Here is a 69359-nt window from a genome sequence, read left to right on the forward strand (position 1 = left end):
TGTTGCACGGCCTCCTCCCCTGGATAGCCCTGGCAGTTGTGTTGCCTTTTTCTGGAGGGAATGGTGGAACTGAGGAGTTCAGCAGCTGAACCAGCTGGGGGCAAGTGTTGTGGTTCCACATTGATCTGGGCTGTTGCTAACCTCCATTTTTCACCTTCTTGCCATCTAAGGCCTGTCCTTTCTCACAGGTGTCTCCTTCTCCTTTAGACTGTGCAGATTCCAAGGGCTGGGCAGCCTGGCAGGAATGTCTCTCCATCTGATTCTGTCCTCACTGACAAGTGACCTGGAAACAAAACTCCATCCAGGCTTTTCCATGGGGGAATTGAGCACTGCCCATTCATCTCCATTCCATTGTTTTCCTCTTCCAGCTTCCTTGTTGATGGAGATCTCTGGCTGGTGATGGAATACATGGATGGAGGAACTTTGCAGGACGTTGTCAGACAGACACGCATGGCTGAAGGAGAGATGGCAGCTGTCAGTCGGGAGGTGAGGGATCCTGCTTGTCACTCCCATGGCTGGGACACGATGGTCCTTCCAAACAGGCATGAGAACAGGAGTGGCTCCATGCTCAGGGCTTTGTTTCTGTGCTGTTTTCATGAGCTGGAGAAGAAAGAGCCTCTGCCGTGAACGGCCTGCCAGCATCACTGCACTTCTACTCTGTTCTTGCTCTCTCTCCTGCTGTTGTGGTACTCTCTGTCTTTTCTGGATTTGATTTGCTGTTCTCAGCTTTGCCTTGCACCGTTTGCCTGGAGCTTGTGTGCACTGCACTCCTGGCCTGTCCCAGCAAAGTTGCTGCTGGCAGAATTCTGAACTGTCCTTTCTGGTGTGATATATTCCGGCCATTGGTTTTTACCCTGGTGTTTCTTGTTCTCTCTCAGTGTCTGCAGGGCCTGGATTTCCTCCATGCCAACCGGGTGATGCACAGGGATCTGAAGAGCTCCAACGTCCTCCTGGGAATGGACGGCTCTGTCAGGCTGGGTGGGTGTTCCTGGCCAGGCACGGCGCTCCCGGGCTGCGGCTGTGGGGCTGCTTCCCAGTGAGGCCAGAGCCCCACAAGGGCTGCTGGGGGCACTGCCCGGGCCCTGCTGCCAGCTGAGAGTGGCTGCCCCTGCAGAGAGCTCAGGAGAGGAGCAGGGTGCCAGCAGTGCCTTTGCTCTGGCTCTGGCCCTTCCAGAAGGGCAGCAGTGGGAATCTAAAGCTCCAAGGGAATCAGTAAAAGCCACTGCATGAAAGCTGAGGGTTTCTGTAAGGGTCCAGTTCCATCTTTCCTTGGCTACAGCCCTGAGGACTTTTCCAGCTGACTTCACTACTGCATTGTCAGTTGGAGAGTGGGGAATCTTTGTGCTTGGTTTCCTCATTCCAGCTGCCTTTGACAGGGTTTGTTTCTGTCCTCAGCTGATTTTGGCCTCTGTGCTCAGCTCAGCCCTGAGCAGGACCGGCGCAGCTCCATGGTGGGCACTGCTCACTGGATGGCCCCAGAAGTTGTGACCAGATCTCCTTATGGCCCCAAGGTGGACATCTGGGCCTTTGGCATTGTGACCATCGAGATGGTGGAAGGAGAACCTCCTTACTTCAGGGAAACGGGGGCCATGGTAAGAGGCAAATTCTCCAGTGGTTGCAGAGGCCTGTGAGCACAGGGGGACCCTGCCCTGGGAGCAGCAGCTGGAGGTTTCTGCACATGGGAAGGGAATTCCCAGAGGACTCCAGCCTCAACACAGACGAATATTCTGCAGTCTCCAGCAACAATTTGCTTTGGGATTTACATTGTTGCAGCTCTTCTGGCTCTGAGGATGACATGGAAATGTGAAGCAAGTGCATCAGCCCTAATGTTACCCTGCAAGAAAAGCCCAAACCAACCCCACATCACATCCCCAAACCCAACAAGATTTCTGCAGGAGCTTCTAGAAGACATTTTGCAAGATGATCTCCCCCCTGATTCCTCTCACTGTGAAAGTTGTTGAAAACCTGAGGATGATTGTTTAACATCCCCAAAGTCTAACATATTTCTTTCCTAGTCCAAGCTACTTTCTCTGTGTCACCAAAGCTGAGCTGTCAGCATCACAAACCTCCTGTTTCTGGCCTGGCAGTTTCTGGGATGGGGCATCAGGAATGCATTCACTTGAGTGTCAGTGGCACTGCAGATGCACTTGATGTAAGAATCCTGTGGAATAACCCAGGCAGACCACACTGACTCTGGAAAATGGCCTGTACAGCTGGTGTCCACATTTGGAGAAGCAAAATATTCTATTTCTGATGGAGGTTCCTACTAACAGAGTCGGCCAATGAAACTGGCTCTCAGGGCGAGATCATTTGAATGTTGCAGTGGCTGTGGCAGCCCCAGGTTTGGGTTTTTTGGTTGGCACAGAAAAATGAGCTGTGAGCAGCATCTCTGGCAGGGAGGAAAGTGCCCCTGGAGCTGGGGCTGAGGACCCGGGGTGGATGTGAGCCCGTGTGGGTGTGAAGGAAGCTGGCAGAGCGCTGAGTTTGCTTTCCCTGCAGGCTCGCGCTCTGATCCGGCAGAACGGGACCCCGCAGCTGCAGGAGCCCCAGCGCCTGTCGGCTCTGCTGCGGGACTTCCTCGAGTGCAGCCTGGAGCCGGACGAGGAGCGGCGCTGGGCTGCCCAGGAGCTGCTACAGGTGAATGCCAAGGGCTGCAGGGCAAGCAGCCGCGCGAGGGAGGGGTTTTCTTGTGGGGCCCCCTCCGACAGTCTCCAGCCTCGCTGCTTTCCACACGCAGAGCGAGCAGAATCCTCGCCTGCTTTGGCCTGGCAGGCTCCTTTCGAGGCCAGCTGGGCCTGGTGCCCCACAGCGAGCAGGGACATCTTCAACAGGTCAGGGGGCTCCGAGCCCTGCCCGACCTGAGCTTGGAGGTTTCCAGGGAGGAGGCACCTCCCACACCTCTGGGCACCTTCTGTCAGTGTTCCCCCACTCTCCTGGGTAAAAAATTCTCCCTTAGATCTAATCTGAGCCTGCTTCCCTCTCTTGAGTTTCAAACCATTTCCCTTTGTCCTGCTGCAACAGAGCCTGTGAGGAACTTGACTCTGGGAAGTAACAGTTCATTTCTTTCTTTTTTATCCTTTGGGCAGCACCCGTTTTTGTCATCAGCCAAGCCTCTCTCCAGCCTGACCCCTCTGATCACTGCAGCGAAGCAACTGAGGGAGCAGCGGAGGAGATGAAGCCGTTGAGGAGAGCTCCTTGTTACAGTAGTTAGGACAACTAGTTAGTTTTGGTAGTTAGCATTGCTAGTTAGTTATGGTAGTTAGCTCTGGTAGTTAGTTATGTTAGTTAGCTCTGGTGGTTAGTTATGACAGCACTGATAGTTGATTATGGTAGTTAGCACTGCTAGTTGTTTATGGTAGTTAGCACTGCTAGTTAGTTATGGTAGTTAGGACAGCCTGTTTGTTATGGCAGTTTTTGGAATAAAAACTCTCTCAAACCTCGACTCCCTTGACGTGTCCCTTCCTTCTCCCGCTGTGCCTCAGCTGCCCGGAGCCATGTGAGGGGAGAGCGGGCCCAGCCCGGCCCAGAGCTGAGCCCCAGCAGAGCCCTGGCAGAGCCCAGAGCAGCCTCGGCACCTGCAGAGTCAGCCTGGAAGGAGGCGCTTGGAGCCTTCGGGGCTGCACCCGGCTCTGGGTTACAAACTGTGTGTGCTGGAAAATGCCAGCGGCTCTGCAGGAGGGCAGAAGGGGCCCGGGGAAGGCCCAAGTGCTCCATGCAAGGGAAAAACCTGCCCTGGCTTTGGTGTAAATAACTAGGCAGTGTTGGCTTTTGCTTCATGTATTGACTTTTGCAAATTATTCTTAATCACAACGAGTTTGATATGGTACAGTTTGTAATCACCTTTCACTGCTTTTGCTATACTGTAATTTGTCAGGTTCTTGTGGCCAATGCCCTGGCCCCTGTGCAGCTTGTATCCTCAGAACATCATTTATGGATGATATTTTAGTTTGTGGAGAGTGTGAAAAACACACATTATAGTTTTGGCTTTCACAAACTATTAAAGTGGATGCCATGTGTTGTGCATTGTAATGTTAACTTTTGCAGAAGTAGCTGTAGTTGTGAAACAATAACTAATGCTTTTATTTTTGTAACTAACTGACAATAATGAGAATGACTCAGAGATATTAGTGAAATAGCTTATGTTGGTTTAAAGGACTTGTGGAAATAGCTAAAACTGTCTGCCTGGTCAGATAACATTTAAGGAAGGGATGTGATGAGGGCCCCTGCCACTGACCCTTCCACTGTCAGTAACTGTCACCTGCTGCAACCACAGAACAGGGGGCCCTTGTGGGGGAGTGACACACAACCCTCAAAACAACAACCCACGATTCCTGCATGTACTCTAAAAAGGCAGGTTGGGGGTCAGACCAACCTAAAGAATTCCTGGAACATGTAAAGGAGTTCAAAGAAATGTTTGGATGTGTATAATTTGAACAATTCAATGGAAAAACTAGACAAGAAGAGTTGCTGTGGTTAACCATTGTGCCTCTGGCCATTGCCAAGCACCCAGTGCTGTTACTGATTTGTCTCTAATTATCCCTTATTAAACTTTTAAAAATTCTAAAGAGTGAGGCTCCTCTCTCAGAAAACTCCAGTTGCTCACCCCTTGTTGTTCTCCCAAGCCAGGATCTGTCAATCCTAAACTTTGTCTGTGTGGAAGAGAAGGAGGCTGTGAAGAGAAGGAAGATGCACTGGTGTGGAGGCCCAGGGGCTTAACTCTCACTTCTCTGCTTCCTTGCTGCACCTGTTGTTGTGCACATGTGCAATGTGTTATGCAGATTGGTTTACTAAAGGGTGTTTTCTTAATTGGCCATTATCTTAATTGGTGATGGTGTTTGGATTGGTTGACCAATTGGATCTGTCTGTATTGGACTGTCTGTGAGGGGGTGAGTTTATTAATTAGTACAGAACAATACAGTATGGTAGGATAAGGTGATTGATCAGCCTCCTGCAATCATGGAGTCAATGCTAATCATTTCCATGACAGCCCTCGGCCCCCATCACTCAGAGCCTGAGCTGCTTGAGGTTTGTTCTGCTGGCAGCTGGGGACTGATGATTTTTCTTTCAGCACTGGACAGTCCTTGTTCCAGTGCCCCCATTTCTTACAGGATGCACTCTGCTCCTTCTCCGCAGGGGAAGCTTTCTTGGGTGACTTTTCCTGAGCTGCCTTCTTGCTGGGTTGGGATGAACTCTTTCCCTTGGGCCCCTGTCTCAAAACACCTTCCAGGCACCCTCCAGCAGCTGATCTCTATCTCAAATTCCCTTTATCTTTGCTTTCTTTCTCGCCGGCCGGGGGCTGTGCACAAATCACCAACAGGACAGGACTGCTGGGAACGTGCCTTGAGCTGTTTGATTTTCCAGCATCACTCTCATTCCATGGTTATGGCAATGGGAAGATGCCAGCAGCTCACATCCCAGGCAGTAGACCAAGAACTCAGTGTCACAACTCACTTTATAAGTTTTTTGACCAGTCACACCAAGCAGAAGCACACTGACAGTGCTTCCATCCAAGCACTGTCAGCACAGGTACCTTTGGTTAAACAATGCTGGCTTATTTCCAGTACAATACCTGCTTGTGAGCCTTGAACACAATGCACAGAGCTCCAGTATTAACCTTCCAACTTCCACTATCTCGCTGGATAAACTTTTCTGAGCTTAGGGAGTTATTCTAGACAAGCATGAGTGCACAAACCGTTGTTCTGGTTGTCCTTGCTTTTCTACTTTTTAAATAATTTTTCTGCTGACCAAACTCGTGGCTGCTGCTGAGCTCCAGTCACAGTTCTGCTGTCTCTGAGGCCTTTTGCAGCTTCCCCAAAACCCTCTGATTTTGTGCATTCCCACACTGTGGAGAGTTTTGTGGAGACATGGCTTGAAGAAAAGGGACATGATAAAATACAGCTGGTAAAGCAACGGGCCTCTGGTGGGGGGCCTTTGGCAGGGCCAGAGTGTCCTTGAGCAGGAAGTTATACGATAACGGGATGCAGAAGCAGAGACTAGCTAATGAGGGGAGAAAACATAGGCATCCTGAGTATGTGATAGCAAAGGCTGAGCTGACCTTTTATAGCGAACCAATAGTGAGCTTTAGTTTTGCAATATGTATGAGCCTTATTATCACTGTTATAAGAGCACGCATGTTAAATCAATAAATTGAGACTTGTTGATCATCATCGGATGTGCTTGTCTCCCGTCGACTCCGTCAAATGGTGACCCCGACGTGATCCTTGCCAGACACCACGGACGAGCGACGACCGCGTCGGGTCCCAAAGCAGCCGGGACGGCAAAAAAGCGCGAAAAAGAAGAGTTAAGACGCGCCATGCCCTGGGTGTCCGTACAGACGAGCCTGGCCGATACGTGCTGCCGAGACCTTGAGGGGCTGCAACAGCGCTGACGAATTAGGTATGGAAAGGCAAGCAGCATATGATTTATTTACCGCTTTTTTACAAAAGCGGCAGGTTAAGGAGATTGATTTACAAAAGGAGTTACCGGGGCTTTTAGCATATGGGTATGCCAAGGGAGTTTTTGCAAATCCTCATACCGTACATGAGTTGACAGAGTGGCGAAAATTCGGGGATTTATTATGGGAGGCTACATTAGAGGACGATAAGACGGCTAGAAAGTTGGGAAAGCTTTGGAGGGTGGTACACAATGAGCTTCTGCAGCATCAGGCAGAAAAGAAAGCAGCTGAGCAGGCATCTGTCGCTCACACCAAGAATAGGAGTTATGGGAGTGATCAGGATCAGACCTCTCCTTTACCCCCTGTGTTCACAAAGGTGGTCCTGCCGCCTCCACCATCGCCTTCTACCAGAGCCGGTCCTGAGGTTTCTTGTGAGCCTTCTGCACCCCCCGAAGAGCAGGGGCCACGGCCAAGGCCACCCACTGCTGAATTCCCGCAGGGTAATGAGCCGATCCCTGGGGCGGAAAGCGACCTAGCGGAGGCCATTGCCAGGGGGCGAAGGGAGGCTTGGGCTGCGCTGGCGAAGGATGGCTTGCAGAGAGGGGATGACGGTGCAGTTAGTGCGGCAACCCAGCTAGCATGCCCGGTGACCTTCCAGGCACAGGCTGGTGGAGGATTACTAGCAACAATCACTGCTCTCGACTGGAAATTGCTATCACAATTGCGATCTACTGTTAGTCAGTTTGGGGTAACTAGTGAACCAGCAAGACAGATGTTGGATTATGTTTGGAATACTCAGGTACTTTTGCCTGCTGATTGCAGAGGGATAGTGAAGTTGATTTTCACTCAGCATCAACAACTTTTATTTCATGCACATTGGCAGGCGCTTGTTAATGAGTGTGTAGCGATACAGCGGCAGCCAGGAGACCCTCTCCATGGGGTGACTGTGGATGAGCTTATGGGTTTAGGAGCATTTCTTCGCACTGAAGCACAGGCTCTGATTGGACCGGACAAGTGCCGAGAGGCAATGAGGTTGGTTAGATTAGCAGTAGATAGAGTGAAGGAACCGGGAGGAGTACCTGTGTATATGGGAATTAAGTAGGGCCGGGAGGAATCGTTCGGTTCATTTAGATAAAGCTGCTGCTGCGATTGAGAAGGCAGGGGTACCCGAGTATATGAGAGGGGCTTTGTTGAAACAATGTGCTCTTCAGAATTGTAATTCAGCTACAAGGAGTGTAATTAATACACTAGGTGCAAACTGGACCATAGAAGAAGCACTAGAAAGAATGGCACAGATGCCGGTAGGATCACAAGCCTGTCTGGTAGATGCTATCAATCAGCTGGGATTAGGGTTACAAGAACAAGCAAAGGCTTCTCAGAATCAGGTGTTGGCTGCCCTTGCACCCCTTCAAGCGTCAGCTGCACTTACCCCGGCTCCGACAGGAAATCGGATGAGATGTTACCGGTGCGGAGGCATGGGTCACATGCGTCGGGAATGCCGAGCAACAGAGATCTGGTGCCAGAAATGCCACTCGAATACACACAATACAGGAGCTGTGTGGGTACCCGCAAAGTGGACTAAACCTGTTCTCAATGCAGCAGTTGGTGAGCAATCTGACAGAAGTGGACAAGAAGCGACTAGAGGAGAAGCTGCCAGTGATCCTACGGCCACTACTGATACAGCTGAAGGGACACTCGAAGGCGATCGACAGGGCTGTGACACACTGCCAGACTACTAAGGAGCTGACTGAAACTATTGAATCACTGTCATCTTTTTACATAAGGGGCCCAGCGGGCCAGAACTGTCTTGATTGTAATTGTTCATGTTGTGCTGCTTGGGTGGCATTGTATTGTGGGGGCTGCTGTAAGACCTTTTGGATAGAGCAGTCCTTGATCCGGCAATTGTGGTGTGGTACGTGCTGGTATGACCATCGTTTTGATAGCTGGCAAAGGGAGCTGAGGGAACAAACAAGATTGGACATAGGTTCAGCTTTAAATCTTTTTGAAGCGCCTGAACAAAAGATTTTGGCTTATTATCGGTGGGAATTAAATCATATTGTAAAAAGGGTTAAAGCTCAAAGTAGGTCCTATATTGCATCTGCAAGGTGTAGAAAGTTGGTGCCCTTAACACAGCACTCTGTAGTAGGGCCCATTAAGGGGGATCCCGATGAAGAATTGGATCAATGCTTAAGAAAATTACAGGATCTAAAATTACAATGGTTAGGGACGCTGAAGATTAAAAGGAAAAAGAAGAAAAATAAGAGGGAAAAATGAAGCTTATTTTTGTTGTGTTGCTTAGTGCTGTGATAGCTGGGGTAGTAGGAGTAACGCGCTTTAATCAGCCAAGAGACAATATATGGATAACGCTTGCTAATCAAACTAATCAATCATCGCTTTGTCTTAGCTTAGGAGGAGTTACTAACCCCTTTCGAACGTGCTTGGTGGGCCTGCCTGTGTGGTCTCCCAAGGAGTTTTGTGGTCTGATAGATAATCAAACCTTCTTGCTCAAAAAGAAAACGGGGGAAGTGTGGAGAGTTTTGTGGAGATGTGGCTTGAAGAAAAGGGACATGATAAAATACAGCTGGTAAAGCAACGGGCCTCTGGTGGGGGGCCTTTGGCAGGGCCAGAGTGTCCTTGAGCAGGAAGTTATACGATAACGGGATGCAGAAGCAGAGACTAGCTAATGAGGGGAGAAAACATAGGCATCCTGAGTATCTGATAGCAAAGGCTGAGCTGACCTTTTATAGCGAACCAATAGTGAGCTTTAGTTTTGCAATATGTATGAGCCTTATTATCACTGTTATAAGAGCACGCATGTTAAATCAATAAACTGAGACTTGTTGATCATCATCGGATGTGCTTGTCTCCCGTTGACTCCGTCATGGGCTGAGTCCAGGGGCACTGCAGGGACATGGAGACACTGCGCAGGTGGCACCAGGGACACAGCAGTGCCACCTGTCCATTGGCACTGCAGTGGTGGCCCCAGGGACAGAGCAGTGGCACCAGTTCCATCCCAGTGCCACCAACCCCGTTCTATCCCAGTGCTCTCAGTGCCAGCCCAGTGCCACCACCCCATTGTCCCCATACCAATGGCACCATCCCAGTGCCACCAGTTTCACCCCAGTGCCCCCCACCCTGTCCCAGTGTTTGCCCCCAGTGTCCCCAGTCTTGATCCACTATCCTTGTCCACTTCCCTGCCAGGACCCTGATTTGGAATTGGTTTTTTTATTGTTTTTGGGAATCTAGCAGGATTTGGGGTCTGGGCTTTGGGATTGGTTGGGATGCAGGATTTGGGTTTATTTGCAATAATTTTTTGGGACACAGAAGCATCTGGAATTTGGGAGCATTTGGGATCCAGAATTTTGGATCTGAGATCATCTGGGATTGGCTTTTGGGGATCCAGCAAGATGTGTGGTCTGGGCTTTGGGATTGTTTGGGATCCAGGATGTGAGATCTTTTAGGATACGATTTGGGGTATCCAGCAGCATTTGGGATCTGGGAAGTTTTGGATCCAGGATTTGGGAATTAAGACCATTTGGGGTTATTTCTTGGGATCCAGCAGGATTTGGGATCGCCTGGGACCCTCAGTGTCCCCAACCCATCCTGATGTCCCCAGGGGGTCCCTTTTTCTCCCCTTCCCAGGCTCCCCTTGAAACCCCACCCCTTTCCCATGCCCCATCCCTTGCTCGCCAGGCCCCGCCCAGTTTCGTTTCTGCCTAGGCCCCTCCCCTTTCCCAAGCATCATCTTTGCTGCTGGGCTATGCTCACTTTTGTTTCCCTCCAGGCCCCGCCCCTTTCCCACGCCCCCATTCCTTGCCCGCCATTTCCGGTGCTTCCCCCCCCCCCCCTTTTTCCACACCCCGGGCCACGCCCCCTCCACTTTCCATTGGCCACCGCTCCTGCTGCTCCGCCCCTTTCCGACACTCCCATTCCTCAGCTTTCCAATCCCTGCCCCTCCCCCCTCTGCCAGTCCCCATTGGCCGCCCCACGGGGCCCCGCCCCTCTCTGTGGGCGTGGCTACAAGACCGATCGGCGCTGATTGACAGGCTCCACTCAGCGGCGGCCCCGGGGGGTGGAGCCAGCCCGGCCGGGGCGGGGCCCAACGTGGGCCGGGGGCTCGGGGGGAGCCGAGGGGGGGGGGGCTGGGGACTTTCAGGGGGGTTCAATCAATGGGAGGGGCCCAGGGGGTTCCGGGGGGGGTCATGGTGATGGGAGAAGGGAGTCCTATGGATTGCGGGGTCCTGGTGAGTGGGAGGGCAGTGGCGGGAGGGGGTCCCATGGATAGTGGTGGCGGGGTCCTGGCGCACAGGGGGGAGCTCATGGATCGGGGGGGTCCCAGCGCTTTGGGGGAATTGGTGAAGAGGGGGAGCAGTGAATGGAGGGACCCTGGTAAATTGGGGGGTGGTCCTTGGTGATAACGGGGCGGGGGGCGGAGGCAGGGACTCAAGGGACCATTAGGCAACCAAGAAATCGCCTACACAGTGCACTCAGCAACGGATAGATTATATTGTACCAGGGAGCAGCTGCAAGGGATTATCAGTCATCAATATCTATCAAGCACCATAGCAAAATACTTGTGATCATTAATAACGTGCAAAAGCCAATACAGAAATGCAAAAGCCAGTTATTCTATTGTCATTTATAACCCGGCTCCACTGCAGCCACGGCGGAAACCTGCCTCTGCTGCAAGGCACTGAGGGGGCTCATTCACCCCCTGACCCACCACCATGTCCCTGTGTGTCCCTGAGCCTCCCAAGTGACAGTACCCCAGGAATTCCCATCAGGACTTGGGACAATTTCAGTGAAAAATCCCAGAAAATTCCCCAAATTTGTCTCAAATACCATGTGGGGAGTGGGGAGGGGACAGGTGACGCCAGCCAAGTCCCCGATGATGTTACTGTCTCCGATGACATCACAGTGGTGACGTCACTGTTCCCACAGCAGCCTCGGGATGTCCTCGATGGCTTTCTGGCATAGCTCGGGCACCACACGGGCATCATCAGCTGCAGGTTGATAATAGAAAGCCCAGTAGAGGCTCTCCATATCCTGAAGTGTCTCCAGCAGGTGACGCGTGGCCAGACGGGCGCTGGCATCCCACAGCCGCTCAGCCTCGGCCACCTTGGCCGCCCAGGTCACACGGAAATCGTGGGATGGCTCATTTGTCCCTTTCAGGGCAGCTTTGATGTCCTGAACCCTGCGCTGCAGCTCCCGAGGGAACTCAGTGGCTTTGTCACATGTGGCCACCAATTGCTCCAGCAGCCCCAGAGCCGCCTCTGCCCGCTCTCTCACCATGGTGGCCACCTCTGCCTGGCTGGTGTCCACCTCGGCCTCTCCCATGGCATCTTCTATGGCCGCAGCGGTGCCCTCACCGGTGACCGCGTCCCTGCAGGTGTCCCGGAGCTCAGTGGCCTCCTCCAGCAGCTGGAACCAATTGTCCATGACTGTGGCCACCGACTTCTGCCAGGTCCTGGCCACCTTTGTCACCTGGGCCCAGGTGGTCCATGGGGTGCTCTCATAGGCGACCAGGGCCTGGCCCAGGGAGGTGAGAGTTTTGTCGCGCCGGAAGGTGACATCGCGGTGCCACCGGGTGACACCAACGTGGTCCAGGGTGTGACGGAGGTGGATGGAGAAGGCCGCCAGGTTCGTGTGCAGGGAGCCCAGGGCCCCGCCAGGACACCTCTCAGGACACGGCCACAGCCGCAGCATATCGCTTTCCAGCATCGCCGTGGTGGCTGCCACCTTGCTCAGGGCGGCCACCACAGTGACCAGCGACTCCAGCAGGGATGGGAACAGCTGAGGAGGGGACAGGGGAGGTGTCAGGGACCTGGTGGCACTTGTGGCCTCCTGTGGTGGTCCCTTTTTGCCCTCCTGGGGTTCCCTTTGTCCCCTCCTTGGAGGCCTCTGCTGTCCCCTCTGTCCCTCTGTCACCCCCTCATCCCCTCCTGCCCCCCCCCCCCCCACCACCCCGGTCCCCTCTGTCCCTCCTGGCCCCTCGTGCCACCCCCCGTGTCCCCTCTGTCCCCTCCCGCCCCCCGCACCAGGACTGTCGCACCTCGTGGGGCTCCATGGCTGCTGGGGGACACGGCGGGGACGCCTTGGAGACACTCTGGTGACACTCTCGGGAGCGAACACACCCGAGTGACAGTCAGGGACTCGCCCGAATGGGGCGTGGCTGGGGGGGTGGGGAGAGGTGAGGGAAAGGTGAGGTGACCCCCCGGCACCGCCCCTTTCTGGCAGGGCCAGGGAGGGGTCCCCAATGTCCCCCTGATTTCCCCAATGGGACCCCGATGTCCCCTGAGTGTCCCTACATGGCCCCGGTGTCTCCTCAGGATCCCGAACAATGCCCAAGTGTCCCCTGATGTCCTGTTGGGGACACTGTGGAAACATTGGGGACATCGTGGTGACCCAAAACTAGACAGGGGATGTCAGGGTGGCCCCGGTCTCCCCAAGGGAAGGACACAGGGGTGTCCCCAAAGTCCCCAATGTCCCTTGGGATGTCCCCGTGCCCCAGCGGTGACACTGCCACCCGCGTGTCCCCACCCTGTCTCTGTCCCAGCATATCTGTGTCCTGTCCCTCACTTTGCTCAAGACTTTCGCAGTGACTTTGGGCAAATTGCCTCCCTGTACCTCAGTTTATCTGTAAAGCCTCAGGAATGTGAAGATAATGAAGATGCAATGGCCATTGAGGGGCTCTTGTAATGTGACCATCACCAATTCAAATAAAAGGCGGGAGATTTGAAAATGAGGAAAAGGAATAATTTAGTTAAGCTATAGAAACAATTGCCACCAAATATTATAAGGGCCAAACCTCGTATGAGTTCCAGAAGCGAATGGACAAATCTATGTTTCAATGAAGTCTATTAGGCTCAGATTTACTGGTTGTCCTAACCCTAACTCTGTCCCTACCCTTGCTCCGCCAGCGCCCCCTGGGCCACCTCCAGCCTCTGGTCGCGTCTTTGTGTCCCTCCCCTGGTGTCCCCAAGGCCACCACGATGTTCCCGAGCTCCCGGGCAGCGCTGGGTGAGCCCTGTCCCCGTGTCCGCCAAGGCGTCACCTCCCTGTCCCGGGGGACTGCGGCCACCACCGTCCCCAGCGCACCTCGCGGGGCTCCATGGCCGCTGGGGACACTCCGGGGCGGGGACGCGCCCGGGGGACACTCGAGGAACAGGCGGAGACGCGGCGGGTCCGGCTCCCGCTGCGACCCCTCAAGCCCCGCCGGTCGGGCCCCCGCCGCTGTCACCGTCACCGCCGCGGTCACAGCGAGGGCCGGGCCGGGGCAAGGGGACAGCGGCGTGAGCAGCCCCCGGCCCCGGCCGGAGCAGGAGGCGGCGGGCAGAGCCTTCTGCCGAGCGGGCGGCGACGGAACCTCCGCAGGGAGCGGGGATCGCTCCGCTCTCAGCCCTGCGGGTTTCCATGGCAACCGGGAACTCCCGGGAGCTGACTCACGACATGACGTCACCGATCGTGCAGGGACACAGCCCGGCTGCCACGGCGCTGGGAGTCGCGCTCAGCGATTTCAGACCTGGCATCGGTGGGAGCAGATCTGATATTCCAGCACAGTCAGCAGAGCCGGACCGCTCTTGCTCGAGCGGCCTCGAGGAGGAGGAGGATGAGACCGAGGAGATCATTGCTGCTCTGAGCAAGCCAAGGAAAGAAGGGAAATATATGGACTGATCTAAATGTGCATTTAGTGTTGGCCACGCCCATGGAGCCATCTGGAAGGAAAGGGGAGTTCTGGGCGCTGAAGGGAATCAAATCAAACACGCTGAACAAATATTCGCCCTCTCAGAGAGCATTAAGAAGCCCGCAGAAGTAGCTGTCATGCATTGTAGAAGTCACCAAAAAAGGAAAACCACTCTGAAACTGGGAAATCACTTTGCTGATAAAGCAGCAAGAGGAATTGCAGAAAAAGGTATTCTTGCAGTAATTCCACAAAGAGAGATTAATTTATCGGGGTTCACCCCAAAATATGACCAAGCAGACCACAAACTAATTAAGTTCCTTAAAGCTGAGATCGCAGAAAGTGGAAGGGCTGTTACACCAGTGAACCAGGTTGTAGTCCCACCCCGACCCTTTGGGAGCTAGCTCAGAGAGAACATGAAAACATCCATTTTGGGTTGAAAATCTTCTGAAACATCTAAAAAAGGTAGTAATAGGAAAGGGAATGACTGATATTCTACAATCAGTAGTGATCAAATGTGAGATCTGCTGTAAAAACAACCCTACATGAGGAAAAGAGTTGTGTTAGGAATAACAAAGGCAGGGGATCTTCCTGGAGATTAATATTTTTGTAGATCATGATTAAGTGCTTAACGTATGGGAACCCCTCTTCATAGTCTCTGCACGCCTTACAAAGCTCTTTCAATCTTCTATCAATCATGGATTCCCACTTTGGGTTCCTCCTCCTTTTGTAGTGGACAGGGGCTGCCAGGATCTGCCAGCCTCCCTGCAGTCTCCCAGGCCCCTTCTCCGGCCGCCGGCTGCCGCACCTCTGCCCAGTGAGCCTCAGGCTCAGCACTGGAGTCTGAGGAATCGCTGTCCTCCGAGGAGGAAGAGGGAGGTCTTTTGGTAGAGGAATGGTGCTCCTGGATAACCGGTGTGAGCCGGTGTTGGGAGCTGTTGGTAGCTAAGACGGCTGCCTTCTGGCCACTATCATGCCCACTTCCAGTTCCATTGATGTGGGAACTCGAAGTGTCACGGCCACCAGGGCTGGAGACTGAAGCAGGGAAGGTGGAGACCACGAGGGGAGAGCCAGGGCCCACCTTGGGAAGGGTGGTGCTGATGGCAAGGGGCAGTCCCAACGCAGGGGTGACCATCGACAGGGTGGGTGGAGGGCAACATGTCGCAGGGGAGGAATTCAATGACAGAGGAACTCCTGGAATGGAGAGAGGAGGAGGAGGGAGGTCCTGGGGGCCGTTTTGTAATGGTAAGATGAAATTGGCACCACTTGGGCTAAGATGCCAGGTCCCCTCACAGGCCAGTGCCATCTTGGCTAATAAAACTGGACAGGGGAAGTGGTAAGAGGGCATAGGAAGGAGGGTTAGGTTCGGGCTCAGGATGGCGTGGCCAGCACCATCCTGAGAGAAGGACAGGAGAGGTCGAGGCACAGCAGAAAGCTGGTGGCATTCCTGCTCCTCTTGGTGGGTTCTGTCACTCGACCTCCCCTTAGGGGACGAGGGACTAGGGACATGAGGGGAGGAACACAGCAACTGGGGAGACAACTGGGGATCTAAACGTGTAACCTCTCCTGAACTCTCCCCTGATTTTTTGATTGAATCATAAATAGAACAAAAAAGATGATAAAACAGACTTTTTTCAATGGAACAAAAACGAGGATAAAACTTCCCAACCTTAAAAATTCCCTCCATTTGTAAAACAAATAACTTTACCCCAACATTATCCCAAAATCCAAGTGATAAAACTGATTCCTTTATAACATTTGCAAAATATTTTGAAAGAAAATGAACAAAAGCTTTAAAATTCCCCTTTGAAAAAGGAATTCCCTGAGCAACAAGGGTTGTTTTAAGTTGGATATAAATCTCCCGCTGCAGAATGGTGAGTTTTGTGCCCATTCTACAGTCTTCCCATCCACAAGATTTAAAATGAGAAAACAAAAGAAAAGGGTTGCTGCTTCCTGAGCACACTTTTCCTCTCAGCTTTTATGAAACATCACCTGCTGGTGGGGTGGCATTACAAGCCTGATTAGGGTATACACATCAGCTGGAATAAATGTGCTAGAGGTAAAAATATACTGCAGCAGTGACTGTGCAAGCTGGGATTTTAAGCCAAATTGTGAGATTGCATTTCTTACCCTCTCTAAAATCTTCCAATCAAAAGGTTCCCAAATTCTACCTCCACCATTAGTTACTACAGGAAAAGCCTGTAAATCATTTGCGACAAAAGTCCCTTTTATAATCGCTTCTGTAATAACCCCCTGCCACTTGCTTTTTGCCACACCATGCTGGAGATGCCTTAAAGCAAATCATCTCAAACTACCCCTCATGGGTCCTACTACAATGCATCTTTCACAGTTCTCTTTCTTCAAAGTATCTAGGGATTTTTGCAAGGCCATCTTTTGAAACTTTTTTCTAGCTCCATTTCTCTCTCAACAATATCTGTCCTATTCCATGGCATTTCTAAATCAGCATTTCTTGTCTCAAGGTTTGTATACATATGCACACTGTGTGGGCCTTCTGTCAGGGCCTGAGAACTCTCTACAAATCCATTTCCCACATTACCCCTCTCTCTTGAACAGAAACAACTTCTTGGATGGCCTGGTTCATTTGCCATGCACAGTGAAGTTCACAAGGCACTATCACTAACAATGCCACAATAACTATCAATGCATATAAACCCATTGTGCAAAGCTCTTTCACCAAGGTGCAAAACTCCATCCTTCAAACAAGTCATCTGACCTCGATCCATCATTTGTTTTAATTTGAATTGTTAAACCTCTCCATTTTTTAAGTTGTTTGTGGATGGACACTGAATGGTCAGACAAATTCATACAACACAGTCCTTCAAAATCCTCACAACCATGCCCATGTGCCAGTAAAAGAAAATCGATTGCTGCTCTGTTCTGTCAGGTTGCATGTCTGACAGCACAGTCCTAACATCTGTCATCATGTCACTGATTGCAATGGCAGTAGCATTGACTTCTTTACTCAGCCAACACCCCAATTGATATAATTGTTTCAGTGCCTCACCTGAGGCAAGCTGAGGCAGAAATACAGCTGATGTAACTCGTTTTACAGGGCCCCAGGTTTTGAAATTTTTATTACAGTTTTTCTCATAATGATAGGCAAATCTCCACGGAGGGATCCTGGTGCATGAGGAGGGTCCAGTCCTGGTGCTGGTGCCTGAGGGGGGATCCCGGTGCCAGGGGATTCGGGGGAGTCAGTGCTGGAGGGGGGGTCAGGGGGTCTGAAGAGGGGGTGGGTGCAGTTTTTGGGGGGATCCCGGTGCCCCCTGGGGCCAGGGTCAGTGCTCAGCAGCAGGGCCGCGTTGCTGGCAGCCATTGGCCATGGTTGGGAGTGGTGGGGGCAGAGGCGGGGGCTGCCCAGGGACCTCCCCCCAGCACCCCAAATCACAGCTGTGTGTGAAAAACAAAGTTCACTCTTGGAAATTTGTAAAAGTTTAATAAGGGATATAAAAGGGTTTTGGCACTCAGCCAAAGAACTCTCCCTGAACTTAACCCATTGTTCTCCAGATCCAGTTCCTCTGCAGGGCTACAAACACATTCCTGAGTTTAGATATTATTCAAATATTCCTGGGAGGTTTTGAACTCTTTTTTGGTTTTAACCTCTGACTTGTCTGCAGGACATTCTGTAGATTGGGTCAATAGATTTGATTTCTTCTCCTGGTTCCATCCTATTGTTTCACACCCCCTGATCAATTCATAAATTCTTCTCAGGTTTGTGTCACTGTTATCATCAGGAGAGGTCTGCAGGTGTGAGAAGCAATGGAATTATTTTACACCTGAGTTAGTTAGAGAAAAGCATTTCAACTTTGCATAGTCTCTATTTTAATATTTATTATGTATCTATTTACTATTTGTCTATTTTTAATATTTTAAGGCCTATGATATAATAGCTCTTTCTTACTCTAGCATTAAATCAGCTACACGGTGCACAGATAAACTGATAGATTATATTGTACAAAAAGCAGCTACAAGGAATTATGAATTGACCATATCAAAATACTTGTGATCAATAACAATGTGCAAAATCCAATACAGAAATGCAAACCCCAATTATTGTATTGTCACTTATGACCCAGCTCTGTTGCAGCCACAGCAGAAAGCTGCCTCTGCTGCAAGGCACTGAGGGGGCTCATTCACCCCCTGACCCATCCCTGCCTCCATGAGTGTCCCCAGAGTGTCCTCAGAATGTCCCCAAGTGTCCCTAGTGACGTCACCCCAGGAATTCCCATCAGGATTTGGGACAATTGCAATGACAATTCCCAGAAAATTCCCAGATTTGTCTCAAATACTGTGGGGAGGGGGGAGAGGACAAGTGACACGAGCAATGTCCCCGATGGTGTCACTGCCCCGCTGATGTGATGTCGCTGTGCCCGCAGCAACCTCGGGATGTTCTCGATGGCTCTTTGACAATGCTCAGCCACTACATGGCCACTAGGGCCACTGTGGCAACCACAGGGGCTCGAGAGGAGGGCGTGGATGTCCCAAAGTGTCCCCAGAAGGTGATGCATGGCCAGGCGGGTGCTGGCCTCCCACAGCTGCTCAGCCTCAGCCACCATGGCCACCAAGGCCTCGGGGACATAAGGGGGCACCTCCTTTGTCCCCTCCAGGGCAGCCTCGATGTCCCAGAGCCAGCACTGCAGCTCCAGGGGAAACACGGTGGCTCTGTCCCATGCAGCCACCAAGTCCCCCAGCAGCCACAGGGCCTCCTCCGCTGGCAGTCCCGTCCTGGTGGCCGCGTCCTCCCCGTCGTCGTGGAGCTCGGTGGTGTCATGGTGTTCTGGATTGCAAGGCAGGATGTATTCTATTACCATCTGTATGGCAGTTGTCTAGGTGTTAAGTGGGCAATTTCCCCTTATCTTGCTCCCTGAGAGATCACAATCACTCCTCCCTCAGCAGGGGGCATCCCGTGATAAGAGGCTATTGAATGTCACTGCATGGCTGATAAGAACTGTAACATCCCATTGTGAGATGCTCCGCCCAGAGGGAGGAGCCGAGCATTGCTATCCAGATCTAATCAGGAGATTCTGACACACCAGCACAGCTTCTCCACTGGATTCACCAGAGGAACAGCAGCTGCTTCTACTTCCACGGATCTGCGGAGGAAGAATCACCCTTTTTCTACAGGACCCCCTGCTCCAACAGAACCACACCTGACACCTCAGGAGGACTGCAGCCACTTTTCCAACTGGACTGCTGCCAGCACCCTGACCAACAGGGTGTCAGGTTGAGTTCTGACTCTGTCATTTTAGTGTACTGCATTGTTTTTATTTTATCATTTTATGTTTTTTCCCCCCCTTCCCTATTAAAGAACTGTTATTTCCTGCTCCCGTATTTTTTTGTTGCCTGAGAGCCCCTTAATTTAAAATTCATAGCAATTTGGAGGGGTGGGGAGGGTTTGCATTCTCCATTTCAGGGGAAGCTCCTGCCTTCTTTAGCAGGCACCTGTCTTATCCAAACCTAGACACCACCTTTACAGCAGTGAAAGTAGCCGGTGTAGACCCCTGGATTCACTATACCCGAGTGAAGAAAGTCCATCCTGGATCACAGACTGTGTAAATGTAGAACCAAGACTGCAGATAAGATGTGTTTAATTACTTTGAGAATGTTATTAGTAATTGTGCTAATGTTATGGTCATTAACGTCTTTGGGATGTAGGGTGCAAAAAGATCAACTAACCACTCTTCATTCTAGAATGAAGAGAGAGGCAGAAACACAAGTGATAAAATTTCTAATGCAGTTCGAGCTGAGAATGTAATGATTGGATTAGTTAAAGACTTTGCCAAAATACAAAACACCAGTAGAATAACTGCCTGTCTGCCAATACCTAAGGCAGCAAGAGATCCAGTAAATTGGAGAATCATAACATCAAAACTACCTGAAATACAAAAGAACAAAACAATTGCATGCAAACAAGTACTCGAACCGAGACAGGTAGTCAAAGAAACTTGGGAGAAAGTAGGAACATGGATGAGACCTATGAGCCAGAAAGACTGTATTCTAAGTCATGGCATACTAAGAACCCCTTTGGGACAGTCAAGAGGCATCACACAATGGCAATGCTATTTGCCACACTATAAAAAGATCATAGAAAATGTTACAGAAACTAGTCTGGTATAGAAGTGTGAGGCCGAAGATCAGAAAGATCAGATAGAGCCTTGGGACAGTGCATGGTCTGTGAGTATACTTCAAAAATTCCAATATATGGCAAACACCCCTTGGTGTATTAAGTGAGAAAGTTCTGAGAGTGAAACAGATCCAGCAGTAACATACACTGCCATGAGTAGCAGAACATGGGCATGCAGTAAAACTTATGACTGTACTTCTGATGATGCAGAGATAAAACAGATACCACCCCTGGCAATAGCCCTACAGATTGGTTGTGCTTGCAGAGAGATCAAACATAAACAAGGCAAAATGAATTATAAAGTGATTATAAGATGTACCAAGAGTACAATTAAAAGTCCAAGACAATTTGTATGGGCAACAAGTGATGGTACCTGGACAACACATCTGCCTGTAGATGAGAAAGTAAAAGAAATTACTTTGGGCCTCCCAACCTTATGTCCAATTTGGAAAAAGTCCCAATTTAATAGAAAACATGAACTTCTGCAAATAAGAGCAAGACAAGAAGTTCTAGACAACAAAAATCCAGATGACACTTGGCAAGAACCCTCTAGTGGAGTGAAACTTGAGTGGGCCCTAGAGTCTTTACTCGGTCCTATAGCAAACTATCAGAATAGAGAGATGCTGTACAAACTTACAGGCCAAGTAGATAGACTAGCAAAAATCACCCGTGAAGGATTTAAAGAATTAAACGTACAATTACAAGCCACCACAAAAATGACTTTGCAAAATCGATTAGCCTTAGATTTGTTACTCCTGAAGGAGCATGGAGTATGTGGATTTTTAAAGGGACGAGTTGATCATTGCTGCATTCACATCCCAAATGTAACTGCAGATGTAGAATATGACATCAATCAGTTGAAACAAATAGAGCATGAGGCACAAAAAGAGCAAAAAGATTTGACTACAAGCTAGTTAAGAAAAATCTTTAAAAAGTTAAGGTGGAATGTGAGTTCATAGATTAAATCTATCATTGAGAGTGTGATAATCTTACTAATTGTATTCTTAGCAATTTGGTTAGTTTACAGCATTTTAAAGAGAGAAATACAGAAGAAAACGTCCTAGAACCAGAAAATAATAAAGGCACTGACACGAGATCCACACCCACTATCTTCTAGTTCTCCAGCCTGTGATAGCATCCATGACAACTTTTACATCAACCCTGGATTTGAAGAACATCAAACATAAATTGAGAAGTAAAAGACTGTATCAAGTGAAAACATTTACACCTATAGTGAAGTGAAAATGCTTTCAAAAAGGAGATAATGATAGTGGCGCCCTAGAAAATGCTAAGATAAACTCTGAAATGTTAAGCCTTGTGTTTTACCTGCGTAAGTAGTATAATTGCTAGCTGAAATGATTGTTTAGTGATTAAAATAATTATTGTATAATCATAAGAAGAACAATGAGAAACTGTATGTTCCTAGTCTAAGGTGGCCATGCTTGGCTGAAATCTATGTATACTATAGAACAATGTAAGTTTAATAATTAACATGAAAGGTATATAACGATAGAATATAAAAGCATATCCATCCCGAACCTATGTCGGAGTCAGATTTGGGTCTTTACCCCTGACACCCAGAGCTCTTCAATAAAAGCACCTGCATATAATCATTTCTCGTGATTATGTGTTCCTGAACGCTAACACCTATGGTGGCCCAGGTGGCCCCGGTGGCCCGGATGGCCCCGGTGGCCGAGCAGTGGCTGAGAGGTGCCAAAGAGCCATCGAGGACATCCCGAGGCTGCTGCAGGAAAGTGTCACATGGGGGCAGTGACATCATCAGGGACATCACTGCTGTCACTTCTTCACTCCCAACTCCCCTCACAGGATTTGAGACAAATTTGGGAAATTTTCTGGGAATTTTCATTGAAATTCTCCCAAATCCTAGTGTGACATCACTGGAAACATTCAGGGACACTCTGGGGACACTCAGGGACAGGGGACAGGGGTGAATGAGTCCCCTCAAGAGCTTCCAGCTTTCCACTGTGCCTGCAGCAGAGTGAGGAGCTAAATGACAATTTAATAATTGCCTTTTCACTTTTCTATTGCCTTTTGCACATTGTTATTGATCACCAGCAATTTGATTTGATATGGTATTTGATACTGATATTGATTATTGGTGATTCCTTGTAGCTGCTGGTTGGTGCAATATAATCTGTCAGTTTGTGTGTACACCATACAGCCAATAAATAAATAAATAAATAAATAAATAAATAAATAAATAAACAAATAAATAAATGTCCTCTATATAAATCAAACCAGGCTGATCTGAGCTCTGTGTCAGACACATCCCTTGACCCCACTGAGGGACGGGTGGTCAATAAAGCCATCCCAACGTTCCTTGAGGGGAGCACAGCCAGGGAGCTGCTTCAAGGCGCTGTCACTGAGATATTTCCCTTGGAAACCCGGGGTGGGATGGAAAACTGGGGACACTGGGCTGGTGGCACTGGGATTGAAATCGTGCCGCTGGGATAGAACTGGTGGCACTGGGTTGGTGACACTGGAATGGAACTGGGGACAGTGGGACACAACTGGGAACATGGGGCAGGCAAACTGGGACAGGAGTGGGGAAACTGGGAGGAGAGGCTGGGGACACTGAGGTGGAACTGGGGACACTGGAGCAGAGCTGAGGACACCAGGTTGGTGGCACTGGAATTATGACACAGGGTTGGTGGCACTGGGATTGAGCTGGGGACACTGGGGTGGTGACAGTGGGGCAGCCCTGGGGACACTGGGCTGGTGGCACTGGGATGGAACTGGGGATACCAGGGCAGGGCCGGTGGCAGTGGCACAGGGACACTGGCATTGAACTGGTGCTACTGGGATTGAACTGGTGGCACTGGATGGATGGCACTGCAATGTCCCTGGTGCCACCTGTGTGGTGTCCCCGTGTCCCTGCAGTGGCCGAGGACACTCACCTGCTGCTGGCCCTGCCTGCAGTGGCCGTGTCCTGCCAGCTGGCCCTACAGAGGAGGGGACATCGTGGTGTCACCTGGCCACCAGCAGGCCATGGCTCTGTGGGGGCGGGGCCTGGGCAGTGACATCACCTCATCCTGCCCCTTTCCAGCAGGTGCCATGACTTGGCCATTAGCTCTGGTAATGTTCAAGTAGTGTTCTGGTTAATTAATTAATGATGACATCAGCAACCCAGTGCCAGCCCAGTGTCCCCAGTCCTGTCCCAGTGCCAGCCCAGTGCCACTAGCCCATTGTCCCCATACCAATGTCACCATCCTAGTGTCCCCATCCTGTCCCAGTGTCCCCCATCCTATCCCAGTGTCCCTGTCCCAGTATTCCCATTTCTGTCCCAGTGTCCTCACTTCAGCCCAATGCCAGCATCCCAGTGTCCCCACTTCAGCCCAATGCCAGCATCCCAGTGTCCCCTATCCTGTTCCAGTGCCCCCATCCCAGTGTTCCCAGTGTCACCAGTTCCACCCCAGTGCCATCAGTCCCCAGCCCCTTTCTGACGTCCCCATCCCAGTGTCCCCTCCCAGTGTCCCCAGTCCAGTCCCAGTATCCCCATCCCACTGTCACCAGTCCCCTCCCACTGCCACCAGTTCCCACCCAGTGTCCCTGTTCCAGTGCCACCACTTCCAGCCCAGTGTTACCACCCCAGTGTCACCTGGGTTGCCCTGGTGTCACTGCTCCAGTGTCACCAGTCCCATCCCAGTGTTCCCCATCCTGCCCCAGTGTCCCCATCCCAGTATTCCCATTTGTGTCCCAGTGTCCCCAGTTCTATCCCACTGTCACTATCTCAGTGTTCCCAATCCCATCCCAGTGCTCCCATTTGTGTCCCAGTGTCTCCAGTTCTGTCCCAGTATCCCTGTCCCAGTGCCTCCAGCCCAATCTCACCAACCCAGTCCCATCCCAGTGTTCCCCATCCTCTCCCAGTGTTCCAGTTGTGTCCCAGTGCCACCAGTTCCATCCCAGTGCCAAAAAAGTGAAAAAAAGAAGAATTTATGAATTCTTCTCCCGTCACCAGAGAGTGAAAACACGACACGATGGAACCGCAAGGAGAAATAAAATAAATTGGTTTAATGCACAAGATGGCGTGGAGGCAAGTCAAGGGTTAAAACCAAACAAAAGAACATCTGAACTTCCAGGAATGTCTGAATATAATTTATATAGAATATAGAAAAATATATGTATATTTATGTATATATAAAATGTTAATATAAAATATTATTTTAAAATAATATAGTAAATCAATATAATTATATATATGAATATAATATAAATTCTATTGGTATAAAATATATTATTGTAAAGTATTTTTATAAAATCTATATTTCTATTTTATTACTCATATATATATTTTTTTAGATCAATAATATATTATGAATATGCATCAACCTCTGTGAATATGCATGAACCTCTGTGATGTAACAGAATATAAAGAACGTGGTTTAATTAATGGGGAGCTTTTGGCAATTAGCACCAGGATTTTATCCCTTAACAAACTTTTATAAAAATCTCAATTCTGACCACTGCCTCCCGGGGGGGTCTTGGCTGATAATGGGGAAGGAGGACAGGACCGAGCCCCAAGGGACCCCCCCCAGATTCTCCTGCATGAGATCCCAGTGACAGCAGGAGCTGGTGGCATCCGAGGGGCTCTTGGTGACACGAGGAGCTGGTGGCACTTGAGGGGCTCTTGGTGACACCAGGAGCTGGTGGCACTTGGGGAGCTGGTGGCATCCGAGGGGCTCTTGGTGACACCAGTAGCTGGTGGCACCCAAGGGGCTCTTGGTGACACCAGGAGCTGGTGGCACTTGGGGAGCTGGTGGTACTTGAAGAGTTCTTGGTGACATGAGGAGCTCGTGGCACTCGCGCTGGTGACACTTGAGGGGCTCTTGGTGACACGAGGAGCTGGTGGCAGCTGAGTATCCACAAGTCTCTCCAGTGACATCACTGCCCCAATGACATCATAGTGGTGACATCACTGTCCCTGCAGCAGCCTTGGGATGTCCTTGATGGCTTCTTGGCACCACTCATCCACTGTGCGGTTACAGGGGCCACCTGGGCCACCAGGGCCACCAGAGGGACTCAAGAGGAGGTTGTCAATGAGCTCAAATATCCCCAGCAGGCGCTCCTTGGCCAGGCGGGAGCCGGCCTCCCACAGCTGCTCAGCCTCGGCCACCTTGGCCACCAAGGCCACAGGGACATTGGGGGATGCCTTCTTTGTCCTGTTCAGGATGATCCTGATCTCCCAGAGGCAGTAATCCATGTTCCTGATGAACATGGTGGCCCTGTCACACACGTCCACCAAGCGCTCTAGTGGCCCCAGGGCCACCTCTGCCCAATGTCCCCTCCTGGTGGCCGCCCTTGCCTGGCTGGCAGCCACCACGGCCTCTCCCATGGCCTTGTTGGTGGCTGCCTCCTCCTCACTGGGGGCCAGCTCCTGCTCACTGGGGGCCAGCTCCTCCGCACTGGTGGCCACCTCCTCCTCACTGGGGGCCGCCTCCTCCTCACTGGGGGCCACCTCCTCCTCACTGGTGGCCGCCTCCTCCTCGTCGGTGGCCGCTGCCTCCAGGACATTGCATGTGGCCCCCACCCAGGCCACCTCCTCCCAGTCCAGGGCCACCGTTGGCCGCTGGGCGGTGGCAGCCAGTCTGTGCCAGGCTGTCCCCCGGCGGGCAGTCTCGTACCACAGGTCCCTGGCCCGGGCAGGGGCCGCGTCCGCGCAGGCGACACAGAGCTCGGCGGCCTCCAAGGCCAGCTGGTCCCATCTGTCCCTGAGCGCGGACACCAACTTCTGCCAGGCCTTGGCCACAGCTCTCACATCGGCCCAGCTGATCCAAGAGGTGGCCCTGAGGGTGGCCAGGGCCTGGCCCAGGGAGGGGACACTGCCGTGGTCCAGGGTCTCACGGAGGCTCTGGGTGAATCTCCTCAGGGCAGCGCGCAGGGAGTCTGGAGACAAGCACTGCTGCACGCCCTGGTGTGACCCGGTCACGGTGGCCGCCACTTCACCCAGGGTGGCCACCACGGACACCAGAGCCTCCAGCAGCTGGGCAGGGGACACCTGGAAAGGGGACAGGGGAGGTGTCAGGGACCTGGTGGCATTTGTGGCCTCCTGCGGTGGCCCCTGTGCCCTCCCGGGGTCCCCTCTGTGCCCCTCCCTGGAGGGCTCTGCTGTCCGTCTGTCCCTCCCTTGTTCCCTCCACCAACCCCTGCCCCTCCCCTCGTTGCCCCTCCCGCCCCCTGCCCCCTCTGCTGTCCCCTCTGCCACCCCCGCCCTCTCTGTTGTCTCTTTTGCCACCCCCTGCCACTACACTCGTAGCCCCTGCCACCCCCCCGTGTCCCCCCATCCCCCACTCCGCCTTCCACCCCCTCTGTCACCGCCCCCCTTCCTTCCACTCTCTCCTGTCCCTTTTGCGACCCCCTGTCCCCTCCCGCCACCCCCGTGTCCCCTCCCGCCACCCCCTGTCCCCTCCATCCCCCACCGCCCCCTCCCCCCCCGTATCCCCTCCCCCCCCCGGCCGTGTCCCCTCTGTCCCTCCCCGTGCCCCCTCCCCCCACGTCGCACCTCTTGGGGCTCCATGCTCACTGGGGACACCTTGGGGACACCCTGGGGACGCTCCGGCAGTGACCGAGCCCCAGGACAGGCGCCGGTCCCGGCCCAGAACCGGCCCCGGTAGCGGCGTGCGCGGCAATGGCGAAGCCGCTGAGGGACGAGGGCCGGAAAGAGGCGTGGCCCGCCGAGGTGACGTCACCGCCCCTCCCCGCACCTGGAACGCCCCAGCCCAGGGGAAGCCCCGGGATTTGGGCGCTTTGTAGGCTCCGCCCCGGGGGGCTCGGCTCAGTCCCGGGGGTGTAAACTCTATCCCAGCGGATCTAGGCTCCGTCCCGGGGGGCTCGGCTCCGTCCCGGGGGTGTAAACTCTATCCCAGCGGATTTAGGCTCCGTCCCGGGGGGCTCGGCTCCGTCCCAGGGGTGTAAACTCTATCCCAGCGGATTTAGGCTCCGTCCCGGGGGGCTCGGCTCCGTCCCAGGGGTTTAAACTCTATCCCAGCGGATCTAGGCTCCGTCCCGGGGGGCTCGGCTCCGTCCCAGGGGTGTAAACTCTATCCCAGCGGATTTAGGCTCCGTCCCGGGGGGCTCGGCTCCGTCCCAGGGGTTTAAACTCTATCCCAGCGGATTTAGGCTCTGTCCCAGGGGGTTTAGGATTCATCCCAGGGGGTTTAGGCTCCATCCCAGGGAATTTACGCTCAGTCCCAGAGGATTTAGTCTCCATCACAGGGGATTTAGGCTCCATCCCAGGGGGTTTAGGCTCCATCCCACGGGATTTAGGCTCCATCCCAGGTGGTTTAGGCTCCATCCCAGGGGGTTTAGGCTCAGTCCCAGGGGATTTAGGCTCCATCCCAGGGGATTTAGGCTCCATCCCAGGGGGTTTAGGCTCCATCCCACGGGATTTAGGCTCCATCCCAGGGGGTTTAGGCTCCATCCCAGGGGTTTTAGGCTCAGTCCCAGGGGATTTAGGCTCCATCACAGGGGATTTAGGCTCCATCCCAGGGGGTTTAGGCTCCATCCCACGGGATTTAGGCTCCATTCCAGGGCATTTAGGCTCCATCCCAAGGGATTTAGGCTCAGTCCCTGGGGATATCACTGGCCCCCACTATTTGATTGACTGCATTTTCAGCTTCAGTGGGGATTTCACCACATTTTTCCTGTATAAAAAGTGCAGCAACTTGGACAAATTTGGATTCAGGAATTACAACTCGTACACTCTTCTCTTTTTTGAATGTAATTTCTGCTTCCAATTTTTCTATCAAATCCCTCCCCAGCAATGGTTTAGGGGAGTCAGGCATATGGAGGAATTGATGAGTTCCCCAGAGCTTCCCCAGTTTAAATTTTAAAGGTTGCAAGAAAAATTTAATTTAAATTTTAATAAATAAAATAAATAAAGTAAAAGTAAAATAAATAAAATAAATAATAATCAAATTTAATACATAAAATAAATTTAAAAAATTTTAAACTTTAAAGGTGTAAAGAAAGGCCGTGTTTCGCTCACCTCGGTCACCCCAACAACATGTAGAGTATCGTGACTCAGTTTCCCTTCTGCAGTGTTTAACCCCAAACGTGCTGCTCCAGTGTCTATCAGAAACTCTGTGGGAACCAGGGCACAGGGAATATTTCTCAGCCTGCTCTGAGGGGTCCTGACCCCCAGAGGAGACCTGCCTTTGACCCTCACCCATGGAGAAAGCTCCAAGAATGACTTCAAGATAGAGTGGAGCCTACAAGAGTGTGAGATGGATAATAGAGAACAGTGTAATTTGTCACTTGGGTGAGAGTTAGAGCCTGAATGAGGGATGTGGAACTCCAGGTGGCTCTTTAAATTGCAATTTATTATATCCATGAGGTTACAGCAGGCCAGGGTCGTGGGCAACAGAGCCTGTGCCTACAGCTGTCAGCTCCAGCTGCAGGCAGGCCTGGAGAGCCTTTAATTTTGGGTACAATGCATTTTATACTTTTCTTTGCTCACCATCTTAATACAGCAGAACCAATCTATACCTTAACTTTTACCTATAGCCTATTGTTGTATTTCACTGAATAGTTTATTTAGTTGTTGTTGTTGCACTGGTGATGGGCAATTTCTACTGAGCATGTTGGGTCAAGTAGATGGGTTTTCCCCCTCCCTCATTACATGGTCTCCCCCTCACATCCCCCCCGTTATACACATGGTCTGTCCCATAGGTAATTCGCCCCTCCCCAATGGCATCCCATTGGCTCCGGTCCCCTCTCCCCCGCCCCCATCCCCTAGGGTATAAAACCTCCTGTGTGAGAGTTCCACGCCCTCTTTTCTACCTGGGTGACCCCATCACCTGTGTCTTGCACCAAGCCAATAAACAAGATACTTGCACCCACGTGGAGAAGAGCGCCTCTCGTCTTTTACCTTCGTCTGTGCGGGTCCGTGTGGGCTAGAGTCTTAAGCTAGCCGGATTGGACTCGTAAGAGGCCCAGGAAAAACACGGGATACCGCAGCCTATCATAACTACTGTAATTACCATATTCATGTTGCTGTTCTCCAATCACTAAAAGTCAGTACATTACAGTTTAAGCTAGAAGGTGTTTTTCAGTTTTCTTGCAGTGGAAAATTCTGAGACCTTTTTTCTACTTGCCACATTTGCTGACTTGTTTTCCTGTGCTCTCTTTCTGCTTGGTAAAAACATCTTCTTGTTTGGGGTGGGTTTATCCTTTGCTCTAAGCCATAAAACCCCTTCTAACTAGCACACCCTTTGCCTCCTTGGTTATCCAGTACGACTGGCTCAGCAATTCTTTTCTTCTACATCAAAACTTGCTTCCATCTCTATTCCTTCTTCAGATTCTGCATCCAAAAATCTCTCTGCCAAGCACACACACCTGTGAGACTTTCTTGTCAAACTTTCATCCTTCCCAAGAGAAGTGGGTTTCCCATCCCACCTTCCCATGTCTGCCCCATGGTCACACAGACAGAAACACAGGTCAGCCCGTGGGGTGCACCCTCTCTGTCCAGCTGGGGGACATTTGGCTCTGACTTTGGGGCCTGTGACTCGCACGGGTGATATGGCAACTGTTCCTCCTCACCTCCTCCCTCTTCTCCCTCATCTCCTCTTTGAGTTCCTTGACCATGGCAGAGACACGAGCCCGCATGGGGCCGTTGATCATACTCTCATAATTTCTGTGAAAAACCACAATCACTTATTTTCAGAATTTTAAAAGTTTAATAGTAATAAAATGGTTATAAAAATAGTAATATAATTAAAGTAATAAACATTTGAACAATTTGGATTAGGACAATACAAGACAATAAAAACAAAGAGTTATGAAAAGTCCAGGTACCTCTCTCTGGGCAAAATAAGCCCAAAAAAGGACACACCTTAACAGAGGATTAATCCTTAAAAGCAATAGGCATATTCATACACATCATACATGATGCATGAATTCCATTCAAACAAAGGATTCTGCCTGGTCAGTGTCAACTTCGTCCTCTGAATCCTGACGGCATATTCATGGCTGAGCAAGGCAGGAAGAAGTTGGTTTCTTCTGATGATGGAGCAATAAATTCTTTTTCTCTGAAAGATGTAGATGTCCTGTGGCTGCTCTCTGGTGTGAGTGCCTTATTCCTTTCTTTAAAAATAATCCCGCACACATAGTTTCTATTTTAACTACAAAAGTTACATTTTAACTGCAAAACTACAATTACAATACTATTAAAATGTTAATACAGCACTACTAATCATACATAATACACATAGTAAATATCTGCATAGAGCCATATAATATGTACTTTTGACAAGAGGTGAAAAACAAGTTGGCTTTGTCAGTGCTCTGCTCCCCAGGACCTTGCACCGAAGGAATTTAGAAATGCATCTCCAGGTGACGATCGGTGCGGACACGACTGCGTCCCCTCTGCAAACCTCATCCCAGAGGCAATCCCCCAATTCCTCCCAAGTTCTCAGACTCAGTGCAGCGCCCAGCTCCACCAGGAACCCGTGATCTCTGGCCCAGCCCAGCAGATCACAGAGCACTTCATCTGAGACTGCAATTCCCATGGGAGGTATGACATTCCTCCGCATGGCCAGAACAAGTTGTTCATCTCTGGAAGGTTGGTTCCCCATTTTTAAGGAAAACCCATCCCTCAGCAGGCGTCCACTTCAAGAGACAGACAGTCTGCTGTTTCGGGAAAAGCCATCCCCTGCTCAGTTCTCAGCCTCCCGGGGGAGGTTTGTTTGGTCTGTCGTTTGCCCCCAACCCTGTGGTCTGAACAGGACCAGTCTCCTCAGGAAGACACGGGGCAAAGGCAGAGTTACCTCACTCAAGAGGGCAAACGGTGTCCGATCGCAGAGGGTCGCTGGGTCGCTCATCTCAGGACGTGTCCCGGCTGTCCTGCGATTCCATGAGGGGTCACCAGACCCCGCCCATGTTCAGTCTCAGCTGTGAACTCGGCCGGATCCCTTAAGGTCCTGTTTCTTCAGCCTCGGCTGCACCAAAGGTCGGGGTCCAGCAGACCCTGTGCCTCCAGCCTAGGCTGCAGCACACGTCGGCGGTCACCGGATGACGCTGTTGAGTCAGGGATGGAATGAAAGACTCCGGTCCTCAGGTGGATCAGGAGGCAAAAAGCATTTAATGAAAGCAGCGGGTCTTGTATAGTGTGACTCGCTAAGGTGAGATCTGATTGGTCTCAAAGTGAAAACCTCTCACACTCTTGGTGAACTATGAATAGCACACTCTGGAGAACCCTATCTATAAATAATGGTTGCAGAAAGAGAGAGAATAATTGTTTGAATTCTTTTCTCTAAGTTTGCCACAGCTCCTCACAGCTTCCCAGGAAAATCCTGGCAGAGCTGTCTCTCTCTCTGTTCAGAGGATATGTGATTACCACAGGTGTCAGGGTGGTTATCCAAGTCAGCCTTCCCTTATCACTGAATGCTAAATAAAAAGGGTTAACAGGCCTATCAGCAACACCAGCCACTGTCTGATATCATTAGCATTTAGAGTGGATCTGAACCCTTCGAAAACTGGTGGGGCAGACCCAAAGAGCTGGGTGAAGGGTTGAGAGAAAATTTCTCCCGGTGTCATTTCCTCACAGTGGGTGCCATTATTAAAGTGACCCCAAAACTGTACAGTTAGGGTGTGGTAGCTCTGAATCCATGTGCCTGCTTTCCAGAGGAAGTTAAAAATCCGTTAATTGCTCACCTTATTAACCTGTAAAGCAAACTGGATAACAGCCACAGTAGCCTTGGTTACAGGACCCATGTTGAGATAAGGGCCTGCAAATGGGAGAAGTGTAGCCAGGGCCATGTGCCACCCAAAGCAGGGTAAGCTGGACCACATGGTGACACCTAACGAGGTTTCAATAGCAGCACACAAAAATTAGATTACTCAAGAACTGTTATTCCTTTTTCTCTCAATGCCCTCAAGCTGCATATTGGCGCCAAAATCTGTCTTGGTTTGAACAGACAGGAGTCTGCTAAGGAAGGCAGGAGCCTCCCCTGAAATGGAAAATGTAAATCCCCTCCCTGTGCTATGAATTTGGAATGTGGGGCTCTCAAGCAAAGATATAGGAGCAGGGATAACAGATCTTTATTAGGGAAGAAAATAAAATAAACAATGCCGTAAACTAAACCCACACTGCCAGAGTCAGAACACAACGTGACACCCTGTGGGTCAGGGTGTTGGCAGCAGTCCAGTTGGAATTGTGGCTGTAGCCCTCCTGGAGTGTCAGGGGTGGTTCTGCTGGAGCAGGGATCCTGTAAAAGGGTGTGTTCTTCCTCTGAAGATCCAGGGGAAGAGGCAGCTGCTGTTCCTCTGGGAATCCAGTGGAGAAGCCGTGCTGCTGTTCCAGAATCTCCAGATTATATCCGGGTAGGAATGCTTGGCTCCTCCCTCTGGGAAGAGCATCTCCCAATGGGATGCCATAGTTGTTATCAGCCATGCAGTGACATTCAATGGCCTGTTATCAGCAGATGTCTCTGGAGGGAGGAGTGGTGGTGGAAGAGATAAGGAAAACTGCCCAATTATCAGAAGACAACTGCCATGCAGATGGCAAATAGAACACAATGTGCTTGGCAACCCAGGACACTGAGATGTATCAGAAGTTTGAGATGTATCAGGAGTTTTGAGGGAGGTGGAACTGTGGGGACCTGCAGGCAAGGCAGTAGGGGGTGGCTATGGTGTGGAGAAAATGCAGAGCAGTAATGAAGAAAACAGTGAGGACAGGACAGTGGCAGCCGGTGTCTGAGAAAGGCAGGGACAGGTGAAGTTCAGGATTCCCAGGGAACATGAAGTTCAGGATTCCTGGGGCACACGAGGTTCAGGATACTAGGGCACACGGAATTCAAGAATCTCAGAGCACATGAAATTCAGGATTCTGGGGGCACACGAAAGTCAGGATTCTCGGGAGACACGAAATTCAGGAGTCCCGGGGCACACAAAGTTAAAGATTCCTCTGGCACATGAAGTTCAGGATTCCCAGAGCACACTGTTAAACAAAGGTTGGGAATTGTTGTAAATAGTTGATAGACCATTAAGCATGTACTGTTCATTTGGTTATTATATTGTAAAAGGGGTTAAAAGGGTAGTTATAAGAAATACGGTACCCAACGTACCACAACACACCTCAGTAAAGGGCACCACCCCCAAGGGAAACCAGCCAGCCTGGACAGAACTGCCATGGGCCAATCAAGCCCCTTAAACCTTCATGCAAATGAAGGATCCAAAAAGAAACCAATCCAAAGGGACAAAAACAGGATAGAAAGGGGCTTCTGACCCACTGAATCTGTGCCGCTCCACCTGGGACATCGGGGCCATCGCTGCTGAAGCAGCCCCAGCGCCGGCGCTGCAGCATCCTCGACGGGAACGCTCCTGCTCGGCCCGCGGGCCCCCTTGCTTTGGGCCTTTCTTTTTCTTGTAATAAATGCTGAAATCACTTTGGTACTGGGAGCCTGCTCGCGTTTTTATCAGTTATAGTTATAAAGTTCAAGTTTTGTTCAGCTCAGAGTTGACAGTCAAAATAACATCTCAGTTTCCAGTACTGTTCCATAGAGCGCTCTCCTTGCAACCCGAATTGGGACCAAATTGAGGGAAGGCAGTTGCTACAATAAGGGTCATGGCAGAATGGCTCCAGAAGAAGGGAAAACCAGAGGTGAGAGGCAAGACTGGATCGGGAACTCCATCTGGGAAAAACTCTCAGGGCACCAAGAAAACCCCTGTGGATCAGAGGTGAGGAGGCCAGTCCGTACCAGACTGCCACTGGTAGCAGTGCTGCTACTCTCTGACTGCAAAGGAAGTGGAGGAAACGCTTGTGAGAAGTGTTACTGTCCCTTGGATAGAGGAGATACAGTAAGTGCATTAATCAGAATATACACAAACATGAATCCCAAATGTATTCATCACTCCCAGCTAACAGCCTGTAAAGAGGATAATAAAATATATTGGGTGGTGTAAAGAACGCCAATCACTTGTTTTTAAAAATTTAAAAGTTTAATAATCATAAAATGGTTATAAAAATAGTAATATATTTAGAGCAATAAATACTTTGACAATTAGGTTTTAGGACAATACAAGACAATAAGAACAAAGAGTTATGTAAGGTCCAGGGACCTCTTTCTGGGCAAAATAAGCCAAAAAAAGGACACACGTTAACAGAGGATTACTTGCAAAAAACAAAAGCCTGTTGCATATTCATAGATTTCATACATGATGCATAAATTCCATTCAAACACAGGATTCTGTCTGGTCAGTGTCAGCTGCTTCCTCTGAATCCTGATGGCATCTTCAGAGTGGAGCAAGACAGGAAGAAGATTGTTTCTTGTGATAATGGAGCAATAAATTCTCTGTCTCTGAAAGATTTAGGTGTCCTGTGGCTGCTATCTCGGTGGAAATACCTCGTTCCTTTCTTTAAAAAAATAGCCCACACACATCGTTTCTATTTTAACATTATGTTTTAACCTAGAACTATATTTAACACACTACTGAAGAAAATTAATACTGCATAACTTCCTAACATAACACATAATATTCATTTTAATATTTGCAAAAAGCCAATCATAAAATATGCATTTTTCACAGCTGGCTAAAACTATTGCAAACCCCAGCTAGGAGATGTCATGAGAGTGCCCTGTGAAAGAAAGATGGGTAAGTTTTGAACAAGAAAGTGAAACCAACTTAGAGGATACATTCAAAGAGAAAGAAGTGCAACTTCTTTCTCCTTGCCAGTGAAAAGGCAAACGGATAGAGAGGGACAAATATATGGAAAGAATCTTTTTATCAATATGGTGGAAAAGATTATGAAAGAATTTAATCTGACTGATTGTTGGGTGTGGGGGGGGACACACTTAAGTGAAATTTGGCCATGGGATGGTATCAGTTTAGGTCCCCTAGACATTTTAAAATGGATTACATCAAGAAAAAGTATGGTAGTACCCAAAAGCAGGGAAGGAGAGTGGAAGCTAAAATCAACAATAATAGGGAAAGGTGTCCTGGTTTAGGGCACATTTGGGAGAGAATCCCCAAAAAGGGCTTCTCCATAAAACAAACCCACACAGCCCCTCCCCCCAACCGGTTTGGGAAGAATTCCTCAGAGAGAGGTGGAAAGAACCTGTTTATTTAACAGGCACAGCACCCCCCAGCACACACAATGAACAAAACCGGGTGACACCACTCTTCCACTGCTCTGAAAAAGATGACAAATTCAGAAAGTCTCTCCTGGGGGTTTGCTCTGTTATCAGTCCCTCCAGCGCTGAGGCAGCTGCTGCAGTCACAGGGTGCAAACTCTCTCTCCGTGCTCCAAATCCCAGTCCGGAGCAGTCAGCAGGTCCAACGGGGTGGGGGGAACAGTCCAGAAAGGAATTTGGACTGTTTAGCTAAATTAACTAATGAAGGGGGGGGGGGGGGGGGGGGAAGCAAGAGCAAGCAAAGCAGAAGCAAGAGCAGAAGCAAGAGCGAAGAGCAAAAGCAGGGGCAAGAAGCAAAAAGCAGCAACATGCACTGGTGCTATCTGGATGTCCCGCCGAGTGGCTGATAAGAGGCCAAAACAAAACCTTCACTCCACCAGTCTTAAAGGCACAGAACATAATATCCAGCGTAAATTACACACACACGAATGGGGATAACAGTCACCCTAGGACAGTTCTGAAAACTACACTTAAAAAAGCTGGGGGTGAATTATCCCTCTGCCCACTGCAACACCTGCTGTCATTGTCTGTGTTATATAGGGTGTATTAGATCAGTTTATTTTTGGATTTGGTGGGGGTCTTTTGTGTTTTTCAGTTATTTAGGAAGATCAGTTAGGAATCCAAGAATGTGATGTTTGAATTACAGAAAAGCAGTCAATTGATGCAGTCCTGGCTCCTGAGGGAGTGCCCAAAAATGGGGAAAACAGCAACAGCCACCAGAACAAATCCTACAACAACATGGACCAGCCCCTGGGAACCCTAAACAATACATATCAGGAGCCACAGAACCCATTTCTCATTTCAATGGCATCATTAGATTACAAACTGTCCTCAAAATAATAACCAACCAGACAGCTCCAGCTCCTGACCTTCCTGCTGACCAATCCACTGAAATGAGGAACACAACATTTCACCAGGGGATGGGATCAGATCATCTGTTAGCAGAAAAAGGTGGAGTTTCTGGAAAATTAAATGACTCAAACTGCTGTTGGCAAATAGATGACAAAGGAAAAGTGGGGAAACAGATAACAAATTAAACAAGAAAGTAGCTCATATACCAGTTCAAATGTGGAAAGGATGGGAATGGGACACAGTTTTGTGGCTCCCTGGCAGACCATGGGTTAAACGAACGCAGTTTCTCCTCTTATGTGCTACAGTAACTCTCATCTTTTTACCATGCTCCACACCTTGAGAGTGCAGCTCATTCAGCAGGTGAGCCAGGGGATGCAGGTGGCAGCCAGGCCTCCTGATCCAGAAACGGCTACAGAAGGACAGGGAAGGAGGGCACTGAGAATAATCCCAAAATCAAAGAGGACCCAGGAAGAAAAAACAGAGTCAATTAGTGAATCTGTTTGGAGATAGGGCCAGGGACTTGTAGATAAGGAAGTAACGGGAGAAACCATTAGTTCCAGAAAATGTTACAAATTTACACGGACACCTGCTCAAAGTCCCGCTAGATTCCTGAACTTCGAGAAGAACAAGGACTTAACAGAGCCCGTGAATATCGGATGTTAAACAAAAGTGGGGGTGCACATTAACGAGGACATACAGCAGGCGGATCGGGAAGTCTGAACCTTCCAAGCACCTCAGCCAGTGGGCACAGGGAGGGGGAAATAAGGCCGGGAAAATGAGAATAAAAAGTAGGCTGCGAACTCCAACAATGGCAGAGACCGCACGGCAAATGCCCCATGCCCTCTCCCTCTGCTCAGCAATAAAGTCACTTTTACAGGACTCCTCTGCCTCCTCCGGGCACAGAAACCTCCGCCGACGTGAATTCCCCGCACAGCCGCGGCGGCGGGGCAGCCCCCTCTGTCCCAGCCACAGGAACCGGGCCGAGCCAGCGCCGCTCCGGCAGCGGCTCCTGCCGAGGCAGCGGCGGGAAGGAGGCCGCGGGCAGCCGCTCCCGCAGCGCCCTGCCCCGGGGCAACACGGGCCGGACACGGCACAACCAACCCGCCTGAGCCCCCTGCCGCCCCCGAGGCCCGCAGCGAGCCCCGAGCCCCCGCACAAACCAGCGCGGCTCCCACCTGCGCTCCGGCCGCCTCCGAGCTCCGCCGCCGCTCCCGGGCCCGCTCCGCCAATGGCGCCGCTGCGCAGCCACGGCCGCCCTCAGGCCGGCACCGGGGCCCTGCTCCGCCCCTCTCCCACCAATCAGCGCGCCAGAACCGCGACTGACGGCATAACCGGCCAATCGCAGCCAGGGGCGGGCTCTGCACACGGTACAGCCCCGCCCCGCGCTCTCAGGGCCCCCCCGGGCTGCGTGAGGGCAAAGCCGGAGCTGAGGAACTGCCCTGGAACGGGCCCGGGCCCGAGGGGGATGGAGCTGAAAAAACAAACTTCTCCGCAGCTCCCGACACGGCTTTCCCACGGCACTGCCGCTTCGGTGGCTCCGGCTCAGCGGGAGCCCTGGAGCCTCACTTTTCCTACCCCTAATTAGGAGCATCAGTGCATCGCTTTGATTTCCCCCAAGAAGGGAAAGCTGCCCAAAACCCCTGTGGGTAAGTGGGGGAGGGGAGAGATTTCTGGCAGAAAACTCCAAAAGCTCAGAGCAGGATAATGAGAATTCAGTGAAGACCCTTAAATCCAGCTTTCCCCCCGCCTCCCTCCTTCCAGCTGCACCTCCTACCCCGGCAGTGCCGGAGACAGGGAATGGGGCCATGCTCAGTTCATCCCCCGGGGCTTCTCCCTCTGCTCGGGGACAGGAGTCGTTCCCCTGCTGCACCCTGAGCTCTCTCCCACCGGAGACTTTTCCAGGAACTTCTCCAGCCTGAGTCCATCCCATGGGGCACAGCCCCCCTCCAGCTGCTGCAGCGTGGGTCACTGTGCCCCGGGGTCAGTCCTGCCAGGACAGGCTGCTCCAGCGGGGCCCCTCTGGCCACGGGGTCACAGCCTCCTCTCAGGCATCCCCGTGCTCCAGCGCGGCTCCTCCAGGGGCTGCAGGGGGATCTCTGCATCCCCGTGGACCTGCAGGGGGATCTCTGCAGCCCCATGGATCTGCAGGGAGATCTCTGCATGCCCATGGACCTGCAGGGGGATCTCTGCAGCCCCATGGATCTGCAGGGAGATCTCTGCAGCCCCATGGATCTGCAGGGGGATCTCTGCATGCCCAAGAATCTCTGTATCCTGCACCGCTGTCTTTGGAGGTGCCAGGAATAGGCTGAGCTCTGTCTGAAGCTCTTCTCACATTCCCCAGCACAGGGAGGATTTTACATCCTCACAGCTCCCCGGGCTGGGTTTGCAGCCCCTCCTTGTGTGGGATCTCTGGAGCTTTTCATCCCCGTTGGATTCCTGCACCGTGGAGCCGTTCCAAATGGCCTCTTCCACGAGGTTCTGTGGCAGGGGTTTTTTCTCCCTAGTCTCCATCAGGAGCTCAGTGCCTGGGGGAGGAAGGACAAGGAGAGGAAGAGACAGGGAGAAGGGAAAAGGAAAAGGCAGAAGGAGAGGAAGGAAGAAGAAGGAACAAGGGAGGAAGGAGATGGGAAAGGAATGTGGATGGTTGAAGGAGAGAATGAGGAGAGGAAGGAGGGCAGAGAAGGAGAAGATGGGATTTGCCTCCATGCCAGAGGGAAGGGGAAGGAGATCCCCCCAGTCCATCCCTGGCAGGATGGCATTGGTAGTGAGGCTGTCCTGCAGCAATGCTGGGCTGGGAGATGGAGCAGGAGAGAGGGGATAGGGGCAGTGACTTCCTCCTCACCTGCCTGGCTGTCCCAGTCTGGAGCGTCCTGGCGCTGCCGAGGCCCTTGGAGCGTCCGGCACTCAGGAGCCTGAAGCTCACGGCTGCTTTATAAAGCTGACACAGCAGGCAGGGTGGGTCTGTGTGTGATCTCCAGCAAACTGGGTTTATTGGTACAGGAACAGGGTCCACAGCTGAACAGGGTCCAGGGACAAAGACAGGGTGCAAGCTGAGGGCACAGGGGGTTTTTATATGGGGTAGTGAGGGTGGAGCTGAGGGTCAGGGTCCAATGGATATGGGGAAAATGGGGCAAAGGAGGGGTTAAGGGTCGGGTCAGCTAACAGGGAAACAGGGGCAGAGGAATGCAGTAAACCAGGGCCAATGGAGGGACAGAGAGGAGAACATTCTAGGGACTAACCAGAGATGGGTAACAGGGGTTGTACTTGGGTAACTAGGCCAACAGGCCAATGGGGTAACAGAACTTTACATAAATTAGCATGTGCCTGCAAAGATCTATGGGAGAAGCAAGCTTATGACCATAACCTTGAAATCTATTCCGCTTATTTGGGACCAGTCCTCCACAGCTGGGAGATTGAGACTCCCATGGGCCTCCCCACCAGTGCATCTTCCTTTTCCTCACAGCCTTCTCCAGCTCTATCTAGACAAAGTGTAGGATTGACAAATCTTGGCTTGGGGGAAGAACAAGACGTGAGCACCTTGGGGACAAAGTGAGAAAGGAGCCTCATTCTTTAGAATTTTTCAAAGTTTAATAAGGAAAAATAAGGAACAAATCAGTAACAGCGCTGGGTGCTTGGCGATGGCCAGAGGCACAATGGTTAACCACAGCAACTCTTCTTAGCAACTTTTTCCATTGTATTGATCAAATAGATATTCATAATGATTACACAAATTCAAACATGTCTTTGAACTCCTTTACATGTTCCTGGAGTTCTTTAGGTTGGTTTGACCCCCAAATCGCCTTTTTAGAGTACGTGCAGGAATCGTGGGTTGTTGTTTTGAGGGTTGTGTGTCACTCCCTCACAAGGGCCCCCTGTTCTGTGGTTGCAGCAGGTGACAGTTACTGACAGTGGAAGGGTCAGTGGCAGGGGCCCTCATCACATCCCTTCCTCAAGTGTTATCTGACCATGCAGATGGTTTTAGCTATTTCCACAAGTACTTCAAATTAGTTATTTCACAAATATCTCTGAGTCATTCTCATTATTGTAAGTTAGATGCAAAAATAAAAGCATTAGCTATTATTTCACAACTACAGCTATTTCTGCAAAAGTTAACATTACAATGCACAACACATGGCATCCACTTTAATAGTTTGTGAAAGCCAAAACTATAATGTATGTTTTTCACACTGTCCACAAACTAAAATATCATCCATGTTCTGAGGATAGGAGCTGCACAGGGGCCAGGGCATTGGCAACAAAAAGCTGAACAAATTATACTATAGCAAAAGCAGTGAAAGGTGATTACAAACTGTACCATATCAAACTCGTTGTGATTAAGAATAATTTGCAAAAGTCAATACATGAAGCAAAACCAACACTGCCTAGTTATTTACACCAAAGCCAGGGCAGGTTTTTCCCTTGCACGGAGCACTTGGGCCTTCCCCGGGCCCCTTCTGCCCTCCTGCAGAGCCGCTGGCATTTTCCAGCACACACAGTTTGTAACCCAGAGCCGGGTGCAGCCCCGAAGGCTCCAAGCGCCTCCTTCCAGGCTGACTCTGCAGGTGCCGAGGCTACTCTGGGCTCTGCCAGGGCTCTGCTGGGGCTCAGCTCTGGGCCAGGCTGGGCCCGCTCTCCCCTCACATGGCTCCGGGCAGCTGAGGCACAGCGGGAGAAGGAAGGGACACGTCAAGGGAGTCGAGGTTTGAGAGAGTTTTTATTCCAAAAACTGCCGTAACAAACAGGCTGTCCTAACTACCATAACCAACTAGCAATCCTAACTACCATAAATAACTACCAGTGCTAACTACCATAACTAACTAGTTGTCCTAACTATTGTAACTAAAGGCTGTCCTCAATTGCTTCATCTCTTCCGCTGCTCCCTCAGTTGCTTCGCTGCAGTGATCACAGGGGTCAGGCTGGAGAGAGGCTTGGCTGATGACAAAAATGGGTGCTGCCCAAAGGATAAAAAAGAAAGAAATGAACTGTTACTTCCCAGAGTCAAGTTCCTCACAGGCCCTCTTGCAGCAGGACAAAGGGAAATGGTTTGAAACTCAAGAGAGGGGAGCAGGCTCAGATTAGATGTAAGGGAGAATTTTTTAACCAGGAGAGTGGGGGAACATTGACAGAAGGTGCCCAGAGGTGAGGGAGGTGCCTCCTCCCTGGAAACCTCCAAGCTCAGGTCGGGCAGGGCTCGGAGCCCCCTGACCTGTTGAAGATGTCCCTGCTCGCTGTGGGGCACCAGGCCCAGCTGGCCTCGAAAGGAGCCTGCCAGGCCAAAGCAGGCGAGGATTCTGCTCGCTCTGCGTGTGGAAAGCAGCGAGGCTGGAGACTGTCGGAGGGGGCCCCACAAGAAAACCCCTCCCTCGCGCTGCTGCTTGCCCTGCAGCCCTTGGCATTCACCTGCAGCAGCTCCTGGGCAGCCCAGCGCCGCTCCTCGTCCGGCTCCAGGCTGCACTCGAGGAAGTCCCGCAGCAGAGCCGACAGGCGCCGGGGCTCCTGCAGCTGCGGGGTCCCGTTCTGCCGGATCAGAGCGCGAGCCTGCAGGGAAAGCAAACTCAGCGCTCTGCCAGCTTCCTTCACACCCACACGGGCTCACATCCACCCCGGGTCCTCAGCCCCAGCTCCAGGGGCACTTTCCTCCCTGCCAGAGGGACCCTGCCCTGGGAGCAGCAGCTGGAGGTTTCTGCACATGGGAAGGGAATTCCCAGAGGACTCCAGCCTCAACACAGATGAATATTCTGCTGCTCCCAGCTCATTTTTCTGTGCCAACCAAAAAACCCAAACCCTGGGGCTGCCACAGCCACTGCAACATCCAAATGATCTCTCCCTGAGAGCCAGTTTCATTGGCTGACTCTGTTAGTAGGAACCTCCATCAGAAATAGCACATTTTGCTTCTCCAAATGTGGACACCAGCTGTACAGGCCATTTTCCAGAGTCAGTGTGGTCTGCCTGGGTTATTTCAAAGGATTCTTACATCAAGTGCATCTCTGCAGTGCCACTGACACTCAAGTGAATGCATTCCTGATGCCCCATCCCAGAAACTGCCAGGCCAGAAACAGGAGGTTTGTGATGCTGAAAGCTCAGGCTTGGTGACACAGAGAAAGTAGCTTGGACTAGGAAAGAAATATGTTAGACTTTGGGGATGTTGAATCATCATCTTCAGGTTTTCAACAAGTTTCCCAGTGAGAAGAATCAGCGGGGAGATCCTCTTGCAAAACCTCCTTTAGAAACTCCTGCAGAAATCTTGTTGGGTTTGGGGATGGGATGTGGGGTTGGTTTGGGGTTTTCTTCCAAGATAACATTAGAGCTGATGCACTTGCTTCACATTTCCATGTCATCCTCAGAGCCAGAAGAGCTGCAACAACGTAAATCCCAAAGCAAATTGTTGCTGGAGACTGCAGAATATTCGTCTGTGTTGAGGCTGGAGTCCTCTGGGAATTCCCTTCCCATGTGCAGAAACCTCCAGCTGCTGCTCCCAGGGCAGGGTCCCCCTGTGCTCACAGGCCTCTGCAACCACTGGAGAATTTGCCTCTTACCATGGCCCCCGTTTCCCTGAAGTAAGGAGGTTCTCCTTCCACCATCTCGATGGTCACAATGCCAAAGGCCCAGATGTCCACCTTGGGGCCATAAGGAGATCTGGCCACAACTTCTGGGGCCATCCAGTGAGCAGTGCCCACCATGGAGCTGCGCCGGTCCTGCTCAGGGCTGAGCTGAGCACAGAGGCCAAAATCAGCTGAGGACAGAAACAAACCCTGTCAAAGGCAGCTGGAATGAGGAAACCAAGCACAAAGATTCCCCACTCTCCATCTGAGAATGCAGTAGTGAAGTTAGCTGGGAAAGTCCTCAGGGCTGTAGCCAAGGAAAGATGGAACTGGACCCTTACAGAAACCCTCAGCTTTCATGCAGTGGCTTTTACTGATTCCCTTGGAGCTTTAGATTCCCACTGCTGCCCCTCTGGAAGGGCCATAGCCAGAGCAAAGGCACGGCTGGCACCCTGCTACTCTCCTGAGCTCTCTGCAGGGGCAGCCGCTCTCAGCTGGCAGCAGGGCCCGGGCAGTGCCCCCAGCAGCCCTTGTGGGGCTCTGGCCTCACTGGGAAGCAGCCCCACAGCCGCAGCCCGGGAGCGCCGTGCCTGGCCAGGAACACCCACCCAGCCTGACAGAGCCGTCCATTCCCAGGAGGATGTTGGAGCTCTTCAGATCCCTGTGAATCACCCAGTTGGAATGGAGGAAATCCAGGCCCTGCAGACACTGAGAGAGAACAAGAAACACCAGGGTAAAAACCAATGGCCGGAATATATCACACCAGAAAGGACAGTTCAGAATTCTGCCAGCAGCAGCTTTGCTGGGACAGGCCAGGAGGGCAGTGCACACAAGCTCCAGGCAAACGGTGCAAGGCAAAGCTGAGAACAGCAAATCAAATCAAAAAAGGACAGAGAGTACCACAACAGCAGGAGAGAGAACAAGAACAGAGTAGAAGTGCAGTGATGCTGGCAGGCTGTTCACTGCAGAGGCTCTTTCTTCTCCAGCTCATGAAAACAGCACAGAAACAAAGCCCTGAGCACGGAGCCACTCCTGTTCTCATGCCTGTTTGGAAGGACCATGGTGTCCCAGCCATGGGAGTGACAAGCAGGATCCCTCACCTCCCGACTGACAGCTGCCATCTCTCCTTCAGCCATGCGTGTCTGTCTGACAACGTCCTGCAAAGTTCCTCCATCCAGGTATTCCATCACCAGCCAGAGATCTCCATCAACAAGGAAGCTGGAAGAGGAAAACAATGGCATGGAGATGAATGGGCAGTGCTCAATTCCCCCATGGAAAAGCCTGGATGGAGTTTTGTTTCCAGGTCACTGGTCAGTGAGGACAGAATCAGATGGAGAGACATTCCTGCCCGGCTGCCCAGCCCTTGGAATCTGCACAGTCTAAAGGAGAAGGAGATACCTGTGAGAAAGGAGAGGCCTTAGATGGCAAGCAGGTGATAAATGCAGGTTAGCAACAGCCCAGATCAATGTGGAACCACAACACTTGCCCCCAGCTGGTTCAGCTTCTGAACTCCTCAGTTCCACCATTCCCTCCAGAACAAGGCAACACAACTGCCAGGGCTATCCAGGGGAGGAGGCCGTGCAGCACTTGGGATAAAAGCAGTCAGAAAACCTTTCAGAAAGTCCCTTCAGAAACAGGCAAGGCCAGTGAAAAATGGGCAAATGAGGCATTACTGGAAACAAGAACCTGGTCTGCCTGGCATCTGTAGCAATGGAAAAGGGCTGGGAAGAAGCCAAGGGAAATAATTTCTGCTGTGGTTCATCAGCACTTGTTGGGAGACACAGCAAACGGGGTCAACTTGAAGGAAAAACCAAAGCAAAGCAACAAAAGCACACGCAGGGAGTGAACTGCCAGGCTGTTGTTTGGGGAAGATGTGGCTGGGTCAGGCATTTGCAAAACAGGCTACAGACTAGGGATGCAGGAAAGGTTAACGCAGGGCCCGGGCACGGGATAAGAGCTGAAGCACTCACCTGTCCAAAGAGTTGACAATGTTGGGGTTCTTCTTGTCCTTCAGGAGCAGGATCTCATTCACAGCTCGTTCCCTGTTCTGCCCTCGGAGACTCATTTTCTTTATGGCCACCTGAAGGGACATGGCAGCCCTTGAACTGCAGGAGTCTGTGGCAGGAGGCCACAGCAAACACGGAGCGAGTCTGTTTGGAGCGACGGAGCCGGGCTGTGCCAAACTGCCTTGGGATGGGACACCAGAGCTCAGCAAGTGCCATTCCCACAGCCCATTGCTCTGCCAGCTGGGGGCTGCTCACAGGACACATGGCCAGAGACATTTGGCCTTGCCAGCTCTGCAGAAATGGTCCCTCAGCTGTCAGCCTCAAAGCTCTAACAACATCCTCTGCACCTAAAGTCTGCTCAATTGCCTCAACTCTCTCATTAATATTATTCAAACCCATTTGGAAAGCAGGAGGTAATTCTGGTTCTGTGAAAACAGAGCAAAACAGCCAGGAACCCTTTAGCAGTTCTATGGGATTTGGTCATGATTTCAGATCCAACTGCTCTGTTTGGGATTGCACAACAAAGCAAACACGCACATCCATTGCTCAGGTGATCCCTGTCACAGGCTGTCACTGACACCAGACCCAAACACACCTGCAGGGTTTGGGAGAGAGCTTTGCTCTGGACATCCATCTTCTCATTTCTCTCCTTCTCTTTGTGAACAGCTGAAGTAGGACTAAAACCCCAAATTGAGCCCAAGCAGGATCTCTCCCTAATCAGGCCTTGAGGCTCCCTTTGAAGATGAAAGGCAGGATGGAAAAACTGCTAAACTGTTCCTGTCAGAGGCTGGGGTGAAGATAAATTGGGCCTCAGTCTCCAGCAGCTGATGCATTCACACTTTTAGATATGCAGACCAAGCCAGCGTGTCCTGCTCTGACAGACACCGCTGCCCTCCTTGCATTCCTTCGGCACTTCAGAAGGACCAGGTCTGTCCCAGCTGTGCTCTGCAGGCTGACACTGCTCTGCCTTCAGAGGAGCAGCCTGGGCACGAAAGCTCTGCTGGCCCCCAAAGCTGCAGCCACAGCTCCCAGCAGAGGGGAAAGCCCTGGAGAGCTGCCAGGCGTGCTGGGCGTGTTGACACTGACCTCTCCTCCAGTGGCCCTGTCCAGTCCTTTGTAAACGGTTCCGAAAGCCCTGGAGACAAAACAGCAGAGAAGAAAGAAGCAGCGCTTTAGGCCCTGGCAGTGAAAGCCAGCCCAGACAGGAGATCTCTGCTGCCTGCAGCCTTCACAAACACCTGGGTGCATCGACCCTTCCAACAACAGCACAGCAGCCACCAGCCCTCTGCCATGCAAGGTGGGCAAGAGAAAACTGAGACCCAGCACGAGGGAATTGGGCTGGAGCAAATCCCAAATGTCCACCCTGAACTGCTTTAGTTCAAAACCTAGGAGGGGAAATGGGTGTCTAAAGAACTGGAAAAGAATGCATTTCATCCTTTTCCATGTCCTGCCTAAGACCTGCAGGCTCCACAAGGGCCCTGCCATCAGGCAGGTGATGCATTTTCCCCCTGAGTGCATCAGCACTGTGTCTGTTACTGAATGGATGGGGTCTGCTACCTGTGCTAGAATATAGCCCTAATTAGCTCATCTCTGGTTTCTGTTTCTAAACCTTTAGGTTGATCATTCTGACCCGTGGATATTTTTCAAAGGAAAATATTTGAAAGAAATCTTCTTGAGAATTGCTTTCTGACAGTCATCAGATGGTGAGTTGCTCTTTTAGGCAATCCAGTTCCAGGGACAGAAGATCTTCCAGGTCCTGCTCCTTGCTGCAGGCAGGACACTGCCAGCCTCAGGGCCCTTTGACGATGCCTCCTGACCACAGTTATCAATTCTGATCAGGACTGAGAGACAGCAGGATGGTAGCCCAGTGTCGGAAGGTGTTTGGAGCTCTCCTGACTTCTCACTGGATCCTGCCCCAGCACAACCCCTGGCCCTGCTTGTGCAGAAGTCGCTGCCGTGCCCTTACCCTTGGCCAATCTGCTCCAGCTCCAGGTATTTCTCGGCAGGCTCCGCCTCGCTCACGGTGTTCCCTGAAAGAAACCACGTGGAAGACGCTCCCTCCCAGAGTGAGACCCCGCCCTGCAGCAGAGCCAGAACGCAGCCCCACTCCCTGGGGCCGTGAGCCCCTTGGTCTCAGCTGGGGAAGGACAAGAAATGGCTCGGTGACATTCAGCTGCAGAGCAACCCTGGGTGCAGCTGATGCCGAGACACACACACAGCGCCCTGCTCGGGCACCCAGGGACAGAGCAGACGTACTCAGCTGCATCAGGCACCACTCCCCTCTCCCCTCTGGCTGCAGGGCTGTGCTGCTGTCAGAATGCTCAGCCCAGGATCCCACAGCAGAGGGAGGTTCTCCATCCTCTTCCCAAAATGCTGCAGCTTCTCCATCCTCTTCCCAAAACGCTGCAGGTTCGCCATCATCTTTCCAAGCCAGGGGATGTTCGCTGTCCACTTCCCATGCTGGGAGATGTTCACTCTCCTCTTCCCAAGATACAGGATGTCCTCCATCCTCATCCCACACCGGGAGATCTCCGACATCCTCATCCCATGACTTGGGAGCTTCGCCATCCTCGTCCCACACCAGGGGACATCCACCATCCTCATCCCAGGACGGGAGATGTCCTCTGTCCTCATCCCACACTGTGGGAGCTTGGTCATTTTGGTCGCACACCAGGGGGAGGAGATGTCCACTGTCCTTGTCCCCCTGTGTAGGAGCCTCGCCGTGGCATTCCCACACCGCGGGATGTTCGCCCTCATCTCCCAGGACAGCAGGAAGCTCACTGTCACCTCCTGGCTCTGAGGGAAGCTCACTGTCACCTCCTGGCACTGAGGGAAGTTCACCATCGTCCCCCAGAACAGCGGGAAGCTCACTGCTGTCTTCCTCCTCTTTGGCCTCCTCTTTGGAAGCAGGGGGAGCCCCAGGAGGTGCTGGTGCTTCTTTTGTGCCCTGTGGACAGACGGCAGCGTGAGGGACGGGAAGTTCTATCTCAGTTCTCACCTTATTTATCCTCAGCTGCACATCCAGCTGCACTAAGCAGAAATTGGGTTTGGAGCTGTTCCAACTAACAATGGGCTAAAGTCGACATTGCCACTTATTGCTGGGAATTCAACATTCCACCATGGCTAAAGCCAGCCAGCAATCCTCTGCCTGCAAAGCCAGACCTGCAGCTCTTCAAAAGCTCTTCAGCAGAAAAGGAGAAAACTGACGGGGATCCCTTTGCTGCTGCTGCTGCTGAGACACTGACAGGAACTTTCCTTCAGCCTCCCAGGCTGGCCCTCAGCTGCCACATGCCAAGCTCACAACTTGCTGCACAATTCCAAACACCAAAGGTTCCTTTCCCACTCACCGAAGGAGGAGCTGCTCGGGATCCACAGAAGTGCCCTGAAATGGGAGAGGGAACATGAACCAGATGCTGTTAGGAGAAAAACTGCCTGTGGTGGGAAATGCCACAGAGCAAGGCAACCCCAAGAGAGCATTTTGCTCTCACAGCATCCCTGCAGGAGCCACAGTCCCTTCCCACAGCAAGCAAGAGAACAGCACAAAATACTGGGCTGGGTCAGTTCTTGGCCGGAGCAGCAAACGGAGGGAGTTCCAGGCTCTGCTGGCACAGACTCCCTGCCTGAGGGAACAGAACCCCCCAGGGCTCATTGCAAATGCTGTGCACGCCCCCCTGGCTGCAGACACCCCCTTTTTCAGCTGCAGCTGCTGGCAGGAACTCTCCCAAAGCAATGGTGTCTTCATGGCCATTTGGTTCCAAAGTCAGCTCAGCTCCAGAGGAAGAACACAAAGCACACAGCAAGCCCAAACCCACAGATGCTGCACCGAGAGAAAGCCTCGACTTACGTGCCAAGTGGGTTAAAAAATACCCTGAATAAGCCACAGAGTACAGAGTGCAAACTGCAGCAGCCACGTGCTGGATCATTTTGGCTGCGCTGCACACGTCTGCAGCCTGTAGCCCTGCAAGCACAGAAGGACACCCGTCAGGGCTGGGCTGGCTGCTGAGAATGCCTCGGGCAGGAGGATCCTCTGGCAGCGAGCCCAGAGCCACTCTGGGCACTGAGGCCTCCGTGTCCCACAGCAACGGGAACACCACGGGGACGTGGCACTGCTCCTGTGACACCACAGCAGCAGCTCACACAGAAACCGCCTGGAAGGTTCTCCTGTGTCACAAAGGAGCACAAAGATCCCTCCCAGGGCACAGCCTATTGCCCAAAGGATGCCAGAGGAACTCGGAAAATGCAGCACACAAGGACACCCCATAGCCCAGCCTGAACACTGAGGGGGAACAAGGACGGCACCAAACCAAAGGAAACGTGACCTTTAGTCACTGATACTTCTGACTAAAAGCAGCAAACCTTGTTCCATCAGGGATCTTTGTTCTAGTTCTAAAAACAAGCAAGGGTCTCAACTCTAAATACACAGAGGGCAGGAACTGGGGAGGAGGTGGGATTAGGAAGGAGGAGGAGGAGGGAGAGAGGAAAAGGAGGAGTAGGAAGAGGTGGAGCAGGAGCAAGAACAGGAGGTTCCAGTGCCCCCTGTGGCCGCAGCCGCGGGACCATCGCCCCCACCTCGTCCTGCAGGTGAGAGGGGAGGAGGGGCTTGACCCAAATCTATCAGGGGTGTCGCTGAGAGGGTTTTTTATTGGGGTGTGTTTGGAGACTGCAGATTGTGGATTTGAGCCCAAAATATCATCTGGCGTCTCTGGGAGGTTTTTTTCTCTGTGTTTATAATTTTGGGTCATGCAGGACCCCAAGGCTGAGCCCCTTGGGGGGATCTTTGGGGGTCCACGTGGCCATTGCCCAGTATGGGCAGGGGAGGACATTGGTGCTGGGGACCCCGGGACAGCAGAGGAGGGGAACCCCTGGGACCCCCAGAGTGGGGAGAGCAGAGAGGGGCGATCCCAGAGCTGGGGGACCCCGGCTGGCTGGAAAGAGGGGGAGCCTGGAGAAGAGGGACCCCTGGGACTCCTCGGATCTGAAAGTAGAGCATCAGGGGAGAAGGGACCCCATGGACCCCCAAAAGCCCCTGGATCATCCCTAAGCAGGATGCTGGAGAAAGGACAAGCCTTGGAGCCATTGGACCCCCATTATCCCAAGGAAAGGAAAACTCTGGAACCCCAAAAGTGGAGAGATCAGCGATAAGGAATTCCTGGGAGAGATTTTTTTGGGCTGAATCTTGACATTGTGGAGATTTTCATGGACACAAGACCCCTGCTGACTTCTAGAGATGGAATTGGGCAGGAGGAGCCTCTACTCCAAGGCGCTCCCACCTTGGTTTCCCCCAAACCAGGATCTGTCATTGCCAAGCTGTGGCCTGATGGAGGAGGAGGAAAAGCCCCAGAGATCCCTCACGAGGAGTGGCTGCAAACCCAGCCCAGGGAGCTGCAGGAAGGAAAGAGCCCCCCTGAGCCAGGAAGGTGTCTGGAGATCCAGCCGGAGCTCAGTGGAGAAGCCTCATGGCGGGGAGAAGCCCCACAAGTGCTTGGAATGTGGGAAGGGTTTCAGCTACAGCTCTAGCCTGATGGAACACCAGAACATCCACGCAGGGGAGAGGCCCTGTGAGTGTGGGGAACGTGGGAAGAGCTTCAGTGGAACCTCCGACCTCAGCAAGGACACAAAGATCCACACTGGGGAACGGCTCCATGAGGGCTTGGAATGTCAGAAGAGCTTCAGGTGGAATTCAGGGATTGTCACTCACCAGCACTTCCACACCAGGGAGAGGCCCTGCGAGTGTCCCGAGTGTGGGAGGTGCTTTGTGCGCTGCTCCAGCTCCATCCCCCATGGGAGGATCCGTGCTGGATGATCCCCAGTGACCCCCGTTGGGCAGAGCCCTGGTGACCCCCGATCCGGGTGATCCCTGTTGGGTGGGGGAAGGTGTTGGAGAAATTTCTTCGCCCTCTCCTTGTGCTGCTGTGATTTGGTTGGTAATAAATTCCCTCCGTGTGCCCAGGCCGGGTCTGTTGTGCCCGTACCGGATTTGCCGAGGGATCTCTCCCGGTCCTTGTCCCCACGGAGGAACCCTCGGTTCCATTTTCTGTCGCTGTGCGGCTGCGGGGGGCAGGGACAGAGCGGCTCTGCATCTGGCCAGCGTCACCACTTGCCACGGGCACCCTTGAGATCCCGCGAACCTGGGCACGCATTTCTGGGCTCACCTGAGCTCCCACCTGCCCAGCGCCCCAAGGTTCCCCCTCCCCAAAAAATCCCCCAGCCCGGGGCTGCAGCCTCCCGGAAAGGCCTCAGCCAATCCCAGCGCAGGCAGAAGGCGGCTCAGCCAATGAAAGCGCGGGGCGTTGGATTGCCTCATCGGTTGCCGGGCAGAGCCCGTGGCCAATCGCTCCCCAGCAGTGGCGGGAGCCAATGGGAGCGCGCGGCGCTGCCGAGCCCGCCCCGCTCCGGACTGGTGCTCCCAGCGCAGCGCGGCTGCTTCGGGGCTGCGGCCCCTGCCCGGCGCTGGCCGTGGGGCGAGGGGCGGCAGCTGGGGCCGGACTGGTGGCACTGGTGGTGCTGGGAGCCCCCCCGGCTGCGGGCGCGGGGCTCTCGGGTGAGCGGGGGGGGGCGGGAGGCGGTGGGACGGTGGGGGGGAGAAGGGGGAAAAGGGGGCGAAGGGGGGAGCCCCCCAAAAGGGAGAGCGGGAGGGGCAGAGGGGTGAGCGAAGGTGAAGGAGAGTTGGGAGAGGGTGGGGAAAAGGGGAGGGGGGACCCCGAAACTGAGCCCGAGAGTGGCTGGAGATTGGGGGATTTGTAGGAAAATGGGGAAACGGGACCCTTAAAGTAATTTTGGGAGCGGCCAGAGATGGGAGGGGAAAAAATGTGGAAGGGGAAATGGGGGAAGGATGGCACAGAGGAAGCGGCAGCGCGGGCAGGAGGGTCCCATGGCGGCCGTGGGGCACAGGGAGTGCGCAGTGGGGATCCAGGTTGGCCCCCGGTGCTCTGGGGGTGCTGGGGGGGCACCCCGGAGCTGTGTCCTGCACTCACAAGGGTGTTCCAGGGGATGAGATTGAAGAGTGTCACTTGTTGAACGGCACGGAGAAGGTGAGGTTCGTGGAGAGGTTCATCTACAACCGGGAGCAGTTCCTGATATTGGACAGCGACGTCGGGGTGTACGTGGGGTTCATCGCCTATGGGGAGATGAATGCCAAGCGCTCTAACAGGCACCCGGTTCACATGGAGTACTACCGGGCTTTGGTGGACACGCAGTGCTGGCGAAACTACGAGCTTTATGCCCCGTTCACAACGGTGGAGCGCCGAGGTGAGCGCGGGGCAGAGCGCGTCCCCTCGGACCCTGCCCTGCCAATGACCCTGGAGCTCCTGAAATTCCCAGTATCCCTCGAGTCTGGGAATCGCCTCAGAGGCGGCAGCCCTCCTTGTGTCCATCACTGGGACATCCTCTCCCACCCAGTGACCCCCCCGTGGCTCCTCCAGCCCATCCCAGTCCATCCCGGTCACTCCCAGCGCTCCGCGGCGCGTCCATCTCGGTCGAGCGTGGAGATAACGCCTCTCAGCCAATCACAGCTCGTCCCTCCGATGACCCATCTGTTGCTAGGATCATCCGCAGATCCGAGTGCCCCGAGCTGGACTCGGCCTCGCAGCGCCGCGCACGTCATTGCCAGTTCCATCCCAGTCCATTCCCAGATCCCTCCCAGTGCCACCGCAGTCCCTCCAACTCCCTCCCAGACCCTCCCAGTCTATTCCCAGTCCACTCTCCGACTTTCACGCTCTCTCATAGTGCCGAGTGCCCCTCCCACCTTTCTCAGTGCCACTCCAGTCCCTCCCAGTTCATTCCCAGACCATCCCAGTTCCAACCAGCCCCTCCAAGTCAATTACCAGTCTATTCCCAGTCCATTCCCAGTTCACGACAAGACTTCCACCGTCTCTCCCAGTACCCCCCATCCTCTCCCACCTCTCTCGGTGCCACTCAACTCCCTCCCAGTCCATTCCCTGTCCCTCTCCACCCCACTAAAGCCCTCCCCTCTCCCAGTGCTCCCCAGCTGATTCCAGTGTGTCCCCACTCTCTCCCTCTCACAGTGCCCCCAGTGTGTCCATCTTGCTGGTGCCCTCGAGTTCCCAGCCTGGCCCCAGCCGCCTGCTCTGCTCCGTCATGGATTTCTACCCTGCCCACATCCAGGTGAGGTGGTTCCAGGGCCAGCAGGAGCTCTCAGACCACATGGTGGCCACCGACATGGTCCCCAACAGGGACTGGACTACCAGCTCCTGGAGCTGCTGGAAACCCCCACCCCCAGGGCAGGCTCACCTACACCAGCCAGGTGGAGCACGTCAGCCTGGAGCACCCCCTGAGCTGCACTGGGATACGGGGGAGCCCCCGGGGGCACTGGGAGAGCCACTGGGCTGTGCTGGGAGCCACTGGGAAGGAGCTGAAGGGAGCTGTCTTGGAACTGGAAGAGGGGCTGGGGGCTGGGCAATGGCTGGGAAGGGGTTTGGGGGATGCTGGGGAGGGTGAGATGGGGTTGGGGGGGTCCTGGTGGGCACTGGGAGGGGTTTGGGGGTGCTGGGTGTGACTGGGAGGGAGTTTGGGAGCACTGCCATCCTCTCACCACCCTGTGTCCTCCTTCACCCCTGTCTTTCCACATCCCCCGTTCCCTACCCGGAATGGGGATTGCTGTGTAAGAGACGGTTGGAAGTTTCCCTCATTTGCCTCATGACCGTCGCCAGGACAGACCCTGAGGGCTCTGGCTGGAGTTCTGGCCTGGTTGAAGTGGATGCTCACCAAGTGATTGTGTGCAGGTGTGCTTGCTGTGCCTCCACGGTCTCACACCTGCTTCACCACCCCACAACAGCCCATGAATTTCCCCATCTCTTGGCCAAATGAACTTTCTGAGCTAACTCTGGTGATCCCCCCACGGAAGATCCCTCATCTGCCTCATGACCACCATCAAGGACGGAGACTGAAGCCCCCTCCCAAGGAATGAGACTGAGACCCTTATAATTCTAACACAGGATGCTGGCCTGACGGAAGTGGGATGTCTGCCAAGTGGTGCCTGCAGGTGTGTTCGCTGGACCAAGACTGGTTTCCCACAGAACCAATCCTGAAACAATGGGTCCCGCTCACTGCTGAGATTGCTTTGTCCTGTTTTGGAACATGGGCTGTCCATACCTGTTTTCAATACACTTATTCTCTGTTGTCTTAACCCATTCTCCCCTCAGCAGAGGACTATAAGAGACCCCTGAGTTAACCAAAGAATTTGAGATTCTCCTCAATGTGACAAGACGGATCTACTGGCCGGACCACAGGGATTTCATCTCTCCATTGGCAGCTATTCCCCCCAGCCCTTCTTTTCCTCTCTCTCTCTCTATCCTTTATCTCCTTTCTAATCCTTCTATCGCATTTGCTGTGGGCACTCAGTAAAGGTGCATTTGTTTTGATGAATACTGAAATCCCCTCTGTGTTGTTTTGCACTCTGAGATCAGTTAATGAACCATCACAACCCCACTTGTACAAGTGGATCATGGCAGGCCGCGCCGTCCTGGGCCCTCCTTCTGAAAACGGCGCTGACCACGCTGTTTAAGATTCCCCTTTTTCCCACCAATTCCTTCTCCTCTGGTCCCAAACCTCCCCTTCCCCCCTATCTACCTACCTCTCCCCCTTCCTGCCGTGCCTCTGCAGCTGGCCCTGCCCCGGGCCCGCGTGGCGCGGCTGCGAGCCCCGTGCAGGAGTCAGCCGGCCTCACCACCACCCTGTGAAAAACCAATCACTCGTTATAAAAATTTAAATGTTTAATAGTAATAAAATAGTTACAAAAACAGGAATAAAAAAATAGAACAGTAAGAACTTGGACAATCAGAGTTAGGACAATAAAGGACAATAAAAAAGCAAAGAATTATGAACATTTGGATACTTTCCTCAGAACAGCATGTCAGCTAACAAAGGGTTAACCCTTAAAAGCAATAGCCTGCTGCATATTCATAAATCTCATATATGATGCAAACATTCCTTTCAAAGTAGAGATTTTTCTGGTTATTGTCACCTTACCCCCCTACATCTCGTAAATCATGGTTTGGCTCCGTGGAGTCTGAAAGAAGGAGGTGAAAGGAGTCTGGTTCTTCATGATAAGGAGGCAATAATTCTTCTCTTTGGGATTTTAGTGTCTTGTTGCTGTTATCTCTGTGAAAAGAATTTCTTGAACATCTCATCCCTTTCTTGAGCTAGTTAGAAAAGTATCTTACATCGCATAGTTTCTATTTTAATATTATGCTATAGCCTAAAACTCTATTTACCACACTACTTAAGAGGATTAACACAGCATTAATTAAGTAAAACAGATTAACTTTCTAACATAACACACATAATATTCCTTTTATTATTTGCAAAAAGCCAACCATATAATACTCATTTTTCACAATAACAACACCCACAATACCAGTGCCAACGCTGAGACCAAACACTAAAGTCTGTGCCCCTCATGAAGAGGGGATCAAAGAACTGCACCCCTCCTGGTGAGGAGATCAAAAGCCTGAGGAGATTGAGCTGTTAACTCATGAAGTAAAAATGTATTCATTTAATCAAGGATCATCATTTCTGTTACTTTATCCTTTGTGATTAAGACTCAAATGCTTTTCTATTCCTTGTTAATCATAATTAATAATTATTAATTATTAATATTCATTTGCTGAATAATATTCATTTTGGTTTTGTAAACTATTCAGTCATATTCCCGAGAATCCCCTTATTTTAAGTTATTCAGCATGCATTGATCAATTTAAAAATGGGGAGTTGTGGAGTGCCCCTGTTCCTAAGAGACAGGAATTTGATCTCACCCTCCTTGTGCTGCTAAGAACTCCTCTCTTGCCTCCAACACCAACTCCCCCCTGGGATCCCCTGTAAAAACCCCCGGCCCTGCCTTTGCCTGGTCCTTCGTCCCCATCCCGCCCCTCCTACCCGGGGGTAAGGAAGAGATTCTGGAGCTTTCTGGAACCAGGACCCATCTCGTTTGTTCCCCTGCCCAGCGCCGGCAGCTGCGCCCTCCGTGGGCACGATGAACCCAGCTGCAATACACAGCAACAGCAGGGAGCCCAGAATTACCCCAAATTCCCCAAAACTCCGGTCAGGGACCAGGAAATTACCCCAAAATTACCCCAAAACTCTGCTCAAGGATCACGAAATTACCCCAAATCCCCCAAAACTCTGCTCAGAGACCACAAAATTACCCCAAAATACCCCAAACTCCAGTCGGGGATCCCAAAATCCCCCCAAATCCAGTCAGGAAATCCAGTCCTAAAATCCCTGCAGGACCCCCAAAAATCACCCCAAATTCCCTCAGGATGCCCAAAACCCAGTCAGGACACCCAAAAAATCCCTTCAGGATCCCTCAAAATCCCCCTCCAAATTCCTGCAGGACCCCCCAGACCCCCTCAAGGCCCTGTAAAATCCCCCTCAAATCCACTCACAACCCCAATTCTCCATAGAGACCCCACCAAAATCTCCCCAAAAACCTTCACGAGCCCCCAGTTCTCCCTCAGGACCCTCCAAAGCCCCTCACATCCCCTCAGCCCCGTCACAACCTCCCAAATCCTCTCAGGACCCTCAATTCTCCTTCAGAATCCCTCAAAATCACCCCTAAACCCCTTCACAACCCCCCAGTTCTCCCTCAGGACTCCCACATCCCCTCAGGACCCCACAAACCCCCTCACATCCCCTCAGCCCCCCCAATCTCCTCACAAACCCCCAAAATCTCCCCCTAACCCCTCAGGACCCCCCAGATCCCCCTCAGGACTCCCCAAAGCCCCTCAGAACCCTCCACATCCTCTCAGGACCCCCCCAAAACCCCTCAGATCCCCCCCTAACCCTCTCAGGACTCTCCATATCTCCTCACGAACCCCCAAACCCCCTCACGACCCCCCTGATCCCCTCAGAACCCCCAAGTCTCTCTCACGAACCCCCAAACCCCCTCAGCTCCCCCAAACTCCCTCCTCACCCGCCCCCTTCCCCTCGCTCCCGGTGCTGACTGCGGTCGCTGTCGCCCATCCCGTGCTGCCGGCAGGGGTCCCGGGGCTCCCTCGGCGCCCCCAAATTCCCGCCCCGCCCCCCCCCGCGGCCTCGGCCCGGCCCCGCTCCGCCGCCGCTGGGCCCCACCGGGACCACAATGCCCACAATGCACCGAGTCTCAGCCGGAAGCAGCCGCCGACGCCGACGCGGGGGTAACTTCTGCCAGTACTTCTGCCATGCATTCTGATTGGTCCGCGCAGCGTTTGGCGCTTCTCGCCAGAGGTCTCGCGAGAGAAGCAGCGCGGCCATGTTTGTTAAGGGCAATTTTGTGGGCTCCTCAGAGAGCTCCGTGTTCTCTCATAAATCCAGCTGGGAACGGAGGAATGAATCCGCCTGGAAATGGCGGGATGGAGCCTAAATCCCCTCGGGCTGAGCCTAAACCCCCTGGGATTGAGCCAAGTCGGCCAAATCCTGAAGCTTCCCGTGGATTTTGGCGGTACCATTCGGGGGCTGGGGGCCACCACAAGTGTCATGAGGTCCCTGACACCTCCCCTGTCCCCCCACCAGCTGTCCCTGGCCCTGCTGCTGCCACAGGTCACCGTAGTGGCTACCCTGGGCGAACCTACTGGCCATCCTACCCAGTCTGAACGAGGAGATGAGGCCGTTCGTGTCCCCAAGGTGCCTGTACAGGGAGCTGGAGAAAGTCACCAGGGAGCTCCGGACCACCCTGCACCGCATGGATGACACCTGGAGGCACTGCAGTGTCACCTCCGATGATGGAAGACGCTGTCAACCCCCTGAGCCAGGCGCTGGCTGCCTGCAAGAGCACCCTATGGACCCCCCCGGAGCCGTGTGACAATGGTGGCCCACAACTGGCAGGGGTAGGTCGATGTGCTTGTGGATGGGTGGGCCCGGCTGTCAGGGAAAGCCATCGAGCTCCGCAATGCCTGGAGGGAGGTGGCCACCAAGGCGGCCATCAAGGTGGCCACCGCCCGGGCCAGGGAGCTGCAGGACAAGGCTGCCCATTATTGGACAGCTCAGGAAGACATTCTAGAGTTGAGTCTTGCCCTGGGCAGGGAGAAGGGGGCCAAGGTGATGGCCGAATATGAAGCCTGGGTGAGGAGACAGGCCAGGGTGGCTGCCAGCAAGGGAATAAGGGCCACCATGGAGAGACAGGAGGTGGAGGTGGCCCTGGGGCTGCTGGAGCGCTTGTTGGCTGCGTTTGACAAAGCCACCACATTCCCCTGGGAGCTCCAGCGCCCGCTCAGGGACATTGAGGCCACCCTGAAGGGGACAAATGAGGCATCACCCAATATCCCCAAGGACTTGGTGGCCAAGGTGGCCATGGCCAAGCAGCTGTGGGAGGCTAGCACCTGCCTATTCAATCATCACCTGCTGGGGACACTTGGGGATATCCACAACCTCTTCTTGAGTCCCTATGGTGGCTTGCGGGGCATGGCAGAGGGGACAGCAGAGGGGGCAGGGAGTGGCAGAGGGGCAGGCGTGGGAGGGGCTACGAGGGGAGGGGCAGGCGGTGGCAGAGGGAACAAGAGGCTGACAAAAGGGATGGAGGGGACAAAGGGGACCCCTCGAGGGCATGGGGACCAGCCTAGGAGGCCACAAGTGCCACCAGGTCTCTGACACCTCCCCTGTCCTCTCTCCAGCTGTCTCCAACCCTGCTGCAGCCACAGGTCACTGTGGTGGCCAATCTGACAAGCTGCTGGCCACCCTGCCTATGCAGGAGAAGGAGATGAGGCTGTTCGTGTCCCCAGGGTGCCTGCACAGGGACCTGGAGGATTTAACCAAGGAGCTCCATCAGCCTGTAAAGCATTGATGACACCTGGAGGCGCCGCAGTGTCACCTCCGATGATGATGACCCTGTCACCTCCCTGAGCCAGGTGCTGGCTGCCTACGAGAGCACCCCATGGACCACCAGGTTAGATGTGACAATGATGGCCAGCAAACGGCAGTGGTTGGTGGCTGTGCTTATGAACAGCTGGGCCCGGCTGGCCAGGAAAGCCACCAAGCTCTGCAACACCTGCAGGGTGATGGTCACTGAGGCGGCCACTGCCCGGGCCAGGGAGCTGCAGGACGAGGCTGCCCGTTATGGGACAGCTCAGGAAAACATGATGGAGCTGGGTCAGGCCCTGGATGGGAAGGAGGGGGCTGAGGTGGTTGCCAGACCTGAATCGCAGGTGAGGGAAGAGGCCATGGAGGCCACCAGCGAGGGAACAAAGGCCACCATGGAGAGACAGCAGGTGGAGGCGGCCCTGGGGCTTCTGGAGCGCTTGGTGGCCGTGTGTGACAAAGCCACTTCGTTCCTCTGGGAGCTGCAGCGCCTCCTCAGGGACATCGAGGCCGCCCTGGAGGGGACAAGTAAGGCATCCCCCAAAGTCCCCAAGGCCTTGGTGGCCAAGGTGGCCATGGCCGAGCAGCTGTGGGGGCCAACGCCCGCCTAGTCAAGGATCACCTGCTGGGGACTGTTGACTACATTGGTAGCCAAGCTCGTGGAGAGATGGGACTGGCTGGCCAGAGAGGCCGCCAAGCTCCATGACAACCACAGGAAGGTGGTCATGGACCATCAGCTGATGGTGGCCCTGGACAAGGAGGAGGTGGCCTGAGAAATAGCCACCATCAATGCCCAGGTGGCGGCAGCCACCAGTGAGGCCATGGGAGAGGCTATGGTGGCCACCAGGAGGGGACATTGGGCAGAGGTGGCCCTGGGGCTGCTGCAGTGTTTGGTGGCCATGTGTGACAGAGCCACCTTGTTCAACTGGAACATTGAGTGCCCCTTCAAGGACATCGAGGCCATCCTGAAGGGAATAAATGAGGTGTCCCCTGATGTCCTCCAGGCCTTGGTGGCCAAGGTGGCCAAGTTTGAGTGGCTGTGGGATGCCAGCACCCGCCTGGCCAAGGATCACCTGCCAGGGACACTTGGGGACATTGACAACCTCCTCTTGAGTCCCTGTGGTGACCATGGTGGCCCCAATAGCCCTGGCAGCTGTGTGGTGGCTGAGCGGTGTCAAAGAGCCATTGAGGACATCCCAAGGCTGCTGCTGGGACAGTGATGTCACCACTCTGACGTCATCAGGGCAGTGATGTCACTGGAGAGAGTTGTGGACACTTGAGTGCTACCAGCTCTTTGTGTCATCAAGAGCCCCTCAAGTACCACCAGCTCCTCGGGTGCCACCAGCTCTTTGTGTCACCAAGAGCCCCTCAAGTGCCACCAGCTCCTCGAGTGCCAGCAGCTCCTCATGTCACCAAGAGTCCCTCAAGTGCCACCTGCCTGGGACAGAACTGGTGCCACTGGGCTGGTGGTAGTGCCATGTTCCTGGTGCCACCTTTGTGATGCCCCTGTGTCCCTGCAGAGGGGATATAGGGATGGCAGGAGGGGACTGGGGGTTGCAAAGGGACAGAGGGGACAGCAGAGCCCTCCAAGGCAAGTGCCACCAGGTCCCTGACACCTCCACTGTCCCCTCCCCAGGTGTCCCCTCCACAGCTGCAGGCACTGGTGGCCATGGTGGCCACCCTGGGCAAGCTGGTGGCGACTGTGACCAAGCCACACCGGGACAAGTGCCTGCATGAGTCCCCAAACTCCCTGCATGAGGACCTGGAGAACTTCACCCAGATCCTGTGTAGGACCCTGAACCACAGGAGTGTCACCTCCCTGGGCCACTCTGGTGTCCCCTCCCTGGGCCAGGCCCTGGCCACCCTCAGGGCCTCCCCTGAGACCACCTGGGCTGATGTGAGAGCTGTGACCAGCGCCTGGCAGGAGTCGGTGGCCAGGCTCATGAACAGCTGGGACTGGCTGGCCAGAGAGGCCACCGAGCTCCGTGACACCTGCAGGGAGGTGGCCACTGCTGAGGTGGCCGTTGCAGCCACCACCAAGGCCAGGGACTGGCAGGACACGGCCGCCTGCTTGGGGACAGCTCCGGAAAACATGGTGGCCATGGAACAGGAGCTGCCACTGGCCCTTGGCAGGGAGGAGGGGTCTCGGCAGTGACTTCGTTTGAGGCCCAGGTGGTGGTGGCCACAACAAGGTGCTGGCGGCCACCATGGCCATGGGAGGGGCTGTGGTGACCCAGAGCCAGGCATTGATGGCCACCAGGAGGGGACAGGAGGTGGAGGCCGCCCTGGGGCTGCTGGAGCACTTGGTGGCCGCGTGTGACAAAGCCACCGCCTTCCCCCGGGAGCTGCAGCGCCTGCTCAGGGACATCGTAGACACCATGGAGGGGACAGAGGAGGAGTCCCCTGATGTCCCCGAGGCCTTGCCAGCCAAGGTGGCCGTGGCTGAGCGGCTCTGGGTGGCCAACACCCGCCTGGCCAAGGATCACCTGCTAGGGGCACTTGATGACATCAACAACATCTTCAGTTCTGATTCCAACAGCTCCAGTGCCCCTGTGGTGACTGAGAAGTGCCAAAAAGCCATCGAGGACATCCTGAAGCTGCTGTAGGGATGGTGATGTCACCGCCGTGAAATTACTATGGCAGTGACATCATCGGGGACATTGCTGCTGTCACCTGTGCCCTCCCCGTGCAGTATTTGAGAGAGATTTGGCGAAATTTCTGGTAATTTTCCTTGATGATGTCCCAAATCCTGATGGGAATTCCTGGGGTGATGTTACTGGGGACGCTCAGGGACAAAACAGGGACAGGGGACAGGGGTGAATGAGTCCCCTCAGCAGCTTCCAGCTTTCCACTGTGCCTGCAGCAGAGCTGGGTCATAAATTGCAATTTTATAATTGGCTTCTGCAATTCTGCATTGCCTTTTCCACTTTTGTATTGCCTTTTACACATTGCTATTGATCACCAGAAATTTGATATGGTATTTGATACTGCTATTATCAGTGATTCCTTGTAGCTGCTGGTTGGTGCAATATAATCTATCAGTTCATGTGTGCACCGTACAGCCTATAAATAAATATTTAAATAAATAAATGATTATTCTCTATATACATCAGACTGGGCTGATCTGAACTCTGTGTCAGACACATCCCTTGACCCCACTGAGGGACAAGTGGTCAATAAATCCATCCCAACGTTCCTTGAGGGGAGCACAGCCAGGGAGCTGCTTCAAGGCGCTGTCACTGAGAGATTTCCCCTTGGAAACCCGGGGTGGGATGGAAATACACCCGAGCAGATGGCAAAATTAAACTGATATCAAAACTGATATCAAAGCCTCGTGGAATGGGGGTTAAAACATGGGGTCTCTAAAGCTGGAAATTGGTCAAAGCTTTACCAAGTGAGGCAAAATGATGATGAATCACCCACTGATTTTTTAAACAGGTGAAGAGAAACTGCCATCAAATATACTGATGTAGATCCTGAATCAGCTGAGGGTAAAGCACATCTGGTTTTGTTTTGTGTGGGTCAGACTTCAAATGATAAAAGAAGAACAGATAAAGGGAGTTGAAGACATAGATAAACTGCTGGAGGGTGCCTGGAAGGTGTTTTGAGACAGGGGCCCAAGGGAAAGAGTTCATCCCAACCCAGCAAGAAGGCAGCTCAGGAAAAGTCACCCAAGAAAGCTTCCCCTGCGGAGAAGGAGCAGAGTGCACCCTGTAAGAAATGGGGGCACTGGAACAAGGACTGTCCAGTGCTGAAAGAAAAATCATCAGTCCCCAGCTGCCAGCAGAACAAACCTCAAGCAGCTCAGGCTCTGAGTGATGGGGGCCGAGGGCTGTCGTGGCAATGATTAGCATTGACTCCATGACTGCAGGAGGCTGATCAATCACCTTATCCTACCATACTGTATTGTTCTGTACTAATTAATAAACTCACCCCCTCACAGACAGTCCAGTACAGACAGATCCAATTGGTCAACCAATCCAAACTCCATCACCAATTAAGATAATGGCCAATTAAGAAAACACCCTTTGGTAAACCAATCTGCATAACACATTGCACATGTGCACAACAACAGGTGCAGCAAGGAAGCAGATAAGTGAGAGTTAAGCCCCTGGGCCTCCACACCAGTGCATCTTCCTTTTCTTCACAGCCTCCTTCTCTTCCACACAGACAAAGTTTAGGATTGACAAATCCTGGCTTGGAGGAAGAACAAGGGCTGAGCAACTGGGGTTTTGTGAGAAAGGAGCCTCACTCTTTAGAATTTTTAAAAGTTTAATAAGAGATAATTAGAGACAAATCAGTAACAGCACTGGGTGCTTGGCAATGGCCAGAGGCACAATGGTTAACCACAGCAACTCTTCTTGTCTAATTTTTCCATTGTATTGTTCAAAATATACACATTCAAACATTTCTTTGACCTCATTTACATGTTCCAGGAATTCTTTAGGTTGGTTTGAACCCCAAGCTGCCTTTTTAGAGTACGTGCAGGAATCGTGGGTTGTTGTTTTGAGGGTTGTGTGTCACTCCCTCACAAGGGCCCCCTGTTCTGTGGTTTCAGCAGGTGACAGTTACTGACAGTGGAAGGGTCAGTGGCAGGGACCCTCATCACATCCCTTCCTTAAATGTTATCTGACCAGGCAGACAACTTTAGCTATTTCCACAAGTCCTTTAAACCAGCATTAACTATTTCACAAATATCTCTGAGTCATTCTCACTATTGTCAGTTAGTTAAAAAAATAAAAGCATTAGTTATTATTTCACAACTACAGCTACTTCTGCAAAAGTTAACATTACAATGCACAACACATGGCATCCACTTTAAGATTTTGCAAAAGTCAAAACTATAATGTCAGTTTTTCACACTGTCCACAAACTAAAATATAATCCATAAATGATGTTCTGAGGATACGAGCTGCACAGGGGCCAGGGCATTGGCCACAAGAACCTGTCAAATTATACTATAGCAAAAGCAGTGAAAGGTGATTACAAACTGTACCATATCAAACTCGCTGTGATTAAGAATAATTTGCACAAGTCCATACATAATAGCAAAAGCCAACACTGCCTAGTTATTTACACCAAAGCCAGGGCAGGTTTTTCCCTTGCATGGAGCACTTGGGCCTTCCCCGGGCCCCTTCTGCCCTCCTGCAGAGCCGCTGGCATTTTCCAGCACACACAGTTTGTAACCCAGAGCCGGGTGCAGCCCCGAAGGCTCCAAGCGCCTCCTTCCAGGCTGACTGCAGGTGCCGAGGCTGCTCTGGGCTCTGCCAGGGCTCTGCTGGGGCTCAGCTCTGGGCCGGGCTGGGCCCGCTCTCCCCTCACATGGCTCCGGGCAGCTGAGGCACAGCGGGAGAAGGAAGGGACACATCCAGGGAGTCGAGGTTTGAGAGAGTTTTTATTCCAAAAGTTGTCATAACAAACAGGCAGTCCTAACTACCATAACTAACTAGCTGTGCTAATTACCATAAACAACTAGCAGTGCTAACTACCATAACCAACTATCAGTGCTAACTGTCATAACTAACCACCAGAGCTAACTAACATAACTACCAGAGCTAACTACCATAACTAAATAGCTGTGCTAACTACCATAAACAACTAGCAGTGCTAACTACCATAACTAACTAGGTGTGCTAACTGTCATAACTAACTACCAGAGCTAACTACCATAACTAACTACCAGAGCTAACTACCATAACTAACTAGCAGTGCTAACTACCAAAACTAACTAGTTGTCCTAACTACGGTAACAAGGAGCTCTCCTCAAGTGCTTCATCTCCTCCGCTGCTACCTCAGTTGCTTCGCTGCAGTGATCAGAGGGGTCAGGCTGGAGAGAGGCTTGGCTGATGACAAAAATGGGTGCTGCCCAAAGGATAAAAAAGAAAGAAATGAACTGTTAGTTCCCAGAGTCAAGTTCCTCACAGGCTCTGTTGCAACAGGAGAAAGGGAAATGGTTTGAAACTCAAGAGAGGGAAGCAGGCTCAGATTAGATCTAAGGGAGAATTTTTTAACCAGGAGAGTGGGGGAACACTGACAGAAGGTGCCCAGAGGTGTGGGAGGTGTCTCCTCCCTGGAAACCTCCAAGCTCAGGTCGGGCAGAGCTCGGAGCCCCCTGACCTGTTGAAGATGTCCCTGCTCGCTGTGGGGCACCAGGCCCAGCTGGCCTCGAAAGGAGCCTGCCAGGCCAAAGCAGGCGAGGATTCTGCTTGCTCTGCGTGTGGAAAGCAGCGAGGCTGGAGACTGTCGGAGGGGGCCCCACAAGAAAACCCCTCCCTCGCGCTGCTGCTTGCCCTGCAGCCCTTGGCATTCACCTGCAGCAGCTCCTGGGCAGCCCAGCGCCGCTCCTCGTCCGGCTCCAGGCTGCACTCGAGGAAGTCCCGCAGCAGAGCCGACAGGCGCCGGGGCTCCTGCAGCTGCGGGGTCCCGTTCTGCCGGATCAGAGCACGAGCCTGCAGGGAAAGCAAACTCAGCGCTCTGCCAGCTTCCTTCACACCCACACGGGCTCACATCCACCCCGGGTCCTCAGCTCCAGCTCCAGGGGCACTTTCCTCCCTGACAGAGATGCTGCTCACAGCTCATTTTTCTGTGCCAGCCAAAAAACCCAAACCCTGGGGCTGCCACAACCTCTTCAACATCCAAATGATCTTGCCCTGAGAGCCAGTTTCATTGGCTGACTCTGTTAGTAGGAACCTCCATCAGAAATAGCACATTTTGCTTCTCCAAATGTGGACACCAGCTGTACAGGCCATTTTCCAGAGTTAGTGTGGTCTGCCTGGGTTATTCCACAGGATTCTTACATCAAGTGCATCTCTGCAGTGCCACTGACACTCAAGTGAATGCATTCCTGATGCCCCATCCCAGAAACTGCCAGGCCAGAAACAGGAGGTTTGTGATGCTGAAAGCTCAGGCTTGGTGACACAGAGAAAGTAGCTTGGACTAGGAAAGAAATTTGTTAGACTATAGGGATGTTGAATCATCATCTTCAGGTTTTCAACAAGTTTCCCAGTGAGAGGAATCAGGGGGGAGATCCTCTTGCAAAACCTCCTTTAGCATCTCCTACAGAAATCTTGTTGGGTTTGGGGATGGGATGTGGGGTTGGTTTGGGGTTTTCTTCCAAGATAACATTAGAGCTGATGCACTTGCTTCACATTTCCATGTCATCCTCAGAGCCAGAAGAGCTGCAACAACGTAAATCCCAAAGCAAATTGTTGCTGGAGACTGCAGAATATTCGTCTGTGTTGAGGCTGGAGTCCTCTGGGAATTCCCTTCCCATGTGCAGAAACCTCCAGCTGCTGCTCCCAGGGCAGGGTCCCCCTGTGCTCACAGGCCTCTGCAACCACTGGAGAATTTGCCTCTTACCATGGCCCCCGTTTCCCTGAAGTAAGGAGGTTCTCCTTCCACCATCTCGATGGTCACAATGCCAAAGGCCCAGATGTCCACCTTGGGGCCATAAGGAGATCTGGTCACAACTTCTGGGGCCATCCAGTGAGCAGTGCCCACCATGGAGCTGCGCCGGTCCTGCTCAGGGCTGAGCTGAGCACAGAGGCCAAAATCAGCTGAGGACAGAAACAAACCCTGTCAAAGGCAGCTGGAATGAGGAAACCAAGCACAAAGATTCCCCACTCTCCATCTGAGAATGCAGTAGTGAAGTCAGCTGGGAAAGTCCTCAGGGCTGTAGCCAAGGAAAGATGGAACTGGACCCTTACAGAAACCCTCAGCTTTCATGCAGTGGCTTTTACTGATTCCCTTGGAGCTTTAGATTCCCACTGCTGCCCCTCTGGAAGGGCCAGAGCCAGAGCAAAGGCACTGCTGGCACCCTGCTCCTCTCCTGAGCTCTCTGCAGGGGCAGCCGCTCTCAGCTGGCAGCAGGGCCTGGGCAGTGCCCCCAGCAGCCCTTGTGGGGCTCTGGCCTCACTGGGAAGCAGCCCCACAGCCGCAGCCCGGGAGCGCCGTGCCTGGCCAGGAACACCCACCCAGCCTGACAGAGCCGTCCATTCCCAGGAGGATGTTGGAGCTCTTCAGATCCCTGTGCATCACCCGGTTGGCATGGAGGAAATCCAGGCCCTGCAGACACTGAGAGAGAACAAGAAACACCAGGGTAAAAACCAATGGCAGGAATATATCACACCAGAAAGGACAGTTCAGAATTCTGCCAGCAGCAGCTTTGCTGGGACAGGCCAGGAGTGCAGTGCACACAAGCTCCAGGCAAACGGTGCAAGGCAAAGCTGAGAACAGCAAATCAAATCAAAAAAGGACAGAGAGTACCACAACAGCAGGAGAGAGAGCAAGAACAGAGCAGACGTGCAGTGATGCTGGCAGGCTGTTCACTGCAGAGGCTCTTTCTTCTCCAGCTCATGAAAACAGCACAGAAACAAAGCCCTGAGCATGGAGCCACTCCTGTTCTCATGCCTGTTTGGAAGGACCATCGTGTCCCAGGCATGGGAGTGACAAGCAGGATCCCTCACCTCCCGACTGACAGCTGCCATCTCTCCTTCAGCCAAGCGTGTCTGTCTGACAACGTCCTGCAAAGTTCCTCCATCCATGTATTCCATCACCAGCCAGAGATCTCCATCAACAAGGAAGCTGGAAGAGGAAAACAATGGCATGGAGATGAATGGGCAGTGCTCAATTCCCCCATGGAAAAGCCTGGATGGAGTTTTGTTTCCAGGTCACTTGTCAGTGAGGACAGAATCAGATGGAGAGACATTCCTGCCAGGCTGCCCAGCCCTTGGAATCTGCACAGTCCAAAGGAGAAGGAGACACCTGTGAGAAAGGACAGGCCTTAGATGGCAAGCAGGTGAAAAATGCAGTTTAGCAACAGCCCAGATCACTGTGGAACCACAACACTTGTCCCCAGCTGGTTCAGCTTCTGAACTCCTCAGTTCCACCATTCCCTCCAGAACAAGGCAACACAACTGCCAGGGTTAGCCAGGGGAGGAGGCCGTGCAGCACTTGGGACAAAAGCAGTCAGAAAACCTTTCAGAAAGTCCCTTCAGAAACAGGCAAGGCCAGTGAAAAATGGGCAAATGAGGCATTGCTGGAAACAAGAATCTGGTCTGCCTGGCATCTGTAGCAATGGAAAGAGGCTGGGAAGAAGAAGCCAAGGGAAATAATTTCTGCTGTGGTTCATCAGCACTTGTTGGGAGACACAGCAAACGGGGTCAACTTGAAGGAAAAACCAAAGCAAAGCAACAAAAGCACACGCAGGGAGTGAACTGCCAGGCTGTTGTTTGGGGAAGATGTGGCTGGGTCAGGCATTTTCAAAACAGGCTACAGACTAGGGATGCCAGGAAAGGTTAACGCAGGGCCCGGGCACGGGATGAGAGCTGAAGCACTCACCTGTCCAAAGAGTTGACAATGTTGGGGTTCTTCTTGTCCTTCAGGAGCAGGATCTCATTCACAGCTCGTTCCCTGTTCTGCCCTCGGAGACTCATTTTCTTTATGGCCACCTGAAGGGACATGGCAGCCCTTGAACTGCAGGAGTCTGTGGCAGGAGGCCACAGCAAACACGGAGCGAGTCTGTTTGGAGCGACGGAGCCAGGCTGTGCCAAACTGCCTTGGGATGGGACACCAGAGCTCAGCAAGTGCCATTCCCACAGCCCATTGCTCTGCCAGCTGGGGGCTGCTCACAGGACACATGGCCAGAGACATTTGCCCTTGCAAGCTCTGCAGAAATGGTCCCTCAGCTGTCAGCCTCAAAGCTCTAACAACATCCTCTGCACCTACAGTCTGCTCAAATGGCCTCAACAATCTCATTATTATTATTCAAACCCATTTGGAAAGCAGGAGGTAATTCTGGTTCTGTGAAAACAGAGCAAAACAGCCAGGAACCCTTTAGCAGTTCTATGGGATTTGGTCATGATTTCAGATCCAACTGCTCTGTTTGGGATTGCACAACAAAGCAAACACGCACATCCATTGCTCAGGTGATCCCTGTCACAGGCTGTCACTGACACCAGACCCAAACACCACTGCAGGGTTTGGGAGAGAGCTTTGCTCTGGACATCCATCTTCTCATTTCTCTCCCTCGCCCTCTGTGAACAGCTGAAGTAGGACTAAAACCCCAAATTGAGCCCAAGTGGGATGCCTCCTGATAGTGCCTTGGGGTTCCCTTTGAAGATGAAAGGCAAGATGGAAAAACTGCTAAATAGTGTTCCTGTCAGAGGCTGGGGTGAAGATAAATTGGGCCTCAGTCTCCAGCAGCTGATGCATTCACACTTTTAGATATGCAGACCAAGCCAGTGTGTCCTGCTCTGACAGACACCGCTGCCCTCCTTGCATTCCTTTGGCACTTCAGAAGGACCAGGTCTGTCCCAGCTGTGCTCTGCAGGCTGACACTGCTCTGCCTTCAGAGGAGCAGCCTGAGCAGGAAAGCTCTGCTGGCCCCCAAAGCTGCAGCCACAGCTCCCAGCAGAGGGGAAAGCCCTGGAGAGCTGCCAGGCGTGCTGGGCGTGTTGACACTGACCTCTCCTCCAGTGGCCCTGTCCAGTCCTTTGTAAACGGTTCCGAAAGCCCTGGAGACAAAACAGCAGAGAAGAAAGAAGCAGCGCTTCAGGCCCTGGAAGTGAAAGCCAGCCCAGACAGGAGATCTCTGCTGCCTGCAGCCTTCACAAACACCTGGGTGCATCGACCCTTCCAACAACAGCGCAGCAGCCACCAGCCCTCTGCCATGCAAGGTGGGCAAGAGAAAATAGAGACCCAGCACGAAGGAATTGGGCTGGAGCAAATCCCAAATGTCCACCCTGAACTGCTTTAGTTCAAAACCTAGGAGGGGAAATGGGGGTCTAAAGAACTGGAAAAGA

The 69359-nt window shown here is 52.6% G+C and overlaps 4 protein-coding genes and 2 long non-coding RNA genes across 10 annotated transcripts in view; 2 read left to right on the forward strand and 4 right to left on the reverse strand.

Moving 5' to 3' along the window:
* LOC132340462 (serine/threonine-protein kinase PAK 3-like) overlaps window positions 1–3442 on the forward strand; it is a 10144-nt gene extending 6702 nt beyond the window's left edge. Inside the window, exons 8-12 of the mRNA XM_059871488.1 lie at window positions 369–486; window positions 879–978; window positions 1396–1592; window positions 2500–2637; window positions 3087–3442. Coding sequence (XP_059727471.1) covers window positions 369–486; window positions 879–978; window positions 1396–1592; window positions 2500–2637; window positions 3087–3176 — 643 coding nt within the window. The 3' untranslated portion in view covers window positions 3177–3442. The remainder of the gene's footprint in view (window positions 1–368; window positions 487–878; window positions 979–1395; window positions 1593–2499; window positions 2638–3086) is intronic.
* Window positions 3443–24231: 20789 nt separating this feature from the next.
* Window positions 24232–26884, reverse strand: LOC132340551 (uncharacterized). Its single transcript, XM_059871614.1, has 2 exons — window positions 26741–26884; window positions 24232–26236 (listed from the first exon to the last, which is right to left on the reverse strand). Exons 1-2 carry the CDS (start codon window positions 26753–26755, stop codon window positions 25154–25156), a joined length of 1098 nt encoding a protein of 365 aa, XP_059727597.1. The 5' UTR covers window positions 26756–26884; the 3' UTR covers window positions 24232–25153.
* Window positions 26885–29892: 3008 nt separating this feature from the next.
* Window positions 29893–37496, reverse strand: LOC132340620 (uncharacterized). Of its 3 annotated transcripts, XR_009489925.1 has the most exons (3): window positions 37397–37496; window positions 33464–33971; window positions 29893–33175 (listed from the first exon to the last, which is right to left on the reverse strand). It is a non-coding gene; the product is annotated as an uncharacterized LOC132340620 (long non-coding RNA). The 3 variants fall into 3 exon arrangements; XR_009489926.1 differs by lacking the exon at window positions 33464–33971; XR_009489927.1 differs by lacking the exons at window positions 33464–33971; window positions 37397–37496 and adding an exon at window positions 33313–33457.
* LOC132340672 (uncharacterized) lies at window positions 34155–37373 on the reverse strand. Its single transcript, XR_009489989.1, has 2 exons — window positions 36557–37373; window positions 34155–35479 (listed from the first exon to the last, which is right to left on the reverse strand). It is a non-coding gene; the product is annotated as an uncharacterized LOC132340672 (long non-coding RNA).
* Window positions 37497–38186: 690 nt separating the features above from the next.
* On the reverse strand, window positions 38187–50909 carry LOC132340463 (cyclin-dependent kinase 11B-like). Its single transcript, XM_059871489.1, is given in 15 exon segments — window positions 38187–38437; window positions 38499–38533; window positions 38566–38699; window positions 41622–41759; window positions 42758–42954; window positions 43372–43471; window positions 43864–43981; window positions 44734–44843; window positions 45856–45904; window positions 46736–46799; window positions 46987–47409; window positions 47461–47556; window positions 47587–47721; window positions 50046–50151; window positions 50742–50909. Coding segments are annotated over 15 exon segments (2124 nt in total).
* Window positions 50910–51511: 602 nt separating this feature from the next.
* Window positions 51512–54153, forward strand: LOC132340600 (rano class II histocompatibility antigen, D-1 beta chain-like). Of its 3 annotated transcripts, none has more exons than XM_059871683.1 (3): window positions 51515–52017; window positions 53724–53770; window positions 53931–54153. In XM_059871683.1, exons 1-3 carry the CDS (start codon window positions 51591–51593, stop codon window positions 53952–53954), a joined length of 498 nt encoding a protein of 165 aa, XP_059727666.1. In that variant the 5' UTR covers window positions 51515–51590; the 3' UTR covers window positions 53955–54153. The 3 variants fall into 3 exon arrangements, with proteins under 3 accessions (XP_059727665.1, XP_059727666.1, XP_059727668.1); XM_059871685.1 differs by having other exon boundaries at window positions 53934–54153; XM_059871682.1 differs by lacking the exon at window positions 53931–54153 and having other exon boundaries at window positions 51512–52017; window positions 53724–53917.
* Window positions 54154–69359: the final 15206 nt, after the last annotated feature.

The sequence above is a fragment of the Haemorhous mexicanus genome, chromosome 32 (assembly GCF_027477595.1).
Source record: "Haemorhous mexicanus isolate bHaeMex1 chromosome 32, bHaeMex1.pri, whole genome shotgun sequence".
Classification (NCBI taxonomy): Eukaryota; Metazoa; Chordata; class Aves; order Passeriformes; family Fringillidae; genus Haemorhous; species Haemorhous mexicanus.

What these genes read in the sequence shown, in the direction of transcription:
- LOC132340600 (XM_059871682.1), top strand. Translation starts at nt 51,591, where the DNA reads ATGGGGGAAGGATGGCACAGAGGAAGCGGCAGCGCGGGCAGGAGGGTC. An exon ending in CACAACGGTGGAGCGCCGAG is followed by an intron (nt 52,018 to 53,723) that starts GTGAGCGCGGGG and finishes ATTCTAACACAG; the next exon opens with GATGCTGGCCTGACGGAAGT.